This window comes from Rhinichthys klamathensis, unplaced genomic scaffold (assembly GCF_029890125.1).
Source record: "Rhinichthys klamathensis goyatoka isolate OS25496 unplaced genomic scaffold, OSU_Roscu_1.1 h1tg000011l_1, whole genome shotgun sequence".
In the NCBI taxonomy this organism is placed as follows: domain Eukaryota; kingdom Metazoa; phylum Chordata; class Actinopteri; order Cypriniformes; family Leuciscidae; genus Rhinichthys; species Rhinichthys klamathensis.
In genome coordinates this window covers 20,267,512-20,339,600 of record NW_026606564.1, presented here as the reverse complement: position 1 = coordinate 20,339,600, position 72,089 = coordinate 20,267,512, and the positions used below count along the sequence as shown (strand labels likewise).

General features: G+C 41.9%; 3 protein-coding genes and 1 pseudogene across 3 annotated transcripts in view; 3 read left to right on the top strand and 1 right to left on the bottom strand.

Moving 5' to 3' along the window:
* Positions 1 to 19,144: 19,144 nt before the first annotated feature.
* Positions 19,145 to 21,879, top strand: igfbp1b (insulin-like growth factor binding protein 1b). The gene is made up of 4 exons (XM_056267160.1): positions 19,145 to 19,509; positions 19,591 to 19,733; positions 21,359 to 21,487; positions 21,580 to 21,879. Exons 1-4 carry the CDS (start codon positions 19,146 to 19,148, stop codon positions 21,700 to 21,702), a joined length of 759 nt encoding a protein of 252 aa, XP_056123135.1. The 5' UTR covers position 19,145; the 3' UTR covers positions 21,703 to 21,879.
* Positions 21,880 to 34,601: 12,722 nt separating this feature from the next.
* Positions 34,602 to 53,677, top strand: LOC130100566 (zinc finger protein interacting with ribonucleoprotein K-like). The gene is made up of 2 exons (XM_056266053.1): positions 34,602 to 34,648; positions 52,632 to 53,677. The coding sequence occupies exon 2, from the start codon at positions 53,102 to 53,104 to the stop codon at positions 53,627 to 53,629; it is 528 nt and encodes a 175-aa protein (XP_056122028.1). The 5' UTR covers positions 34,602 to 34,648; positions 52,632 to 53,101; the 3' UTR covers positions 53,630 to 53,677.
* A 2,289-nt stretch (positions 53,678 to 55,966) lies between these two features.
* On the bottom strand, positions 55,967 to 56,083 carry LOC130101747 (5S ribosomal RNA; annotated as a pseudogene).
* Positions 56,084 to 63,719: 7,636 nt separating this feature from the next.
* LOC130096225 (NACHT, LRR and PYD domains-containing protein 12-like) overlaps positions 63,720 to 72,089 on the top strand; it is a 218,279-nt gene continuing 209,909 nt past the window's right edge. Inside the window, exons 1-5 of the mRNA XM_056262904.1 lie at positions 63,720 to 63,753; positions 63,848 to 65,338; positions 65,405 to 65,744; positions 67,960 to 68,130; positions 69,535 to 69,708. Coding sequence (XP_056118879.1) covers positions 63,720 to 63,753; positions 63,848 to 65,338; positions 65,405 to 65,744; positions 67,960 to 68,130; positions 69,535 to 69,708 — 2,210 coding nt within the window. The remainder of the gene's footprint in view (positions 63,754 to 63,847; positions 65,339 to 65,404; positions 65,745 to 67,959; positions 68,131 to 69,534; positions 69,709 to 72,089) is intronic.

Genomic DNA, 72,089 nt, shown 5'->3' with positions numbered 1-72,089 from the left:
TAGATACTATGTGTTTTCTACAGTATTGAGATGTTAGCGTGGTGTTTACTGAGTGCGGCGCCGCTTTGATGGTAATGAGGTCAGATGGAGAGGTCTATGGGGACACACGGGTGCAGTGAACATCTGTTGACATGGAGGTCAACAACCTGTCCATGACGAGCGCTGTCTCACACACACACACACACACACTATAGATCCCTCGCGACTGGTGCGTGTTTACAAGCACAAAGCCCATTCTCAGATTCTGTACATTTACGAGACTGTTTGTGAGTCATTGAAGAAGGGGAAACAATGATTCTGTCAATATTTCTATGGCAAATGTCTATTTTCATGCTGATGTTTTTGAGTCATGACGCTTTTCTTCAGGGTATGAATCGCTCTTTCAAATGCATCTCTGTACTGTCGATACAGTATTCTTGCCTTATTTGATGCTTGCGGTGGTTGAAGTCATTTGCCTTTTAGCTCTGATATACAGAAGTGTATTTTGTAAATACAGCGATGTATGATATACTGTCCTTTGTACAGTGTAAACCACAGCAATATAAGATTTTGTAATAAAGAGAGTATTGAAGTACAACGACTGTGTTTTCCTGTTTGAAGGCCATGAGACGTGACATGTCATAGATCTGTTGTGTATCTCCTGTTCGTGTTCTTTGTGCTTTTGTGTTGTAGTCTTTTAGTTTGTAGTTTTGCTTTGTTTGGTGTGTCTTGTCAGTCTTATTACTCGTGTATAAGCCCTCGTGTTTCTTCTGTGTTTCTCCTTCTGTGATGGTGTGTTTAGTTCTGTTTTCCATGTTTGATATCTTTTGGTCATTATTATAAAAATATATATATCTGCATTTGTATCCTCTCTTCCTTGTTGTCTGAGTTCACATAAGCATTACAAGTTCAAACCCCTTTACACACTCCAGCTGTCATATAAATTCATACTCGATGTCGTACATGCCTTACATTTACATGGCCTTTATTTGCATGATTTCTAATCAGATGCAGTGATTCATAATGGGCTCTTCTTCTGACTCAAGTCACTGTGACTCATCCGTCCACATTCATAATGAGAACATAATCACAGTAAGTGGATTCACTGGGATGTTGCAGACATTTAATTAGATTCTAGAAGCATTATTACATTTGGCACAAACCGTACAGTTTTCCTGTCTGCCTGAGTGGATTGCGTTTGTTGCTCCGTTTTAATCTCTATTCCCTATCTTTCCTTGCTGTTTATATTGCTTAGTATAACTTAATCATAACAATATATCTGATTTTATCTAATATTGTCTGTCACATTAACCTGACATCGCTAGCTTTAATCTAAATTCAATTCAATTCAAATTTATTTGTATAGCGCTTTTCACAATACATATTGTTTCAAAGCAGCTTTACAGACAGTGCATTTCAGAAATGTACATAGAAAAATACAGTTAGTTAATCATGTATTAATTTAGGGCATAACATATCGCCGGCGTTGAGTCGTCTCTTCACAGGCGTGTAGCCGTCTCTTCACAGGCGTCGAGTCGTCTCTTCACAGGCGTCGAGTCGTCTCTTCACAGGCGTCTAGTCGTCTCTTCACAGGCGTTGAGTCGTCTCTTCACAGGCGTGGAGTCGTCTCTTCACAGGCGTCTAGTCGTCTCTTCACAGGCGTTTAGTCGTCTCTTCACAGGCGTCGAGTCGTCTCTTCACAGGCGTGGAGTCGTCTCTTCACAGGCGTGGAGTCGTCTCTTCACAGGCGTCGAGTCGTCTCTTCACAGGCGTCGCTGTCTCTTCACAGGCGTCGAGTCGTCTCTTCACAGGCGTGTAGTCGTCTCTTCACAGGCGTCGAGTCGTCTCTTCACAGGCGTCGCTGTCTCTTCACAGGCGTCGAGTCGTCTCTTCACAGGCGTGGAGTCGTCTCTTCACAGGCGTGGAGTCGTCTCTTCACAGGCGTGGAGTCGTCTCTTCACAGGCGTCGAGTCGTCTCTTCACAGGCGTCGAGTCGTCTCTTCACAGGCGTCGAGTCGTCTCTTCACAGGTGTCGAGTCGTCTCTTCACAGGTGTCGAGTCGTCTCTTCACAGGTGTCGAGTCGTCTCTTCACAGGTGTCGAGTCGTGTCTTCACAGGTGTGGAGTCGTCTCTTCACAGGCGTCGAGTCGTCTCTTCACAGGCGTCGAGTCGTCTCTTCACAGGCGTCGAGTCGTCTCTTCACAGGCGTCGAGTCGTCTCTTCACAGGCGTCGAGTCGTCTCTTCACAGGTGTCGAGTCGTGTCTTCACAGGTGTGGAGTCGTCTCTTCACAGGCGTCGAGTCGTCTCTTCACAGGCGTCGAGTCGTCTCTTCACAGGCGTCGAGTCGTCTCTTCACAGGCGTCTAGTCGTCTCTTCACAGGCGTCGAGTCGTCTCTTCACAGGCGTCGCTGTCTCTTCACAGGCGTCGAGTCGTCTCTTCACAGGCGTGTAGTCGTCTCTTCACAGGCGTCGAGTCGTCTCTTCACAGGCGTCGAGTCGTCTCTTCACAGGCGTCTAGTCGTCTCTTCACAGGCGTCGAGTCGTCTCTTCACAGGCTCTTCACAGGCGTCGAGTCGTCTCTTCACAGGCGTCGCTGTCTCTTCACAGGCGTCGAGTCGTCTCTTCACAGGCGTCGAGTCGTCTCTTCACAGGCGTCGCTGTCTCTTCACAGGCGTCTAGTCGTCTCTTCACAGGCGTCGCTGTCTCTTCACAGGCGTCGAGTCGTCTCTTCACAGGCGTGGAGTCGTCTCTTCACAGGCGTGGAGTCGTCTCTTCACAGGCGTGGAGTCGTCTCTTCACAGGCGTCGAGTCGTCTCTTCACAGGCGTCGAGTCGTCTCTTCACAGGCGTCGAGTCGTCTCTTCACAGGCGTCGAGTCGTCTCTTCACAGGCGTCGAGTCGTCTCTTCACAGGCGTCGAGTCGTCTCTTCACAGGCGTGGAGTCGTCTCTTCACAGGCGTCGAGTCGTCTCTTCATAGGCGTCGAGTCGTCTCTTCACAGGCGTTTAGTCGTCTCTTCACAGGCGTGGAGTCGTCTCTTCACAGGCGTGGAGTCGTCTCTTCACAGGCGTCGAGTCGTCTCTTCACAGGCGTTTAGTCGTCTCTTCATAGGCGTCGAGTCGTCTCTTCACAGGCGTGGAGTCGTCTCTTCACAGGCGTCGAGTCGTCTCTTCACAGGCGTCGAGTCGTCTCTTCACAGGCGTTTAGTCGTCTCTTCACAGGCGTGGAGTCGTCTCTTCACAGGCGTCGAGTCGTCTCTTCACAGGCGTCGAGTCGTCTCTTCACAGGCGTCGAGTCGTCTCTTCACAGGCGTGGAGTCGTCTCTTCACAGGCGTCGAGTCGTCTCTTCACAGGCGTGGAGTCGTCTCTTCACAGGCTTGGAGTCGTCTCTTCACAGGCGTGGAGTCGTCTCTTCACAGGCGTTTAGTCGTCTCTTCACAGGCGTGGAGTCGTCTCTTCACAGGCGTTTAGTCGTCTCTTCACAGGCGTTTAGTCGTCTCTTCACAGCCGTTTAGTCGTCTCTTCACAGGCGTTTAGACGTCTCTTCACAGGCGTTTAGTCGTCTCTTCACAGGCGTCGAGTCGTCTCTTCACAGGCGTCGAGTCGTCTCTTCACAGGCGTCGAGTCGTCTCTTCACAGGCGTCGAGTCGTCTCTTCACAGGCGTGTAGTCGTCTCTTCACAGGCGTCGAGTCGTCTCTTCACAGGCGTCGAGTCGTCTCTTCACAGGCGTCGAGTCGTCTCTTCACAGGCGTGGAGTCGTCTCTTCACAGGCTTGGAGTCGTCTCTTCACAGGCGTCGAGTCGTCTCTTCACAGGCGTCGAGTCGTCTCTTCACAGGCGTCGCTGTCTCTTCACAGGCGTCTAGTCGTCTCTTTACAGGCGTCGCTGTCTCTTCACAGGCGTCGAGTCGTCTCTTCACAGGCGTGGAGTCGTCTCTTCACAGGCGTGGAGTCGTCTCTTCACAGGCGTCGAGTCGTCTCTTCACAGGCGTCGAGTCGTCTCTTCACAGGCGTCGAGTCGTCTCTTCACAGGCGTCGAGTCGTCTCTTCACAGGCGTCGAGTCGTCTCTTCACAGGCGTCGAGTCGTCTCTTCACAGGCGTGTAGTCGTCTCTTCACAGGCGTGGAGTCGTCTCTTCACAGGCGTCGAGTCGTCTCTTCATAGGCGTCGAGTCGTCTCTTCACAGGCGTTTAGTCGTCTCTTCACAGGCGTGGAGTCGTCTCTTCACAGGCGTGGAGTCGTCTCTTCACAGGCGTCGAGTCGTCTCTTCACAGGCGTTTAGTCGTCTCTTCACAGGCGTGGAGTCGTCTCTTCACAGGCGTGGAGTCGTCTCTTCACAGGCGTTTAGTCGTCTCTTCACAGGCGTGGAGTCGTCTCTTCACAGGCGTGTAGTCGTCTCTTCACAGGCGTGGAGTCGTCTCTTCACAGGCGTCGAGTCGTCTCTTCATAGGCGTCGAGTCGTCTCTTCACAGGCGTGGAGTCGTCTCTTCACAGGCGTCGAGTCGTCTCTTCACAGGCGTCGAGTCGTCTCTTCACAGGCGTTTAGTCGTCTCTTCACAGGCGTGGAGTCGTCTCTTCACAGGCGTCGAGTCGTCTCTTCACAGGCGTCGAGTCGTCTCTTCACAGGCGTCGAGTCGTCTCTTCACAGGCGTGGAGTCGTCTCTTCACAGGCGTCGAGTCGTCTCTTCACAGGCGTGGAGTCGTCTCTTCACAGGCTTGGAGTCGTCTCTTCACAGGCGTGGAGTCGTCTCTTCACAGGCGTTTAGTCGTCTCTTCACAGGCGTGGAGTCGTCTCTTCACAGGCGTTTAGTCGTCTCTTCACAGGCGTTTAGTCGTCTCTTCACAGCCGTTTAGTCGTCTCTTCACAGGCGTTTAGACGTCTCTTCACAGGCGTTTAGTCGTCTCTTCACAGGCGTCGAGTCGTCTCTTCACAGGCGTCGAGTCGTCTCTTCACAGGCGTTTAGTCGTCTCTTCACAGGCGTCGAGTCGTCTCTTCACAGGCTTGGAGTCGTCTCTTCACAGGCGTCGAGTCGTCTCTTCACAGGCGTTTAGTCGTCTCTTCACAGGCGTTTAGTCGTCTCTTCACAGGCGTTTAGTCGTCTCTTCACAGGCGTCGAGTCGTCTCTTCACAGGCGTCGAGTCGTCTCTTCACAGGCGTCGAGTCGTCTCTTCACAGGCATCGAGTCGTCTCTTCACAGGCTCTTCACAGGCGTCGAGTCGTCTCTTCACAGGCGTCGAGTCGTCTCTTCACAGGCGTCGAGTCGTCTCTTCACAGGCTCTTCACAGGCGTGGAGTCGTCTCTTCACAGGCTTGGAGTCGTCTCTTCACAGGCGTCGAGTCGTCTCTTCACAGGCATCGAGTCGTCTCTTCACAGGCGTCGAGTCGTCTCTTCACAGGCATCGAGTCGTCTCTTCACAGGCTCTTCACAGGCGTCGAGTCGTCTCTTCACAGGCGTCGAGTCGTCTCTTCACAGGCGTCGAGTCGTCTCTTCACAGGCTCTTCACAGGCGTTTAGTCGTCTTATCGCAGGTGTTGGGGCATCTGAAGTCTCCGTGAGAGGCTGGATACAAACTGGAGCTGACGAACGCTATTTACCTCGGGACGCTAAATCTAATCTAATCTAAATTTATTTTAGTACACCACAACCAATACCACACTACAAAAGAATCGTGTAAAATCCAGTAAACCCTGAGATTATTACTTGAGACATTAGAACAAAATATATCGATATGAGAACATGTATGTATACAACTAAATTAACAACCTCTTAAATATTTTCTAATTTCATTAATTATTTCATTAAGTTCTGTGAACATTTTTATTAAACATGGACCTTTATGTTCATTAAAAAGGCTTCTTATGCTATTGTATGCTCATTTTGTAAATATAAGCAAATCATTTAGACGTGCAAACTGGGTGCCGGTGTGACGAGACGTACATGCTTGGCTAGATTCACCTCCAAGTCATTCATCTTTGGATGCGGAGCCATGCGCGCTGTTACATAATATGCCGTGCACAGCGCCAAGCGAAATGGGGCCTTGTGCACGACCGGCCCACACGGCGATGACGTCATTTTTGCCGGGCGCAGCTTCACGCTCGTGGGGACTTGGCGAGTATAAACCTAGCTTAGTTGAACCTTGACAAACTGGGGCTCAGGTCAGAAAGCAGACAGACTGGCTAAACCGGCCGTCTGCTAGCGGCCTCACATCATAGGAGTCAGATAAATCCCAACACATAGAGACTCTCACCTAAATATCATCATATAGAGACTGTGTCTGTTCCCTGAATTAGGACATACAAAAAACTCTCAAACTCATTTAAGGGTAAATATGTAATTCATGTTCAACAAATAAAAAACAATACAGAGGAACAGGGACGAACTGGGGCTAAAAGACACCCCTGGACTTTCTCCCAAATAGGCCCATCATCCGGCATTTCACCCCTAGCCGTGCGCGACAGACACTAGCCAGGATGTCCTGATACTATGCCACAATACTGTAGCCTATCAGACAAGGTATTCACAGCAATTAACATCTCAAAACCAATGATGACAATTGGGGTTGTGTTTATTAATGAAGCCTCAGCCTTCAAATAAAAACAAAAAATGTACAATGCCATCTGCATTAAAAATAAAATACAAATAATGAAATGTCACTGGCTAGAGAAACCCCAAATTACACAATCTTGTAATTATAAAACATATAGTTACTATATACTACAACTTATAACTATTCAAATATAATGTAAGCAAATTTAAAAGTGCAGTAGGTAAGCCTTATAAAACTAACATTCTGTCATATTTGCTGAAACTGACCCTGTGTTCAAGTAGAACTACATGAAGCAGGTAATTTCAATAAAACAATCTGGCTCCTCTGGTACTACCTACAGCCTGTAGTACGATTTTCCAAAATCCAATGCTCCCTGTTCGGATGCACCCATCAGGGCAAGGGGGGTGTCTAACTGCGTGTCAATCACTGCTCATTAGGGTTGGGTATCGATTGGGTTTTATCCGATAGTACCTACTCTGTATTTTTTAAACGGTTCCGGTGCCTAAACGGTTCTTGAAACGGTACTTAAGAAAACGAAACCGCACACACTTTATCAAAAAATAATACCCTTTTATTTACAGGGCCAAACTGGACACAATATTAACTTCAATCTTTAAACAATATAAATACAAATAATAATAAAACCAATATAAAATAAAAATTCACATTTACATAATATCAAATAAAACAATATTGTATCAAACAATGTAATAATACTGGAGATTAATAGAGATTACTAGCAGGCAGAGCTGCCAACTCTCACGCATTGACCGTGAGACTCACGCAATTGACCCTTTTCACACGCTCTCACGCACGCCACACATCCATTTTCTCACGCACAGAAAAATCGCGGACAAAGAGGACACTGACACCGACAGACAAGGTTACTTTTGATATGGAACAAATCCACAGCTGTCAGATTCTGTCAATATTTTTACGAGATTCACACAATAAATAACGTTTTGGCTCTTTGAAATGTGACAGATCGCTGTAGCGCGTCAGTTCAAACGGCACGTGATACAGCAGCCTACAAATCCACTGCTTCTTAGCTACGCAGCGTTGAGTGAACCTATGAAAGAGAACATCTCTGGTTGGTGTTACATATGTTCTCTCAATAGGGAACGAGACGCTGCCAAGCTCCTCGCGCTGCCGACCAGCTTCCTTTTTCGGCAAAGAAATCTGAGGAGCAGATGGCGCGCGCGCGCCAACATAATATGACGACGTAAGTGCGTCGAGGGGGCGCCCGCGCCATCAGCCAATGAATTGGCTTGATTCTATATGGATTCAGACTATCGGCACACCCAGAGGGCGTTCTGACGCATAATTTTACACGTGAAATGCAGCCAAACCTTGCGAGCAAGAGCGCGCATGCGAGACTTGATGTTTTATTAACAAGGTTCGGGAGGAACACGTTCTAATGATCAAACAATCAAGTCATTCCAGCCAGCTGTCAGCAATCAGTAATCAACAGGTCCACTCAATCAGCACGAGTAAAGCCTATAAATATACTCAGTCGACTCACCCATATTCCTCGACAGTTTTCAGCATCCCTCCACCACCCCATCTCCTCACACTTGCCTAGTTATCTTCCTAAACAGAGATACGGGGGGAGTACTCTGGGTTCGGGCCCAATTTCCGAGCTCGGAGCCCTCCCCCCGGACAGCACGCCAAATACGCATAACCATCTATTCTCTGATCATTTGTAAGTGTGAACTCGTGAAAGAAGAGACTGTGCGTGTGTGTGTGTGTGTGTGTGTGTGTGTGTGTGCCTAATTAAGCCAGGCACCGAAATCAGGCACCGAAATTGTCGTTCTTATTCGGTCAGGTTACTACCGTTTACGTCGGAACCGGTTCCCTATTGGCACCGAGTTTCGGTACCCAACCCTACTGCTCATGCACACGCATTCATTCTCCCTTGTGGGGGGAGGGGCTTAAGAAACCGTTTTGGGCTTTAGCGGAAAGGGGGGAGGGACTGAGAAGTTGTCGATTTTCAAGTTTTTTGGCTAAGTCCTGGATCTTCATATAACTGTAGCCACATCGAGATGTGCCTTAATTAGCTCAAATTATGCATAGGGAATTTTAATAATTAATCATGAATATGATTAATATATTGCATATTACAGTTAAATTATCGAAATTGAAAATAGATCGATTGTATATATGAATGGTAAATCATAACGAATTATAATTCCTCATTCATATATCAATGGTCTCATTACAGATCGATTATATGAGACAACTTTAAGGGAATTAATTTAGTTTATCAAACAATCGGTTTGTCCAGCAAACAGCCGTAAGATTAACTTACCAACTTCTCAACAAGGTTGTCCCTTTTTATAAACTCCAAGAAATCTCAATGTTCCGGCCGTGAACATTAATTTTTCTCGTGTTTATAAAATTTATGTTACTGATATAGTAACAACTTGTAAAGCTTTGTAGCTATGAGATATTCATTTCATTGACTTGTAAATGAGCACTTCAGGATCAATCAAGAATATGGTTTTAATAATTGAAACTACGGATACAGAATTCTACATTTGAACACAGGATACATGTATGTACAGTTAAACAGTAAAACTAACGAGACAGACGAGTAACAAACAGGAGTGAGAGAGAGAGAGGTTGCGAGGGAGAAAGATGGGGAGGGAGAGAGAGAGAAAGAAGATGAGAGATCTTCTGGTTTGGCAAAATTCATCACAGACACAGAACCTCTGAGTTAGAACAAGACTCAACAGATCTTAAACCTTGAAAGAATGGTAAACGGTTACTTGCACAGGTAACGCTCTCTGGCGTGATGTGAAGAAAGCATGTGTCTGTGTCTCTGTCCTTGCGTCACGCGTTCACGTGGTCTTTCAGAGCGGGCAAAGCGCGTTAGTTTGAATGAAGGCTTAAAGGTCTTTGGTTCTCCTGGTGTTGCTGAGGAAAACTGTGTCTTGCGTGTGTGTCCTTAAGAGCGGGTGCGTGCTTTCTCAGCTCTTCCGGGCGAGCGTGGTCGCTGCAGATTCAAAGAGTCTCCTTCAGGTTGAAGTTGCCGATTACGTTCATTTCACTGAAACTAAACGTAAGAAAAGTCCGAAGACGAAAATAAAGAAAGATTAAAGAAAACGGAGAAAGCCCCCCCTAAGGGGGCCATGGATCCAGAAACCTCTCACAGGAAAAAGCTCTCGTGTTCTCCGAAAGAAACTTCTGTGTCTCTTATGGAGAGGAGGGTTCACGCCTCTGTTTGCGCGAACCACACATGACCGTCCGCGGATCTGAAGCGGACACAGTTCTCTTTGTCCTGTGGGGGATGCCCACTTCATGAGGAGATTGTATTTGAGCCGTTTGGCTCCTGAAATATGAAATGTGTAAAATAATGCACCTTACTTCATCATGCTATCGGAATTCGGCTCCGTTAGATTGAGCGAATTACAGACATATCAGACACGTCACATGAAGATTATCGGAATACAGAGTTACATAAGATATGCATTTTATAAGCATTTAATGTTCCTTCACACGACTATAAAGCCATAATACCAGCTACCGTGACCTAGGAAATATCAAACTCATGTTTATGCATTTCTTAAGTGGTTATACTTATAGACAATATAAGATTGCAGAGGCTATTCCTCTTTCTTCATCAGAATTCAAGTGGGAGCTGTGATTTCCCTTGGAATTCCTTTTGGGAGTCATAAAGTTTTATGACCTAGCAAGAGGGAGAGTTATAGAATCTTTCTTTAGAAATAAACTTTAAGGTTCGAAGTTACAGAACAGTTAAAATAACATCTATAGAATAAGACAAGACTAATTAGATATGCATGCATACAGGAAGGTTGGATACAATTCTGTGTTATATACATTATAGGACATTCTAATCCTAAGTTATGCACAAAGACGTCTGTGTTCGTGCATCTGTATGTGTGGCGTGCATCTGTCCATCCGTGGTGTGTGTGTGTGTGTGTGGAATGGGCAATTGTCTGTCAGCACTCAGGCAGCATTGTGAATTGACTTACTCATTGCACAATGCTCTGTTGTGAGGTGGTCAAACCAAGGAGACCCTAAGGGGTCGCGTGGTCTTCGGCCGGACTCGTGATCTCATCTCGAGTCACATGTCCAGAGCTGACTCAACTCGTAAGCAAAGCATTCCGTTGTTCATTCATTAGAGAAAGATGCTGCATGTGCGAGTCAGAGTCAATGATTTAATCAATTCAAAACACTATCCCCTTTGTTTCACGAATGGAAGTTAAGGGGAACTTAACTAAATTAGAATCTAGTTAATTCACTCCCCATACCAGAGCTGGCTCGATTACCTATCTGATTATCACTACATCACAATCCTACCTACAGCACCTTTAATGTTGGGGAAGGGCACTATTCTCAGCAACTCTGTCTATTATGAGGTCATTGTCAAGGGACATGAGGATGTCCTTCTCTGTGGACATGAATGTTTCCAGGTGTTCCTGAGAAGTTCTGCTCCTTAAGCGATTCTAAATGTATTTCAGTACAGAGAAACTTCTCTCACAAGCTACATGTGTCACAGGCAGAGTAAGAAGAAATTTGTAGCCTAAGCCAAGGATGTGATAGGCATCTGTCAGGAGGTTGTACCGTGTAAGAAGTTGGTAGCAACACATTGGGCATTCTTTGCAAGATTTGCAGGTGCTGTTTCTTATTTCTGCCTCTTCCCAAACATCTGGGTCATCCTCTGCTATCCTCACTTGGTACTCCTCAAGAACAGATTGTTTAAGATGTGGCCATTGGGCTGCCAGACATTTTAGCTCACTTTGCAAATTAGCAGGAGTTGCCCTGCTATCAAACCTGAGCAAGCATTTGCTCATCTCCTGAAATGCAGTATCAGGCAAGCCTGTTGAAGAAACCTCTGTAAGGTTTCTTGGATCAAGGAGAGCCAAGTCCTTATAGAGGGGACCATGGGTTAAAAAGCGCCTATGGATGCTCTCTGTGACTGTGTCCATCACCTGGTTATGAACTTGTGCTTCATAGGCACTGTTGGCATTTGTGAAGCTCTCATCACTTGCCTTCATTTTTCTCCTCCTTTTCTCAGGAAGCATTTCCTCCAGTTCAAGGTCACAATCCTCTTCAGACAGTGTGGTATTTACCCACTGAACAAAAACATCAGCAGCTTTCTTCACTGACTCAAAATCTCTTGACATGCTCTTCAGAGCATCTTCGGTGGTCAGAACTATTCGCTGAGCAGACAAGATGTCTACACCATGTGTCTGCAGGTATTTTGAGAGTGGTGTTGTGACTTAAAAAATCCTTAGGAAAATTTCACATCTCCTTAAACCCTCCAAGTACCCTTTTGTTTTGACACGCGCTGTTGTTTTCAGGTTTTCCTGGCCCTGACACCTGTCCAGTGTCCTGAGGACGTCAATGTAGACACACTGGTCTGGCTTTCCAAAGGACCCAAAAATCCTCTTCAAAGCAACATCCTTGGCCCACCACCTTGTTTCTCCGATAATGGAAAGGTGCTTGTGTCGACTGTCCTGGCTTCCTTGCTCCCACACATTCATCCTTTGGCATGACTCACGAAAAAAGACCGCAATTGTAATGATGGGTCAGCAGAAGTGGGATCCATGTACAGCTTTATTGAAGACAGTATACGAACAATGGGCAGAGAACAATCACACGCAACAGAGATATCGAAGGCAAGGCAGATGAACGTAATGATACAACAGGCAATGGATCAGGGCAGGCAGCAGTCAAACAGGGTAAATCCAGGTAAACAGGCAGAAGATCAGATGGCCAGGCAGCAATACAAGAATATGAGGTAAACAGTCCAATGTCAGAACACAAGAGATCAATATACTAAGAATAACGCTCAGAAATGTCTGCAATGGCAAGAACAAGACTTTGCAGTGAGTGAGTGTGTGAGTGTGTGTGTGTGTGTGTGTGAGTTTGCTCATGTTTATTTTACATTGTGAGGACCAAATGTCCCCACAAGAATAGTAAAACGTGAAATCACCTACATTGTGAGGACTAGCCAATGGTCCCCGCGAGGGAAATTGATTAATGAACATACTAAATGATGTTTTTTGGAAAATGTAAAAGAGCAGAAAGTTTTCTGTGATGGGTAGGTTTAGGGGTAGGGTTAGTGTAAGGGGATAGAATATACAGTTTGTACAGTATAAAAACCATTACGTCTAGTCCCCACAAAGATAGTGGACCAGACATGTGTGTGTGTGTGTGACATAAATAGTCCATGGGATGGGGATCAGGTGTGACGGTAATCAGCACCAGGCATGGAATGATGGGAAACGTAGTCCGAGTCAAAGTTAGTACTCCGGTGAGGGAGCCCTCTGGTGGTGATCACAGGGAGCCACAGAGGCTTGATTTGTGACAGCAATATCATTCAATAGTGAGAACAAGGATCCACTGGAGAGGGACACTTCAGTTGTGTCAGCCAGAACCAAGTTTAGCACATGTGCATAACACCATACATGCACTTGGTTTGGCACTTTAGAGGACAACAGTGTGGAAAAACTGTGTATTTTTTTGCATATTTGATGCACCATCAGTGGCATTACTGACGCAGTTGCTGATTTCCAAGTTACATTTTTCAATCACATCTGCAAGCATCTGAACAAAATATTGTCCAGTAGATGCTTCACATTTCACCACTGCAAAAAGCCTTTCCTGTACTGTGTCTTTGACATACCTCAGAACTATAGAGCACTGCTCTTGGGATGTGATGTCTTGTGTAGTGTCAATCTGCGCAGAAAACATCCCAGCTTCAGTAACCTCTTTTGCAAAAGTCTCCTGAATTAACTGCTGCACTGTAGATATGACTTTGATTGCAGTTGTTTTTGACAGAAATGTCACAACAGAACCTCGACCTTTAGCCTGGGTTTGATGCATCTTCTATGCACTCTGTGAGATGTTCCTTCATGCATACATCATATTTCCCAAGAAGAATGATAATCCCTAAAAAATTCCCATGGTCAATCCTCATGTCATCCAGAGTGTACGCTGCTTCAGACTGTGTCCCTCTGTAGCCAAGTCCTCTCTTGCCAATGACCTTAACTATGTCTACAACACGTTCCAACACCTGCCGTCTCTGCCGCACTTGATCTATGTGCGCCACTACTTGGGGACCATGAAGCAGACTGGCTATATCAGCTTTTGATGTCCGTAAAAAATAAGCTTCAGCACACAGCCTATGCATGTTGTCCTTTCATGATCCTCTACTCGTTGACTGACATGCTTCCAATCCTGCGTTCCACTTATGAAGGGATTTGTTTCACCTGGCTTGGCAAATGCTAAACAAACTGAAAAAAAAAAAAACTTTTTTTTCATCATCATTACGACACGGCATTGGTTACGGCTTTTGTTCACACAGCGTGCGTTCCGGGACTGATCCCGGCAATGTTACTAGGTCCCCAAGCCGGCATTGTTCTTTCAAATTTTCACTATTAATAACCGTAATAATAATAATAATATAGTAGGGCTGTCAAATGATTAATCACGATTAATCACATCCAAAATAAAAGTTTTTTTTTTACATAATATATGTGGGTGCACTGTGTATAATTATTTTGTATATATAAATACACACACATGCATGTATATTTAAGATTTTTTTTTAATTTATATATAAAATATTTATATTTATATATAATATAAATTATATATAAATCTATATACAGTATATACATGAAAATATTTCTTAAATATATACAAGCATGTGTGTGTATTTATATATACAAAATAATTATACACAGTGCACCCACATATATTATGTAAAAAAAAACTTTTATTTTGGATGTGATTAATCTCGATTAATCATTTGACAGCCCTATAATATAGATATGCAGGGTTTCAGGGCTTCTTTAAACCTAATTACAACAGCAACCTTCTGTGAGCCATGGTTGAAGATGTTCACTGTGATCCACTGGGATGTCCCTCTCTATGGCTATGAAGGTCTGAGAGTCTCTCCTCTGAGCAAAGGCTTCGGAGTTGGTTCTTAATTAACCTCATTTTGGAAAAGGATCTCTCCACAGTTGCAGTTGATGGCAAAAACATTGATACTGTGGAGGACCAATGTTGGTCTCTTGAAGGTCTCTTATTCACTACACTTCCCATAAAATAAGCCAGCAATGAAAACAATGATAAAATAGTGTGCAAAGTACAGTTGCAGTGAAAAGCATTTCTGAAGGGTCGCGTGACACTGAAGAGTACTGACCTGGAGTAAAGATGCTGAAAATTCAGCTTTGACCACAGAAATAAATTACATTTTAAAATATATTCAAATAGAAAACAGTTATTTTAAATTGTAGAAATATTTCACAATATTACTAATTTAGCTTATTTTGGATCAAATAAATTAAGCCTGGGAATGAATTAAATAATGAATTACATTCTGCATGAAAAAATATAAAGATTTCACAGTGATCTTCTGTAATATATTTTTTTTTTTTTTTTTTTTTAGTTACTACTACAACATTACTGTACTAAAACCATGTTTTACTACATTTATACATGTGAGCACGACCGGAGGGCATAGAATACTATAGATTCAAAAATTAGATCTGCATTTTAACAGCCTTGAATTAACCATAATTTAAATATAAAGCTACAGTTATCTTTATATTTATCATTGTTGGTGTGAACAGGCATTAACACTGCAGTTTCTTCCGTCATTGGAGAATGGCTTGTTAACTGCACAGCTGAGCTCAATCATCAGCTGACCTCCGTGTGTTTGTGGCAGAGACCGGTCATATACGGGACACTGAGGCTCTGTGCGGCTCACACTGACTGAGTTACGGTAAGAATAATTGTCTGTGTTTTTCTGAGAAGTGTATATGTCAGGGTTAATCGTTTTCACAAACATCACAATACAACAAGGTTATGCTGCTTTACCATAGTATAACTGAGGTTAGGCTGTTGTGAAAGAAAAGCCTCTCTGTATATTATTTCAACTGTTTCTCATAGACAGATTAAAAGAAGAGCAAACGGGTCAATGACTTGTAAGACAACCAAGGATTTTTTTTCTTTTTACTGTGCCACGTTCTTAAATGCATTGGTCATGATAGTTTCACGTGTTTTTAAATATTTTATTTTCAAGAAAAGTTTTGATTGATTATCATTAGTGACTTTTTGAAGAGTTGAAGAAGATATTTTACAGTCTGAACTAACTTTGCCCAGACATGATGTCAGGATTCCATCCACGTCACGATCGCCATCACCGCCCACTCATTCCCAATCACCCAATTGGACACTCCCGCGTTCACAATCACCTGATTACTGATCACCGTCACCTGTGTCCCATCGCCCACATGCACTATAAAGCACTCACCCTCACTGCAGTCACTTGTCTGGCCTCGTCGATATATGACTCACAGACTCTCCTTCCACTCACCTGACCTGCTACTTACCAGATTCCCGATCCTTCCGTATCATCCATCTCCAGTGTGACTGCTTCTAAACCGCAAGAGAGAAAAGGACATTACCATTCAGCTTAGCTAAGCCTGTTCTATGTTTCCATGTCATTTGATCCTTACCTGTTATCTCCGACTGAGTATTCATCTGCACAAATAAACGACAATAACTTACCATCCAGTCTGTTTCCTCTGTGAACCCTGACACATGAAGGTCAAATGATCTGATATTTTAAGTCTCACACAATTCTCTCTATGATAGCAGTTCATGTGTTGTTTCTACAGTTGCAGCACATGACTTTGAATCGGCAGAAATGTTTTTCAAATATTAATAGCAATTGTGTTATTGTTTTCTGAAAAAGTTAGAAATAAGTTTTGAAAAAGTATTTCTGAATGTTCAAAACATCCATTTAAAAAAATGATGATTCTTTGTTCTCAATGTTAAGGGAACATTCCATTTAATCATGTTGCAGACATTATGGTAAAGTTACTTTTGAATGTTCCCTGACTGTTCTGAAACAAGTAGTAACATTTAAAAAAATGTTACACGACCTAAAATGTTTCGGAAGAAAAAAAAAACATTCCATGAACCATGAACAGTGCTTAGCATAAGTGAACACACCCATGTTAAAGTTGACTAAAAAGAGGAATGAAAAAATCATCTTTTGGAAATTGATCTTAATGCCTTAATTAAAAAATGAGGAAAAATCCAACCTTTAAGGACACCAATTTTCTTTGTGAATGAATAATGTATCATAAATAAATGTTCTTCCTTGAAATGCAGGGGTGCATAAGTCAGGACACCCCTGTGTTAAATCCCCATAGAGGGGCAGAATTTTATTTTTAAAGGCCAGTTATTTCATGGATCAGGATACTATGCATCCTGATGAAGTTCCCTTGGCCTTTGGGAATAAAATATCCCACATCATCATCACACAAACTTCACACCTAGAGATCGGCATGGGGTGCTTTCCATAAGATCATCTCTCAATGCAAATCAAACCAGCTATTAGGCGAACTGAAATAAAACCATGCTGATCTCTAGGTGTGGTGAAGTGTATGTGATGATGATGTGGGATATTTGAATCCCAGAGGCCAAGGGAACTTTATCAGGATGCATAGTATCCTGATCCATGAAATAACTGGCCTTTAAAAATAACAATCTGCCCCTCTATGGGAGTTTAACACAGGGGTGTCCTGACTTATGACCCTGTATTTCAAGGAAGAACATTTATTTATTTACAATACATTATTCATTCACAAAGAAAATTTGGTGTCCTATCCTTAAAGGTTGGAGTTTTCCTCATTTTTTTTTTAATTAAGGCATTAAGATCAATTTCCAAAAGATAATTTTTTTTTTATTCCTCTTGATAGTCAACTTTAGCATGGGTGTGTTCACTTATGCTAAGCACTGTATAATAATGTTTTGAGAACATTTACTAAAGATTACTCTATCAATTTTATGGGAAGGATGTTCTGAGAACATTCCCTGTTTGCTGGGAAACATTATTTTCAGGAAATTCATTTTTTGTTCGTTCTTTTTTCTTCATTACGATCTAAGGACAGTCGCTTCATGAGTTCCCTGCACACCATCTCCGAGCATGTGGAGCCGGACGAGTCTCTGGAGCTCCACTCTGGTGTTCAGCGCAAACATCAGACCAGTAAAGACCAGGCGCAGAAAAGACCGACGACTGGACCAACTGCTCAAGACCCAACGAGCATTTCACCGTCTGTCCCCGCAGATCATCCAGTCCTGCACATGTCTAAGGTGACTTTCCAACAAATGTGTTCATGTAGCAACACACTAACAACACTTAGGTTTCTAGGTTAAAGCGGTCATGGTAAATCAAACTGTCCTTGATAATTACACATGTACAAAAAACATACCTTAAAGCTAACTCCCTAGTTTAAAATATGAGATTTAGTTTTCCACCCTTGTGAAAAGACAGGATTAAAATTGCCATAGTTAGTCATTTAGTGATTGTGTACTACATTCTCCTTGAAGTTGGCATGAAACAGCCCTAGTTTAGGCACAACATAAAATATAGCAAATTGCCATGAGATTGTGCGATCACAATTAAGTAGAGATGTAATCTAAGATATCTGAATTCAGCCAATTAATAAGTGAAAGCTTAAATTCTATTGAGGGAATATTGCAGATTCTGTTGAGCAAGAAGAAAGAAGTACGATGTGTTCAGACTGAAGTGTGTGTGTCTGTAGGTCAATCTGCCGCAATGGCTGGTGAATTTGATGCGTGACATCGAGGAGGCCACGACACACGAGCTCACCGTCGAATAAAGAGACGCCGTGCTTTACAATAGAGGAATGGAGGTTATCATTTCTATTTGTCATTCTTCAGGTATTTTTCTTGCTAGTTAGCAAAGATGAAAGGCAGAAGTTTAATTTTCCTTCTCCAGTCCACTGTTTTCGTTCTTCTTGCACAATCTATTGGTGAAATGTGTGTGTGTGGGTGGGATGTAAATGATTTGCTCATGGTGTGTGTTTGTGTGTGTGTATAGGCACCAATGAGCCTACAGTGATCCTGAAGAACATCAACCTGACAAACAATGCTTGAACTCATGTGCTCGTCATTTGAGGCTTACTGGAGTAAACTGGAATAAACTAAAATCTTCAAGCAATTTTTTAAACCTGTAGTGTCTGTTGTCTTCAAAGTTTGACCTATTGGTTGACCTCCTGCAAGAGATCTTGTGATGTGTCCTAGTTGGACTAATACTACACTAGGATGTGGTTATTACTGTGCGGCACCTCCTGACAAACATGTTATGATTGCTGAAGACCTCACCGTAACCCGTCCTGTTATGCAACGGCCTCATGACCTTGTTTTCGTGACCTAACTCAAAGTGAGGTGGTCAAAAACACATCTTTGAGATGTGCTCACATAAGTGTTATTGTGTGATGGGCAAAGTAGTGGATTCTGGAATCTGTTATATAAATAATGTATACTAAAAGGCAGCGTAATGAGCCTGTAATTGGTGGAGTGGGGCACAAAATTGTGTCAATCCATATTGCGGAGGAATCGGTTTAGCACACTTCGTTCTAGAGTAAATATTGACATCTACGCAACCGAGTAAACCTATGCGCTGAAAAAAATAAACAGCAGCGTTAATACAGATGACGAGTGTGTCAATGATTAACCACTCTGAGGTCATCATGTCACAGCATAAAAACACGGCGCACATCCACAGAGAACCAGATCTGACACACACAGCAGCAGATATTAGTTTCAATGCGACACGCAGCTCGTTGTTCTGCTATGAGAGGTCCGTGTGTGTTTGTAATGTTGGTGAGCGTCCTCCTCCATCCGGCGGATCTTTCCCCCGTGGTCGGGCCTGAACCCATCCGCTGCGCTCCATGCTCCCCGGAGCAGCTCGCCGCCTGTCCCGCCGTGTCCTCGGACTGTCCCGAGGTCCTGCGAGAGCCGGGCTGTGGATGCTGCTCGTCCTGCGCGCTGAAGAACGGAGACTCCTGTGGCGTCTACACGGCTCACTGCGGCACCGGCTTGCGCTGCGTCCCGAGGCCCGGCGACCCGCGGCCGCTCCACGCTTTGACCCGCGGTCAAGCCGTCTGCGCAGGGTACGACCAGACGGAAGGTACGTTTCTGCTTTCAAGAGCCCAGGTCATGTTTCACTGGAGAGAAACGACTCATGTTTGTGTCTACATTGCCTTTCTAGAGGACACGGACATCACGTCTGATCAGGGCTCGCTGCATTACCTGCTGGGACTCAACAGGCCACTCGACCCGCAGGACGCGGCCGAGGCACAGGAGAGCATCAAGGCCAGAGTCAACGCCATCCGACAGAAACTGATCCAACAGGTACTGAGCCTTACATTTACAAGCCGTTTTACTGGCTGAAGCAGTTTGATTCACTCTAAGATCTGTGTCTTTGAATGGTAACACTTTAGAATACGGTTCCTTCGTTAATGAATAACTACACAGGAACAAATGAGTAACACAATATTAACAATCTAGTAACTAATATTAACTAACAAGAAATTCTGATCAACGAATTAGTAAGTAACAGCGCACCGATGACTATTAACTAATTGATAACTACTTTTTTTTTAATGCTTCCCAGAGAACTACTGAAGAAGATTAATAGTTCATGCAAAACTAATCAATAACTAATGCAGGACAAATGACTAGCACTACATTAACATTAATAACTGCTACTGTAAACAAATACACAAGGTTTATCAATATGTAATAGCATAGCAGACTTATGATTTGGGAAATAATTAGCCTATGCTCTCTCCTAGAGAACTATTTATCAACTGAATAATTTTAAAGAAATGGCTTTTTAAATGCAGTTGTCGGGACCTTGCTTGTCCTGTAGTGATTCAATGCCAGTCCAGAGGAATGCCAGAAAATTGGCCAGAGTCACGGTGACGGCTGGAACATATTGAGTTATCGGCCATCCAAATACCATATACAGGGATTTTATTATTTAACCTATACCTCAAAAAAAAAAAAAAAAGATTTTATTAATGTCTCCTACCTCATATGTGTGTGCAAATATCTTGTGAAGGATTAGAAGATTCTACACTTTAGGATTGGCTTTTCATGTAAGAATCATGATAACTAACTAGTAATGACTCAAGTGATACTACATACTTCTATGGGAATTACTATCTAAAACTTCACCAAAAACCTCAAAAGCTTAAAATAATTAGAAATTCCTTTAGAAGTATGTAGTAACACTCGAGTCATTACTAGTTAGTTACCATGATTCTTACAGTAGTTCTCTGGGAAGCATAAAAAAAAGTAGTTATTGATTAGTTAATAGTGAACTACCACTTTCATCGGTGCGCTGTTTCTTACTAATTCGTTAATCAGAATTTCTTGTTAGTTAATAGTAGTTACTAGATTGTTAATGTTGTGTTACTCATTTGTTCCTGTGTAGTTATTCATTAACGAAGGAACCGTATTCTAAAGTGTTACCCTTTGAATTGTATATAAACTTTCCATCAATTTTCTTTACACCATTTTAACATAAACCAACTAATAAAATGTTTACAAAATAATTAAATGAAATGGGTAAGAATTTGCATATTTATTTAAAGTAATCATATTTTCAAAATGCATTTATTCAAATGGCTTCGAATCAGATCATTCTCTTAATTGACTAAACAAATGTATTCAGTTAAAAAGTATGAACATGGTTTAAATATGGCTAGCTGTGGACCAAGCGTATGAGATTTAAACAAATTTGATTTATTAATGATACATATATAAACCTGGTTACCAGAAATCTTACCCGTTTCATTTATGAAATTCTTATTAGTTTGTTAAAACGTTGTAATCCAAATGAGTGGAAATTTCACATGCAATTTAAAAACATAAATCTTACATTTAGGCCTGATATGGTTTGTCGTTCCCAAGCTTGTATTTTTGGATGTTTACTCTTGAATGTTTCTGTGATGCTTCTTTCGCTGGTGTAGGGTCCGTGTCACACTGAGCTTCACACCTCTCTGGACGTCATCGCACAATCACAGCAGACGTTAGGCGAGAAGTTCACGAGCTTTTACCTCCCCAACTGTGACAAGCACGGATTCTACAAGGCCAAACAGGTGCTTTTCTTCTCTATCCTAATGAAATCTGACCCGATAGAGGCACACTAGCCCTAAAATGCTCTTGTTTTCTCCCTCTCTCTCTATATCAGTGTGAGACATCTCTCGTTGGCCAGCCTCCAAACTGTTGGTGTGTGTCGTCTTGGAGTGGAAAGAGAATCCCAAACACTGATTTATCGGCTGATTCCCAGTGTCATCAGGAGCTCATGCTCTGAAGCCTTCACTCGGCACACACACGCTACTAGAGGACCATACCCGTAACTTATATTTCCTTCCATACCATATCAACACCTATTTATTCTTATGTATATGGCTCTTACATGGTCTTAATATTTATTAGCTAGTTTTATATTAACTAGTATTATAAGTTGGTCATATGACAAGTCTGTAATTCTGCCATTGTGGTTTAATTCATTATAACCATGTTTGCACAGCAAGTATCCAGTATTATCTTGTTTGGACATTGTAAACGTATAGTCTGTAAACTGTTTTAGCCTGTACAACTGTTTATATTATGTAAGCTTAATTGTTTTATTTCATTTCACTATGTATTTAAAACAGATGTCTACCTCACATTAGACACAACGTCTTTATGGACTCCCTGAATATTTAATGTGCTGCTGTATTTATTCTGAAACTATTGTTTTATTGTGTATATACATGTAATATACTGTATATTTCCTCAAAAGTTTCGTTCAATAAAATGTCAGAGATTGTACAGATTGCACAGGACTGTTCTGTAAAAAAACATTTTTACAGAACGTAAAATGTTTTAATAGAACGTAAAATGTACGGCGTATAAATGTTTAGTGTTATTTAGTGTTATGTTTTGTGATAACTGGAATGGAGCAACAGCTGTTGTATAATCTGAATAACACTGATTATTGAGATGCAGGACAAAAAAACCTTATTTACCTGCAAATAGTTTTAAAAATATTAACATTCCCACTCTGAATTTAAGCCAAGATGATCTGATTAAATATGCAATACCCCGATATACTTCAGGTGAAATCGAAGAACAAACTGGTGTGATGTAATTTTGAACAAAATCAGGCCAAAACTAAGTTCATTTGGAGTTTCTTGAGTTCAGAAGAGTTTACTGATACAAACTTTTTAGGAAGGTTCGCTCCAACTGCTAAACACCTTTGATCACTGGTCTTAGGTAGGAAGAAGACGAAGACCTAAAGCTAGATGCTGTACACAAAGAGATGTACAGGCAGGATTCAAACAAAAAGCCAAAGTCAGGAAAAGGTGGGAATTGGAGGAATTTCCAGAAAAATCGTAAATAAAAAAACAAAGAAATCAAGCTGCATGAGATGTGGAAAATCACCATACCAGGTAAAGGATCTCTGCCCAGCCAAAGAAGCTGTCTCTCATCAGTGCAATAGGACAGGGCAATATATGAGCCAATGCCATTCAAAGACTGTGCTTCATGAGGTTAAAGAGGACTGTGATTCAGATGAAGGGCAAGCATTCCTCTGAGCCGTAGATTCAAATACTCAAGGCTGGTACACAACCATTCACATCTTGGAGCGACTGTTGAAAATGAAAATGGACACTGGGGCCGACGTCACAGCAATACCTGAATCCATCTTTGTGCTGTTGGCCTCAAATAAAAACACAGGTATCACCCCTGATTTCCACCAACTGCAGAACGGCTGCGGATAGGCTCTGCTGCGTGTCGGATCCGTGCTCCGCCGTCCTTCAATACCTACCAGATACGGATTTGTTGCGGAACGGCTGCGGCCATGACTGACAGCTGAAGTCACGAGGACACACGATATCTCGCGAATTTACGTTTGATCGCGCAATATAACAGGATGTAGTTTCTATAAATAGAACCACAAAACCAGCAACAGTTTGTTTCCATCCAGAGGTGTACAGGGGAAACAACCATGTGCTGTCCTGCTGATCTCCCTTTTTTGTGGAGATTATTGTGATTCTAGTACAATATTTATAATTAAATATAATCAACTTATAAAATGCTAAATGTTTATTTGGGTTCCTTTTTGAATGTATTGGGAAAGTAGTAGGCTGTGTAAATAAAGTTAACTATTGTTCTTGTTGGAAAAGGGAAAACTATATTTTTATTTTGGAAATTACCGGATGTTTTATTTAGTTTCTGTGCTCGACTTCCTGCGGCGCTCTCCGGCATCCGGCAAAAATAGAAACTCTGCGTATCTTCTCCGGAGGGCTGCGGTCGCCGGAGCTGGGACGGAGTCGGAACGCAGCCGTTCCGCAGTCAGTGAAAATGCACACATTGACTTTAATGGAAACCTATTGACTCTGCCGCCGTTCCTGAGCGGATCGGCAGCCGTTCCGCAGTTGGTGGAAATTGGGGGTTAAGAAAACGCGCAAAGTACTGATGGGACCAGGAAAGAATGTCTTGGATGTGAAAGGAGTATTTTCTATCACCATCTCGAAAAATATAGAGGAAGACATCTATGTGGTCAAAAATCTCTTCACACCACTTCTGGGCAGACATGCCATTGAAAAACTTAACCTTATCACAAGACTGGATAACATCACAGAATGCAAGTGGCAAGAGAAATATCCAGAACTTTTCACAGGCTTAGGTAAGCTGAAAGAGGAATACTGTATTAAGTTAAAGCCCAATGCAACACCTTTTTCTGTAAATGTAGCCAGAAGGATCCCAGTGCCCTTAATGGAGAAGGTCAAAGAGGAGTTATCCAGGATGGTGACGCAGGACATCATCGAGAAAGTCGTAGGACCTAGTGACTGGTGTTCTGGTATTGTTCCGGTTCTGAAGCCTGATGACACAGTGATAATTTGTGTTGACCTGACTAAATTAAACAGTGCGATTAGACGAGAGAAGTTTATTTTGCCCTCAGTAGACCACACACTAGGCCAGTTAGGGGGAGCAAAAATCTTCACCAAATTAGATGCCAATTCTGGATTTTGGCAGATCCGTTTGGCTGAAGAGTCTCAACAATTGACTACCTTCATTATGCCATTTGGGCACTATTCTTTTAAGAGACTTCCATTTGGGATTTCCAGTGCTCCAGAGCTGTTTCAGATGAGAATGTTTCAGATTTTGGAGGGACTGGAAGGAGTAACATGCCACATGGATGACATCCTCATATATGGAAGGTCTCCAGAGGAACATGACATCAGACTCGACGCAGCATTAAAGAGGGTGCAGAGAGCTGGCCTGACGCTTAACAGAAAGAAGTGTGAATTTGCAAAGACTTGTAAAGTCAAGTTCCTAAGCCACAAGCTGTCCTCAGCTGGATTACAGCCCGATCCAGACAAACTGGCTGCGGTTCAAAATATGCGTGAGCCTAACAATGTGGCTAAGGTACACAGCTTTCTGGGAATGATGAATTGGGGAAGTTTATTCCAGACCTGGCCGAGAAAACAAAGCCTTTGCGAGACAGAGAAGTCTGTGGTCCTGGGACACACCACAGCAGGAGTCATTCACATTGCTGAAAAAAGAGCTAATCACAATGCCAACTTTAGCACTCTTTGATCCAAGCAAGGAAACTAAAGTCGCAACAGATCCATCATCCTTTGGTCTGGGAGGAGTGATTTTTCAAAAGTCCTAGCTCTAAGTTAATGAAAACATCCTGCAAAGTTTTAAATCTGAAAGTGCAATGTATATTAAGTTATTGTCTCGCAAAAGTAAGAGTCGACTCTGAGTCAATTAAATGAATCGTTTTTTCAAACAAGTCATAAACCGTTTCGTCGTGACGTCAAAAAGATGAAACATTAGCCCGCCCATGCACGCGCAGACACCAGGAAAAAACTTGAACCTCGAACCTCAAACCGGGAGCTGATTCCTGTGGGTATTGGACAGCATCATTTCGAGAAGACGGCGCTGTGCTCTATAATGTGAAGGTATAGCCAGTTTATTGCAGGATTCGCAAACCGCTTGCTCTTGAAAGATGGTGTTCAAAAAACTTAGTTTTGAGTTTTATATTGTGTAGTTAGGTCTCCTGCTAACTCACATTATTACCGTCTTACTGAAATATTTCTGCTGATCAGCTGTGGGCCACTGTTACCTATAAATTAATGCAGATTGTCTGTCGATCTCACTACTTTGAGGAAATATTTGTTTTATTAATGTTTATGTCACATCAGATCATTCAGAGCTCGGCTAATGTACATTGCATACATGCTCTGTTATTGATACAGTTTCCACATGTGCACCGCAATATATTAGAAAAATACTCTGTAAATAAATTAGTACAAGTAAAATAATCGGTTTGTTGATGGACATGCATTTGTTAATGCTGATGGTGAGGAATTACAGTTGCAACATCTTATAATGTACCTCAAACTGACTGAGTAGTAGTGTATCACTGAGAAACGTCCTGCTCGAGTCGTCCTTGCGATGGAGGTTCGGCTTGAATAACGAGCTCTTCCAGTGTTTCTTCATCAGACTCACGCTCGCATTGATATGGTCAAATCGACGTCATTGTTCGTTACTGTGTTTAGTTTACAGTGTAGGAAGCCTGAGGACAAGCAGAGTTGACGTTGTTATGACAATGGGCGTTTTTTTTCTCGAGGTGCTGTACACGGTACTCCAATCACAACAGACTGAGCTGTCTGGCCAATCAGAACAGAGTAGCTCGCAGAAAGGAGGGATTAAGAGGGATTGATTCATTTGACGAGCCGTTTGAGAATCATTGAAAGTGTGATGATGTGCAAATGTATATTATGAGGAAATTAAACATTTTTTTTTTAACTTTGATGCATGTAAACATGTTGGAGACTCCACAACAACATTAGGAAACTTTAAAATAGCATAATAGGGGCCCTTTAAAGAAAGACCCTGTATGCAGCCAAGTAATGAGGTTCTGTCACGGTGTGGGTTTTGTGTTTTGTTCCTTGTTCTTGTCTGTCATGTGATTCCCTGTTGGTCATGTTATCCTGCCATGTGTCTTGTCTTTTGTCATGTTGTTGCTCAGTGTCCACAGGTGTTCCTCGTCTATGTCTATTAGTCTCCCCAGGTGTCTCTAATTAACCACGCCCCCTTGTTATCTTGTTTAGCTTGTTTGTCTGTGTATTTAAACCCCTGTGTTTCAGTTGTTGGCTGTCGGTTGTTGTTTAATGTTACTTGTAGTGTGTCCGGAGTTATTTGTTCCTAGTTCTGAGTTTACCTGTTTGTTGGATTATTAAAGTGCTTGCGTTTGGATTCCCTCTCTGCTTCATTCCTGCTACTTCGTAACAGAACAACCGACCAAAGATGAACCCAGCAGCACAGATCCGTGAGTTCGCTGGACAGGTCGCGGCCTTGGCCCTAGATAGCCAAGACCTGTTTCAGTTCACCTGGGGGTTTGCTTCAGTTGCTGCCTCTTGCTCCCTGGGGGACGAGGAGATAAAACTTTGTTACCGGCTGGGAGCTAAGGAGGTCAGCCCGAGGGAACTCCCCGATTTAGCCGGTCTGAACTGGAGAGAGGCCCTCTCCATTTGTGAGGAGAGCTTCCTTCCGTGGTACGCCAGGTCATCACCTGATCTCCACGTCCAGCCAGAGACCGTCCAGCCAGAGCTTCACGTCAGCCACGTCCAGCCAGAGCTTCACGTCAGCCACGTCCAGCCAGAGCTTCACGTCAGCCACGTCCAGCCAGAGCTTCACGTCAGCCACGTCCAGCCAGAGCTTCACGTCCAGCCAGAGACCGTCCATCCAGAGACTGAGCTTCACGTCACTTCTGCCGATCCAGAGACTGAGCTTCACGTCACTTCTGCCGATCCAGAGACTGAGCTTCACGTCACCTCTGCCGATCCAGAGACTGAGCTTCACGTCACTTCTGCCGATCCAGAGACTGAGCTTCACGTCACTTCTGCCGATCCAGAGACTGAGCTTCACGTCACGTCTGCCCTGCCAGAGACTGTTCACGTCACGTCTGCCCACCCAGAGACTGTTCACGTCACGTCTGCCCACCCAGAGACTGTTCACGTCACGTCGGCCCAGCCAGAGACTGTTCACGTCACATCTGCCCAGCCAGAGACTGTTCACGTCACGTCTGCCCAGCCAGAGACCGTTCACGTCACGTCTGCCCAGCCAGAGACCGTTCACGTCACGTCTGCCCAGCCAGAGACCGTTCACGTCACGTCTGCCCAGCCAGAGACCGTTCACGTCACGTCTGCCCAGCCAGAGACTGATCACGCCACGCATGCGCCGCCTGAACCCTCAGTGACCGCAACACTGGCCATTATGGCCACAGCCATGTGGTGTGTGTGGGCTACGCACACACTTGCACCGGAGCCCACTGATCCTGCACCGGAGCCCACTGATCCTGCGCCGGAGCCCACTGATCCTGCACCGGAGCCCACTGATCCTGCGCCGGAGCCCGCTGATCCTGCACCGGAGCCCGCTGATCCTGCGCCGGAGCCCACTGATCCTGCGCCGGAGCCCACTGATCCTGCACCGGAGCCCGCTGATCCTGCACCGGAGCCCACTGATCCTGCACCGCCGTGGCCGCCCGAGGGGTCTTCACCGCCGTGGCCGCCCGAGGGGTCTTCACCGCCGTGGCCGCCCGAGGGGTCTTCACCGCCGTGGTCGCCCGAGGGGTCTTCACCGCCGTGGCCGCCCGAGGGGTCTTCGCCGCCCTGGCCGCCCGAAGGGTCTTCTCCACCGTGGCCACCTGAACTGCCTGCTCCACCCTGGTCGCCTGCACAACCTGGTCCGCCCACGCTTCATGGCCCAGGTCCACCATGACTATGTCCTGGTCCCGTTCCCCTGTGCGGGCCTGGCCCTCCATCCCTCCCCCTGACCGCCTCCGCTTCACCACCCTCCTGAACTATTGTTTTTTGTTTTTATGGGCGTCGGGAGCCGCCCATAGGGGAGGGGCTATGTCACGGTGTGGGTTTTGTGTTTTGTTCCTTGTTCTTGTCTGTCATGTGATTCCCTGTTGGTCATGTTATCCTGCCATGTGTCTTGTCTTTTGTCATGTTGTTGCTCAGTGTCCACAGGTGTTCCTCGTCTATGTCTATTAGTCTCCCCAGGTGTCTCTAATTAACCACGCCCCCTTGTTATCTTGTTTAGCTTGTTTGTCTGTGTATTTAAACCCCTGTGTTTCAGTTGTTGGCTGTCGGTTGTTGTTTAATGTTACTTGTAGTGTGTCCGGAGTTATTTGTTCCTAGTTCTGAGTTTACCTGTTTGTTGGATTATTAAAGTGCTTGCGTTTGGATTCCCTCTCTGCTTCATTCCTGCTACTTCGTAACAGGTTCCATGAGCATGGATGACCGAGAACTGTGCAGGCTAATGACAAACTCAGACCTTACTGGCTGGAAAGAGAAATGATTTACATCCTCGACGGACTGCTTCTACATGGGACAAGGTTGATATTCCCTGCCTCACTCCAAAGTTCAGTTCTCCTCCAGATTCATCAGGCACACCAAGGAATAGAAAAATGTCGTCAAAGGGCAAGACAGTCTGTGTGGTGGCCCGGTCTGAGTTCACAATTGTGAATTATGGTGCAACAATGTGATAGAAAGGCTTTCAACAGTGTAGAAAGGCTTCCATGACAGTTGTAGAACCGCTACAACCTACAGACTTTCCACCATATCCATGGCAGAGAGCAGCTACAGACCTGTTTGAACTAAAGGGACAAAAGTACCTTTTAACTGTTGATTACTATTCAAGAGATGTGGATGTAGTCAAATTGGCATCAACTTATTCTGCAACCATAATAGAACATCTTAAAGCAGTGTTTGCACAAAATGGGCTGCCTGATATGCTAATATCTGACAATGGGCCACAGTATAGCAGCGCTGACTTCCGGGAGTTTTTGAAGGAATATGACTTTAAGCACATAAAAAGCAGCCCATGGTATCCACAAGGGAATGGTGAAGCTGAACGAGCGGTGCAAACTGTCAAAAAACTCCTGGGGAAAATATCAGATCCGTTCAAAGCCTTGCTTGTATACCGCTCTACACCAATAGCAAACGGCTATAGTCCAGCGGAATTGTCAATGGGCAGAAGACTGAGAACAGGCTTACCAACTTTGCCGTCTCTTCTCACACCTAAACTTCCAGATGCAGACAAACTGAAACAGTTTGAATCCAGCTTACGTGCTCGAACAAGAAATTCGTACAATAAGAGACATAGAGCAATATCTTTGTCACCACTGAAGCCTGGACAGACTGTTTGGATTAAAGACCAAGCCATCACTGCGAAAGTGATCCGACAGCAGGCCCCAAGGTCTTTTGTTTTGAAAACCTCACATGGAAATATTCAACGCAACAGACGGGTGTTGGTGCGACTCCACCACCCTGAAAAAGAAAAAGAACAAACAGTTGATTTGTCAGACTTGTGTGAGGATGATCATGTACCTGACTGTCAAGCAGCAACAGTTCCTCAACCAGCTCCAATTCAGCAGCCTGCAATACCTACTCGACTGGGAACTTAGGGTGTATTCACACCTGCCTTGTTTGGTTCGATTGAATCGAACTCTAGTTCGTTTCCCCCTTTGGTGCGGACCTTTTGGGCAGGTGTGAATACAGCAATCGAACTCGGGTGCAGACCAAACAACCGAACCGAGACCCAGCTGAATTGGTGGTCTCGGTACGGTTCCAAACGAACTCTGGTACGGTTCGTTTACGGTGTGAACATGAACCGACCCCATTGCAAGAAAGCACTGCGCCTTTGAGTTAACAGGCTTCCGTAGTCGGAGATTTTGGCATAATGGTTTGTGTTATTGTTGTTCAAGTGCGAAAGAGAATTCCATTCCGGCGCGCTGTCTGGCCACACGATACTGTAGCGCGTCTTTCTGCGCGTCGTGTGTGCATCATTGGAATGGAATGAATGAATGAGTGTGTGCATCAGGACATTCACACACAGAGCGTTCTCTTTAGTCTAATCGCGCATAGATGCAAAAAAAGCTTTTGCAGTTCATATAATGTAACGATAGTTACAACTTACAATACAAGGATGATGCTGCGTTAAACTGGACAAACTTAATCGCAAGCATTAACATTGACAGCACTTGTTAGCAGTAGCCTATATACAATAAAAATCTCATTATTTGAATGTGTGAACATAGCCCCTCTCTATGAATGAAAACTTTATACCTTATCCGTCTTCTGCGCAGTTTCTTCATATTGCGTTTGTACAGAATAACACAAAATTAGTAAAAGAACAAATATTGCAGTACGAAATATCTCCATGCTGAGCCTTTTTTGCACTTCCTGATTTCCCTACTTGAGAATCCTTGTCCAATGAATGGACGACCTTAGCACACGTGTGGTTTTGTTTACAAATTTTGGTTCACTTGCAAAAAGAGCAGTGTGAAAGCGAACCGTACCAAAAAAATAAAATAAAAAAAATAATTATTTGGTCCGGACCAAAGCAAGTGAACTATCGGACTCTCCTGGTGTGAATACACCCTTACACAAGGTCGGGACGTTTGTCTGTTTCACCAAGACGAATGAACCTTTTGTTCATGGCCGGTGACCACAGAGGCAGAATAATCCTCTCACTGTGCCAGGAGTGCTCAGGTAGTCCACCCTGACCTCCTTAGAAAAAAAAAGAGGGGTGAACACAATGTTATTGTGAAAAACAATACATATTGTAATAAAATTGAGGAAAAGTATTGTAAAGGGAAAGAAAGCAAGACAAAATGTCATGATAAAGGATGTTTATTAAAGAAATAATTTTCTTCTATGTTATAGATATATGGCATAGTATTGGTTAAAATGGTTAGAGTATGTTTATTATGCCAGAACAGTAACATTCTGGGCTTCACCAAGTTCATTGTTTGGGGAAGGGGAGATATAGTGATATCAGATGGATGAGATCGCTACTGAGTGAGCCAAGCCCCAAGCAGGGGGGTTTGTACTCTGCGAGTGTTCAATAAAGTTCAGTTATGTACCTGCTAGGCTGTGTGATCGCTGTCTCGGCTCATTCACAAACACAACAATTGTCTGATAGCAACAAGTGAGGCAACAAGTCACTGTCTAAATTTTTGGAGAAAATGTAAAGTCCAGGCCTGGTCCTCTCTCTGTCAGGGTTCTGTCACTTCTGTCTAGTCTATTTCTTGGTTTTGTGACAGAACCCTGACACTCCTGTTTTGTGTGCCTTGTTTTATGTGTTTTTATGTCATGTTTTGTGCTGTGTTGCATGCAGCTAATACAATGCTAAATCATATGTACACCTATGTACAATAACATACCGATGTCCAGCAATCGATTTAAATAGTACATTGTGTTTAATTTGTCGTTTAATGAGATCTAATATGTGTTGGTGGCGAATGGTCCAGTGGCAGAACTTTTGCCACGCGTGTCAGAGGTTCTGGGTTCTAATCCGCACTCGTATATATATTTTTTGTTTTCTCATTAAAACCGATTATGTTTATCAGTGGTTGTACTGTATATCAAGAAGGGACACGTTTGTGTGCACTTTACTTTGTGATTTCACCGGAACGAATAGAGTCTCCGCAACGGGTTAAAGCGCGCGTCCTTGTGAAGACTGTGCGCTAACTGGAGATGTTTTATTTATTTGTATTAGTTACATCTGTGCCGCGAGATGTTTCAAAAGTGGTGGGGACATGTCGCACCCGCAAATTACACCCATGGTCGTCGCTCCTCCTTTTCTGGTTCTGCTCGTCCGTGAGATACGGGACCGGTGCGCGCGCAGGTGTCGCTCATCATCAGTCCCGCCACCGGCCTCACGTCATTCCCTCACGGCCCTAGGCCTCGTCCTGCTCGCCACACACCATTTAAAGGTTTCATTTTTTTTAAATGGTCATTTTTTTACATTTTTATTGACATTTATTATGTCATTAAAGAATAATTATGTCATTATAAATTATTATAACATTATTGTTACTTCCTTATGTGTCATTTAAATGTGAGAAGGCTACAAATCAGTTAATTTGAACCTTTAATATTTTAATATTTAGCAACTGTCTTTGTATAGTTTAGAAACCCCAGAGAGAGTCAAGTGATCAAAAAAACAGGACTACATTTTTTTAGATGAATAATGAGAATGATATAGAGCACAGTAAAAAAAGAATAATAGCATTGTTAGTTCATGTTAGTAAATACATTAACTAATGTTAACTGATTAACCTTATTGTAAAGTGTTAACAATCATTCTAATATGATGATTTGGTGCTCAGTTATTATTTAAGCTTGAAATAGAAAACTTTTGTAAGATTATGCATGTCTTTACTCTCACATGCGATTATTAATGACTCCTTACTGATTAAAAGTATTTTAAAGGTGCATTGCGCAACATTTCATGTTAAAAATACCTGTTTTTCTAACCCATACATGCTTAAACAATTGCCTGATGGGCTGAATGAGCCCTTCTCTGATCACTGCCATTGCCTCTATAATCCTGTACAGTAAAATAAATAAGATCGATTCGGGTCGGAACGTGAGACTGGGCGTGACGTCATGCACGGCGTTCACGCTCCCCTGGCTATGTCTGGCAGGTTTGTGTATTCGCCGCCATTCTCCGTATTAGCGAAGACAACTCGAGCGACAAAACTTCAGTCAACTTTCGACAAAAGTAGAAGATGGATTCAAAGAGACCGGCTTGTAGTTCATAAACCCCAACGCAAACTCCACGCAAGACAAAGACAGTAAGGCAGTTTCGCTTGTCGCCAGAGGGGGGCGTAGTTCTGCAAAAACTCAGAGAGGTGCTCCTTTAAAAAATAAATCCAAACTTTTGAATGTAGCATCACGATTTCCACATGGAAACCTGTATAGATATATTTTTTTGGCATACAAGTGACATTGAAGACTGGAGTAATGATGCTGAACATTCAGCTTTCATCACAGGAATAAATAAATTACAGTTTACAATAAATTACAATAGAAAACCACCATTTCATAATGTACGAATACTGTTTTTGCTGCTTTTTGAATAACTAAATGCAGCCTCCTGAACATAAAAATCTTTTTCTTTCCAGATAGTGTATGTACAGTAGTTCCCATCGCTATTATCAGTCACTCACTGGTCATTTTGTCATTATGACTGCAGCACTCATGTAGAATACAATTATGTCTATAAAACTAAAGTGTCTGTAGAGTTCTTCCATGTGATTAAATGTTTTAATGTAAAAATGAAACCTTTTAAAGTAGAAAGTATCACTTAAGTCTTAGAGCATCTTAAACAAAACGGGTTTGTCTGATTGGCTCAAATCAACATGACAGTAGAAGAAGCGCGCGCCTGTGAGCAGATCGTGCACTTCCGGGTGTCACGCGCCAGCGGAGCAACGGCCATTGATGAATGAGCTCAGACTCTGCAGATATTATTATAGACTGCGAGAGGAAAGCGGGAGTAACGGTAACTGTATATGATTTAGTTAGCATTCTGCTAATGATCAGGCAGTAGTTATGACAGCTCTGGTAAAGCCAGTGAGCGCTAGCCTGATCTGATTCTCGTGTTTTCTCCGCTAAAATATCTGTTTATGGCGCCAGTGTGCTGAATATAGAGTCGTAATATAGAACGTGTCAAATACTGAACCGTGCTATCTGATATCGGAAAGATTATTTTCACCATAAATAAAATCGCCCATAAACACGAGAGAGCGCTGTACACACAATACTGAGTTTAGAAATAAGGTTTCGGTTTATTCCATCATTTAAAATGCATTCAGTCATTGTATTTGTTCTATAAATGTAATATATCTTTGTTATTATTAATTCCAACTATACATAGGTAACGCTGACAATATTGGAAATCAAGAGAGAAACATAAACAGTTACAGTGATAGTAGATGATTTTTTTATAGGATATTTTTGTATATCTTAGATGAATCATAAAAAACGTGAGAAGAGTTTAATCATTCATAAAAAAAACTAACAATACTGAATATGGAACTTCATGTTATAATAGAAACACTGAAAGTATACAGTGGCATCCATGATTTGAACAGCTTTCTAAAGGTTTTCACAGAAACACGATCAGAGAAAAGGTTCAGTGTTATTTCACACAATTAGCTGTGAGTTTATGGTTCATATCCTCTCACATCACACACCTTTTAATATTCATGAGTGACATGATGTGACCACCGTATGATGAATTCAGCGCTGAATACTAATAATGACTTTCTGCTCCAACAGTTTCCAGGTGTAAAAGAACGAGTGACACTATTGTAAAGATGGACTTTATTAAAGAGGAGAGTGGAGACACGAGTGATGCAGAAACATGCAGACAGAAAGATGAAGAAACTGAGCAACAGAGAGGTGATCATTCACTCTTCATTATGAGTGATTAAAATCACAGGAGCATTTTTCTTTCAATTTCTAATAATCACATTTGTTTCACTCTCTATAGTGAGTGTTTGTGTTTAAAATACAATGTTGTTTAGCATCTCGTGTCGCTCTTTCAGAATTAGCTCTTTGCATCTTGTTGCGTTCTGATGCTTAAACAAATGGCATATCTTTATTTAAACCAGATGATCCTTATAAAATGAGCCCAGAAATTATCTATAGCATCACTCACTAGATTTTTTTTTGTTAGGCATTATTGTACATAATGCACACAAGAAGTGTACTTTGTTAATTTTTGTGCCAATTTGGAAACCTTAATAAAGAGATTGTTAAAAAGTAAATAAAATCCAATTCAAAATATTAACAAAAACTGTCAAATTAGGGGTGTGACTATACACTTAGCTCATGAGATGAGGCAATAGTTAACACTGTGTTCAAACACCTTATAAAAGTCAATTTTGCATAATAGGTCCCCTGTAACTCATTTAGGGCTGTCACTAATGATTGATTTGTTAACGGTAATTGTTTTTATTATTTTGACAATCATGTAGTTTTAACTTGGATAGTATTTTGTGGTAATAAAAATGGACAAAAATGAACAATTGCCTTCAAAATGACTTAAAATACATATATAATAACAACAAGGCAATAATAATTGGTTCAAATAAAGTGTAAAAAGCAAGTAATCATATGGATTTATTGAACAACACTGTTAAAATACATATTGTAATATACATAATATAAACAATCATCTTATGTCCATTATGTATTATAACAAATGCCTGCAGAGGGCGCCAACGGTCTGATGATTGTTGTTATCGACCAAACAATATTTAATGTACACCTAATCTTTAATATTTGGCGTCTTCTGTACGATAGAAATGCATCAGCCGCTGTAATTTCTTGAACATTAACATGTGGAAATCAAAACATGCAAACTCAGAGCGAGGGTTTAAACTTTTATTTTGAAATCAGGATGTTTGCATATTTAGAAAGATATTGATGTATTCTCCTGTGTTGGTGTAGGTTTATAAATGATTTATGTTACAAATCTGGTGAAATGGCACACGTTACATAGCCTGGTAATACCAGACTCTGCTACTTCACTTTGCTTCGTACACAGAGTCTGGGATAGCATAATAGAGAAGTGTTTTCTCTCTCGCTAGGGGGCGCGTACTGAAGTTTAAAATCATTGGTTACCCGTAAGCCAATCAGATAAGTTTGTTTATGACGTATGTTTTGCGCCGACACAGCCGCATCGAACCACAGACATCATGCATCGAACTCAAATCTATGATTGAACTTCCACTGTAAACACTTGATGATGCGAGCGAAATACCCAAATGAAAATGGCTGTAAACGACTTTTTTGATCTGTGAGTGATGTAATAGAATGACTGCTGCGCTTGACAGGGCACAAACGAGCAGAGAGAGAGAGAGAGAGAGAGAGAGAGAGAGAGAGAGAGAGAGAGCGAGAGCGAGCCCCGGCCGCGCGCGCGCACTCCCACGTCTACAAACAACACGAGCGCTGTCTTGCTCTCTCTCCCTCGCGCATATTCATAAAAATCAATCGACAAGATAGTAAGAGGTCGGAAGACCGCGGTTTCACGTGGAGCATTTGGAGATTTTTAGAGATTATAGACTCTAGGAACAACATCTCAATGAACAACATCTCAACTATAAAGGCCTGTCTCATATAAGTTAGACGCCTATCTCAAGTACAAGCCGGTGCAGTTCGACGATTTGGGCAAATAAAAGCCCGGGCTATTATTTGAAGTTTCACGGTATTTAAGACCTGGAAAAGAAAAGAGACACTGACCTGTCAAAAGGCTCCCCAGTTTCTCGCTGACGATCGGTAATAGTTGATAAATTAAACTTTTCCCAAAGGGAGTAGGGCCACAACATCACCTCCATTCAAAATGTTTAATACACACTCTTCGTGTTCGGGCTTCAGTTTGCTAATGCCGGGAATATTCTCCACAACAGAGCGAATTGCATCCGCGTCTCCATATCAGCGGTCGTTTTCGATTTCCCTGACCTAATCTTAAACACGGTGCTTACCGACTACGTCACGGCTTTCAGCCCGCCCTCTGTTCGTTGATTGGCCAGGCTGTTTTCAGGCCGGTGGAAAACAGAAAGATAGGCTGCTATCTCAGACTGACTACAGGAGCGAAATGAAATTAGCGGAAGTAGGAAGTCTGACGTAGTCAGGCTACACGTTACATTCCCAGATTTTAATTTTCTCGAACACTGGTATCTGCCTGTTAACTACTCAAAACACCTCATCAACCCTCTAGCAACCACACAAGACACCCTAGCAACTCCTAATGCCATAGCAATCATTCATTCTCTACATATGCTGTGAGTTTGTGTGGCTTGCGTTAATCTGTAGGGCCCTATGAAATCCGTTTTATTTTTTCCCAAATTCCATTAGATTTTTTTCCCAAATTCCGTTTTTTCCATTTTTAATTTTTGGGAATTCATTTTTTTTTTTACCCTTTACTGTTATTTAAGTCGTAAAAAGAGTGTGCTTTTAAAGTTAATGATTAAAATGTACACCAATAAAATAGGAATGACCTTAATTTATTGAGGTAACAGACATTTACTCAGTACTTTTAAGGACAAATACTGCATGATGCAACATAACACTGCAATCTTCAAGTAACAACAAAATATGGTTATGAGCTTTAAACTGTCCAGTAAAATAAATTATATTAGTTTATATAAGTTTAAATAAAAGTCACACTGTCTCTCTCTCGACCAGTGTCGCTTGCGGAGTTCGCTTCGCTTTTGTCCAGTCCAGCGCCTCATAGACAGACGCGGTGTGCATGGAGGGAAGGGGCTGTGTGTGTGTGTGTGTGTGTATATGTGAGAGAGACGCGTGAAGTGACAGAGACGGAGGGAGAGCAGGGAAAGGAAATGCAACTGAAAGAATATGCTGCGTGTTTCATATAGCGTTAAAAAAAATGAACGAAACGCAATACGTGGCGGCCGGTGTTGATTCTGTGGCGCACCGCCGAAAATTAGTCTATGTGTGGGAAACACTGCATAAAAGTCATGTGCGAACTGCTCAGCTCGGTACTGAGGGCTTAGCGTCGAGTTTCTTACCTTTTTTCGCCGACGAAAGCAGAGCCCCTGGAGAGCCCCATGCTTTCATTGTTTTGATGCCATCATTGGAGCTGAAATTTAAAAAACTGAATTTCATTCCAAATATGTAAAATTCCAAGTTAAGTTCCTAGTTAACACTTGATTCCACGTTAATTTGCCAATTCCACGATTCCGTGATCGCGGAAATTATAGGGCCCTAGTGGTGGAGGGATGCTGCAAAACTGTCAATGGATTGAGGTGAGACTGCTGAATCTATATACACCTCTTATCATTGATTGCTGAGTGCTCTCCACCCGTGTTAATTATCTGAACGTGCTCTTCCCGAACTTTGTTAATAAACCCCCTCCCCCCCAAAGGAGCGCCGAGTTTGGCGGGATGGCATCTCGAGAAGGGGCCTGGATGCTTGACCAGGAGGGTACGTGATGGCGGCTCACTGCGCCTGACTGACGGGCCCTGTTGGCCCGCGAAGGCGGAGCAGTTGTAATTTGGAACAACCAACCGGGAGAGTTTGCACCTTTCTTGATGGGAGCAGTTCATGGCAGATCGCGGACCCGCCTACCCGAAAGTCCCCGCCTACGGGAAAGTTCTCGCTGCGTCCGCTGTGAGACCAATGCTCGCTGGGCAGAAAGAGAAAACGGGAAAGAGGAAGATGATTACTCGTCCGGGAGAACGCAGTGAGACCAAATGCTCGCTGGACAGACGAGAAAACTTAAGTGCTCTATCGGGAAAGTTCTTGCTGCGTCCACTGTGAGACCAAATGCTCGCTGGACAGAAGAGAAAAACAGAAAAGGAAAATGATTACTCGACCGGGTGATTTTTTCATTGCGTCCGCTGTGAGACCAAATGCTCGCTGGACAGAAGAAAAAAACAGAAAAGAGGAAAATGATTACTCGACCGGGAGATTTTCTCATTGCGTCCGCTGTGAGACCAAATGCTCGCTGGACGAAAGAGAAAACATAAGTGCTCTACCGGGAAAGTTCTCACTGCGTCCGCTGTGAGACCAAATGCTCGCTGGACGGAAGAGAAAACGTAAATGCTCTACCGGGAAAGTTCTCGCTGAGTCCGCTGTGAGACCAAATGCTCGCTGGACAAAAAGAGGAAACAGGAAAGAGGAACATGATTACTCGACCGGGAGACTTTCTCACTGCGTCCGCTGTGGGACCAAATGCTCGCTGGACGAAAGAGAAAACATAGGTGCTCTACCGAGAAAGTTCTCACTGCGTCTGCTGTGAGACCAAGTGCTCACTGGACAGAAGAGAAAACAGGAAAGAGGAAAATGATTACTCGACCGGGAGATTTTCTCACTGCGTCCGTTCTGAGACCAAATGCTCGCTGGACGATAGAGAAAACATAAGTGCTCTACCGGGAAAGTTCTCGCTGCGTCCTCTGTGAGACCAAATGCTCGCTGAACAAAAAAAGGAAACAGGAGAGAGGAACATGATTACTCTACTGGGAGATTCTCATTGCGTCCACTGTGAGACCAAATGCTTGCATGGCAAAAGAGAAAACGTAAATGCTCTACCGGGAAAGTTCTCGCTGCGTCCGCTGTGAGACCAAATGCTCGCTGGACGAAAGAGAAAACATAAGTGCTCTACCAGGAAAGTTCTCACTGCGTCCTCTGTGAGACCAAATGCTCGCTGAACAAAAAAAGGAAACAGGAAAGAGGAACATGATTACTCGACCGGGAGATTCTCATTGCGTCCACTGTGAGACCAAATGCTTGCATGGCGAAAGAGAAAACATAGGTGCTCTACCAGGAAAGTTCTCGCTGCGTCTGCTGTGAGACCAAATGCTCGCTGGACAAAAAGAGAAAACAGAAAAAGAGGACCATGATTACTCGACCGGGAAATTCTCACTGCGTCCTCTGTGAGACCAAATGCTCGCTGGACAAAAAAAGGAAACGGGAAAGAGGAACATGATTACTCGACTGGGAAATTCTCACTGCGTCCGCTGTGAGACCAAATACTCGCTGGACGGAAAGAGAGAGACCCCCCTGTGGATGACCCAGGGGGTTTTAGTCAATGAGGGTTTGGTGGGCTTTTTTAATGTGGAACCGGTTGGTCCTGATATAGCTTTGGAAAGTATCTGAAGACCATCTCAGTCTCAGTCCATTGCAGATATGCCAGAATGGACTAGTATGGTTGGATTGGCAATAAGAGGTTAAACATGTAGATGAAATGACCTTTTTTGGTTTGGTCGGTCTTACTTTGCTTAATCAAATATGAGATTGTTTCACCATTTAGTACTTACAAGTCTGAGATGGTGGGGTGAATTTTTGGGTCGAATTTGGAAGTGATAGCGAGTTCCGAGCATCTAAGAAAACCAAAAAAGGATAGGATAAACAGCGTCGAGTGTGCGGGCGGTATTGAGGGGCACGTAGCCTGTGCGGAGGGTGTGAATACATTTGGTTAGAATGTCTAGCGTTATGGGTTGTCTGGCGTCGGGACGGGTGGGCTGGGATCTTTGAATCCCTTTGATCAGGAGGGAGGTTTGTGAATTGTTTATCTTGGGGGAGGGAGCGCCATACATCAATTTATGGAAAAACTGGATACCGCTCAAGTAACCTTTGATGGACCCGACTTGTAGGCCCTTAACGCTATTAAAGTAGGAAATAAATTAGGTGATTGAAAGAAGAGAAAAATCGGGGAACGGCATGTTATAAGAGACATGAATGCTTTGAAACATCTCCACAAAGTCACGTAGGACTGGAGAGTCCTGGGAGAAACTGCTTGGAGGATAGTCTCGAGCGATGCGTCGAGGAGGTGTTTAACGGGTGGGATACTTGAATCACAGTTCCGAATAGCGAGGTACTGGAGTTGGGGATTGATCCGCCTCTGGAGCCAGCATCCTGAATATCTGAAACAGAAAATGAGACAGGGAGTCAACAATTTGATTTTCTGACCCAGGGACGTGTTTAGCAATTATGATGAATTGTTCGCAAGCTGAAATCTAGGTGAGACGCCTCAGGAGGGGCCCTTAGAGCAGGTGGATGGGAATGGCCTTTGTTAATGCAATGCACTGTTGCGTCGTTGTCGCAATGCACTAAAATGCTACTAGAGGCCCATTCTTTCCCTCACAGAAAAGCTGCGACTACGAGAGGGTAAAGCTTGAATAGAGCTGAGGATTGAGATATGCCCTGGAGCTGCGGTGGCCACGGAGACGCAAACCAACGACCTTGATAAAATCCCCCAAAACCAATTGAGGGGGCGGCGTCTGTGAACAGTTGGATATTGGTGGGGGACGAAATGAGATTGTTTTAGAAAAAGGATAGGCTGTTCCACTGGTTTAGAAATGTTAACCATAGCCTGAGTTCGTCGCAACATGCTTATGGAAATGAGGTCCTCTAGCGAGTGGACGGAGGATACGAGTGAGAGGAGATGCGATATGAAGGGGCGGCCCTGCGGAATGATGTGCATTGCGAAGTTTAACTGGCCGATCAGGGATAGGAATTCGCATTTTGAACAATTACACTTTTTAAGGAGAGTAGATGAGACGAGAATTATTCAGTCGATTTTCTCTTTGGGCAGGGATGCTTGGAATTCGACTGAATCCAAATGAATTCCTTGGAACTCGATGGATGTTGCAGGGCCCATGGTTTTTTCCTGTGCGATTGGAATTCCGAGCTCAGAAAATAACATTTTGGACTGTGAGGATGTGTTTGACTGGGATGGCATTGGGAGTCGCCAAATAATATATATATATATTTTTTTATTCACAGATTTATACACTGGACATACAATGCGGTAATGAGCGTCACCACAGAAGCTACAGATGTGCATGAACCGGCAGCGCGATGTTACATTCTACTGGCCACCACGCCGTTTTTCACCTGGCTCATTCGATTTGCATTCCAGCCGTTTGCAAGGATTGTTCGATACAACAATGCTTGCTGCAATGCAGACTATCCCGGCTAGTTAGGGAAATTCTGTGCGACTGTTAATGCGGAAAGAAAATTTCATGCAAGGACACAGACCAGGTCTGCTCTGCATGTCTTGGGCTAAAAAATGCTCAATTGGCGATTGAGAATCCCAGTTCATGTGAACACTGCGCACGTTTCACCATGAAGAGCCATCATCGCAGGCTAGCACGCCAAGCTATCCTGTCGGGCCAGGATCCCCTCATGGCACCTAGCCCCGCGCCAGCTGCCACCTCGGAGGTATCCATTCCTGTAAAGCTGCCCACCCCGGCAGCTCTATCCTGGGGTGAAGAAGAGGAAGACTTCGAGGACTCCCCATTCCTCCCCCCTGCACAGCCGCCACAACTCCTCGTTGCGGTGGGATCCACGGAAGATGCAAGCGGGGCACCATCCCAGTGTTGATCAGCAAGATGTGTGCAAACGTGCTGCAGAAAAACTAAATATTCCTCGGCCGATGCAAAGTCTCGCTATTAGGGTAAGAGACTGCAGAGAGCACAACTGGCAGCACGACAGTTTCTTTTTGTATTTCCAGAGTAGTAATGGGCGATATAAACGATATGCAATATAAACGATACAAAATTGGTCTACGATATGGATTTGAATTATATTGCACTATCGCGATTAGTGCTGTGTTGAAAAAATCGATTCACCAATTCTGAATCGATTTTCATATTAATTTCTAAAGATCGATCCGTAACTCAGAGGATCGATTTAATAATAGGCTTACATTTTCCCCGTGAACTTTAACTTGCCGCGACTGGGAGATCCCTGTATGCGCATTGAAAGGATTTCACTCAGCGTGCACATTGTTACAACAACGGGCTTTGAGTGCAGACTGATCTCATGAAATGGCGTATGTATGACACGCCAATTCGTATTTTCATTTTTGGCGTGCTATCAACACGCATAATCGCTTTTCAGCGTGTTTATCAACGCCTTTGACTTAACGTTATATTACTGTATTATGTATATATAAATATATGACCTACCCCAACCCCGTCCCTAAACCTCCCCGTCACTGGGGTTAATACCATTTATGAGTCTTCTCCTACCATCCTAGGAAAAGAAATATCGCTCCACAGATGTAGATATAGATTTTGCTTCGTTTCGCTCGGACATTTAACGGCGTACACATACACGCGGAATCACTCGGACATTTAATGGCGTACACATACACGCAAAAGATTTCGGCGTGGACATACACGCGGATACCTCAAAATGCGTATAGATAACACGCCACTTGAATTGAAAGTGGCGTGTATGTTTACGCAAAGTCATGATGTCATGTTGTTGAGTGAGTCATTCGTTCATTCAACGAACACGTTCAAAAAAGCTGATTCATTAAAAGAGATGTAATGAAACAAGGTGTTAATTATTTTTAACTTTGAGTTCCACTTTTCAAGGCTCAGCTGAGCAGCAATGCGTCGCATGGGTAACGCTGAAGCTGATGCTTCACTTATTAGAGACCAATATGGCATTGATTCAATGCGTGACTCGCTGATTTTATTTCCCCGCGGCTTCCTCGCGCTGTGGAATGCTGACCAGCGCTGCTCCTGACGCGCATTTATGGTAAATACCCGTGACGTGAACGTTAAAAGGATGATACGACAAATATTTCACTTTCCTTTTGACACGGCAACCTTTTTCACGAATACATATGACTTCAAAGACAGACGCAGGTAACCCGCACGCGCTCTGCCGATCTCTCTCATTTACTGTCTGTGCGAAGCCTCTGTAGGCTACACATCACCACGATAAACATTCTTGTTTGTTATCATTATGAACTTGTTTAACATTCAATACACATGCATGAAGTTCAAAACAAGCAGTTAAATGTCTATAATAGCCTAATAGTATCAATATGTTGCATAACTACAGTCCTGTAATTCAGGTAACAGCTGGAAAAAACAAAAACACTCATCTAAATCTCGGAAATTGGATCAGATCGGATCGGATCGAATCGAATAATGATAATCGATTCAAGATCTTGAGAATCGGAATCGAATCGATTCTTGAAATTTGAATCGAAACCCAGCTCTAATCGCGATAATGCATGTTGACGCAATCTACCCGCAAAATTTAGAGCCACGAGCTGCAAACGGCTGCAACGCATCATCGTATTCGTCATCTTGAGTAAACATGGCTGAAAGCGAAACGGAGGAGCTGGTGAAAAAAACCGGTGCGGTGCAACATCCATTGGTTCGGATTTAAGCCGTCCGACGAGCAACAGCAAACTATACTCTGTAGGGGCAACAGTTCTGGCAAACGCCTGTTTCACACATACTCCGTTTGCAGTGCATATGTAGGCCTATGTATTTTTTCCATACCCATGTTAACAGGCCTGCACGCGGATGCGGTGCGGCAATGCGTTCCAGGAGCGGTGTGTATACAGCAGTGCAGTGATCGTTTCCACACAGTCTATTTTTGCTGTGCTGCACGTGCTGAATTAAAGTGACAGCGCATGGTTCATGGTCAAAATGAACACGGATTGATATGAAAATATAGTAATCTTTTTTACTAATATAGTAAAAAAACATTATACTATTTTTCAATAATTTTCTTTTTAACTTTAAGCTCGGGGTAGTTAAAGCAAGGAAACTACACAGTAACATTACCTCAACAACGCGACATAATGGATGCACTTGTCTCTTCGTGAAACAAGTTCTTTGTGATTGCAATATTTCTTGTAAAAAAGATTTAAATGCAAAAGAAAAGGTATGAGAGAGCTGTTTTTGTCAAATATGTATGTTTTAATTTAAAATGTTTGCGATGTTAACATAAATGTATAAATGTTTTGCCACTTGCTTGAGCAACTTAATATATAAATCTATTTAGAAGTAATAATACGTTTTTAAGTGTATTAAGTTTAAAAGTGAATAGCCTAAGTCTTGTGAAAGAGTGCGTATTACTAGCCTACTGTCTGTGTACAAATAGAATCACAATGCTGAAACTCTTTTAAATTATTTTATAAAAGACACTAATAATAAATATAGTGATGTGAAATAAAAAATAGAGGATTAATGTTGTTTGTCGTACAGCCGTAGATCAGTTGCGCACTGCAAACGCACCATATGTGAAAGCACAATAGCGCGTGCTGCTCCTGTGCCGCATCCCACCGCACTGCACTGCACACGGAGTGTGTGTGAAACAGGCGTGCACTAAAGGAAAGAAACCCAATACTTTAAGCTTTTTCTTTGTTAAAGTCTCTGCAGCTAGTGTACTTGAATTTTATTCATCTGCTACATGTTCTATAATTACAGTTTTGCATAATAAATGTTTTTAAAACAAATACATTTAGCAGTTTGGCTTTCCTTATGGTCTGTCTAACCTGTTCTAAAATGGTTCTATTATAATTTATATATCGTGATATATATCGTTATCGCAAGAGGCTGCAATGTATATTGCAATATGGATTTTAGGCCATATCGCCCATCCCTATCAGAGCTCCTGGAGGGGGTCGGAGTTAGCCGGAAGGACAAGCCATTTACCAGTAAGATGCCGGTGCAGGGAGGATCTGCTCTCGATGTAGAGGGGATGGAGAAGGAAGGCCTTCTCTGAATGCCCGCAATGGAGTCATTAGTTGCTGCACACTTACACTCAAAGTGCACAGCGGCTGGAAATCTGACATTGCCATCTAAAGCTGACCGATTCCAGTCGAGGATGATGGAATGCGCTTATAAAGCAGTTGCTCTCTCTGTCAGGGCTATGAACGCGATCTCTCTGCTGACCGTATTCCTTCCAGAGCTGCAGGACGAAGCATCTACCATGCCAGGTCAGACACATTGGGAAAAGATCTGTGTTGGATCAGATCTCTCTCTGCGTCTTTAGAGATGCGCGGTACAAACCACAGGCCACAATGGTTATCCAAGAGAGAGGACGATGGCTTAATCTGGCTAATCTCTCTGACAGGAAAAAAGAAGCCACTGTTCATTACAGAGGGCAATTTTGGATCAGCTCTGACACTTATGCAAAGAGATGCAAGGAAAACCGAGGGATGATGAGGCTTTGCAAATCTGTATGCCGAGAAAGATGCAGACTGCACTCCCTCCGCCAACCCGACAGACCTTCACACTAGCTACGGCCCGTCCACCCCCCGACTTTCACGTTCCGAAACGGCAAAGACCGAACGTGAATGCAGCGGGTCTGAGCAGGGTACCGGAACAGATAATTGCTTGCCCTAGGAAGAACGATCCGCCTGCAGCAGCTCAGATGGTCCAGCCAGCTCCTCAACCTCATCCCTATCTTCAGAGAGGTGGGCATTCCACCTCTCCAACCTGACGGTTGGCTGCCATGGTCTCCTCAGTCCTATGATCAGCCATGGCAAAGGTTCAAAATCCATACAAAGCAGTCAAAAACAAGAAACAAACCAGGAACAGTATACCGAAGTGCGAATGATATCAATCAAGGACTCCACGACAATCACAGAAACAAACAGGGTATATATACACAGATACTAACAAGGTGAGTGGGAACAGCTGTGTACAATGAACAATAAGGAGTACAGACAAAGGATTCTGGGAAGTGCAGTTCACGATGAGGTGGTGACGGTAAGGGGAAGAGACCTCTAGTGGAAACCCAGGGAATACCAACCAGACACTGTGACATAACTTGAATGGTTTAAAAGCATTTGTAAGAATAAGAGCGGCATCATATAATGTAAAGCTAGCCAAAGGATGACAAAAATGAATGGATGCTGCGTTAAATATTTTAATGCGTTAAACGGGACAAAAATTAATCGCATGCGTTAACGCACTAACGTTGACAGCCCTAATATATATATATATATATTAGGAATATATATATATATATATATATATATATATATTATGGAATCCCATCCTGAAGAGGCCGCTGCTCAGCTGGCGACTCGCAACTCGCTTCAAACAATTAGCTGTGTTTGTTGTTGTGTTCGTCTGTCATCGAACTAAGTGGAAAAGTACTTTCTGGATATGTGGGTGCTAAAGTCTGGGCTAAGAGTGGTGGACATTTCTTGTTTTATCAGACTTCTTATTGGACTTTTAATCATATTTGGTCTGCTTGTGCACTCACGCACCGAGAGTGTTGAAATGCAGGAATGGCGCAGGGACAGCCGACCAGCGTTTGTTTATGCTCGCATCGCACTCCTAACACTTAATAAAGTGGGACTTGAAGAACGAGCTACACCCGGGCTGCTGGCTAGTATCCCGGGGGAATTGACACGTTCGGCAATCTGGGGGGGAAGGAGGCGATCACGGAGGCGATCACGGCTGGCTGCACGGGTGGAGGAATCGGAGCGACTGAGCGGACAGAGGAGGAAGCGAGGGAGACGGGGTGGAATGAGGAGGAGACTGCGGCAGCGAAAGTACAGACCAGCTCTACCTGCTATGATCCTAGCCAACCTGCGCTCTATCAACAACAAAATCGACGACATACGGGCACTTGTAAGGTACTCTTTTGAATTTCGCGAGGCTGCTCTTCTCTGCTTCACTGAGTCATGGCTGCACACTGACGCTCCGGACTCACTTTATGACATCAGTGGATTTTCACTTATAAGGGCGGACAGAAATGAGAACTCGGGAAAAAGTAGGGGAGGAGGGATCTGTGTCTATTTAAACGAATGGTGGTGTCGCCAGTACACAATTAAACACATGATATGTAATAGAGACTTTGAATTGCTGGCAATTGGGTTGAGACCATTTTACCTTCCCCGGGAGTTCGGCTGCATTTTGCTATTTGTTGTCTATGTCCCCCCAAGTTGCCAAATGCATTGCGCCGCTACATCAATAGCAGATTGTGTACATAACCAACAACAACATTTCCCAGATGCTCCTGCTATTGTTTTAGGAGATTTTAACAACTGCAACCTAGAGAAAACCTTGCCAGGATTTCAACAGGTTGTGAAATGTGAAACTAGGAAGGAGAGTATACTGGATAAATGCTACATTAACCTCCCTAATGCCTATCAGTCCAGAAGCAAACCACCAATTTCTAACTCTGACCATAATGTGGTACATCTTATCCCGATGTACACATCAAAATTAAAAAGTCAAAAACCAGAGATTAAGGTGGTTCGACAGTGGACTGATGACAGCAGAGAGGAGCTGGGAGCTTGCTTCGACTGCACGGACTGGCAAGTGCTGAGGGGGGACACATTGGAAGAAACTTGCACTGCTACAACAGATTATATCAACTTCTGTGTACAGTCTATCATACCCACAAAAACAGTTAAGGTGTACCCTAATAACAAAACTTATGTAACTAAAGACATTAAACAAGTAATGAATTTGAGAAAATTGGCGTTTAAAAATAAGGATAGAAGAGAGTTACAAAAAACAAATAAAGAACTGAGGGAAAAATTGAGGAAGGCAAAGGAGGCACACAAGAAACATCTGGAGGAAGCTTTCAAGCCTGGCAATCCACGTAAAACGTGGGATACAATAAAAAGTATGACAGGCATGCCAGGTAAAAACAGGATACCATTTGTGACAAGTGATGAGATAACCTCTGCCACGGAATTGAACACCTTTTTTACAAGGTTTGAAACCTCTGGGAGTACGGAGAGATGCAGGAAGGTGTTGGAGTCAGTCACGATGGGCTCCGAGGATAGAGTGACAATTACAGTGGGTCAGGTGGAAAAAGTATTTGGTCAGCTTAATTCACGTAAAGCCACCGGCCCGGACAACATCAGTGCCTCTATCCTGAAAACTTACAGCAAGGAGCTAGCACCAGTGTGGCAACCCATCTTCCAACAATCCATGGATACGCACACGGTCCCTGTGGCCTGGAAAACATCGCAAATCATTCCCCTACCAAAGAAATCATGCCCCATGGAGTGTAATGACTTCAGACCCGTGGCTTTAACATCCGTATTAATGAAGTCATTGGAAAAAATCGTAGCAAATGAGCTCTCTCAGTCTGTACAGGATATCCTGGATCCGTTCCAATTCGCATATAGACAACATCGTAGCACGGAGGATGCTGTCGGCACTCTTACGCATCTGGTCTCAAAACATCTGGACACCCCGAAAATAAAGCCATATGCCAGGGTACTGTTCATTGACTTCTCCTCTGCATTTAATACAATAAAACCGGACATATTGTTATCTAAAATGGCCCTAATGGGTACGAATCCATATCTCATTCATTGGTACTGTTCATTCCTCACTAACAGGCAACAGCTGGTTAGGGTCAATAACACCTATTCACCCATGGTCACAACCAGCTGCGGTGCCCCTCAAGGATGTGTTAGCTCTCCTTTGCTCTTCACACTCTATACCAACGACTGTGTTACCTTTGCACCCAACCATCATATCATCAAATTTTCTGATGATACTGCTCTGGTAGCTTTGATGAAGGAGGGGGAAGGGGCTGAACTTTATGGGCAAACAGTGAATAATCTTGTAGAGTGGTGCGATGAAAATGCTATCATTCTCAATACACAGAAAACGGAAGAGATCATCTTCGGCACCTCTCATGAATGCCACATTACACCATTAATCATCCATAATCAAATCATAAAACAAAAATCATCATTTAAATATCTTGGAGTGTATGTGGACTGTGACCTTTCCTGGACCTATCATGTAGACTACATCTGCGGAAAGGTACAACAGAGAATTTATTTTTTAAGGAGACTTAGGTCATTCGGAGCGAGAAGTGAAATCCTGTCACTTTTCTTTGTGTCAACCATTCAAAGCATTCTGCAGTATGGAGGCGCAGTGTGGTTTGGGGGCCTCTCAGCTCATTTGAAGGCCAGGATTTTCCGACTCCTGGGAATTTGTTCCAAATTGGTGGGACAGTCGGTTGAAAAGGCGTTTATTGAAAGTCATGAAGTACATACTGTACGATTGGCTCATAAAATCACCCAAGATTATTCCCATGTGTTGAATCAAGAGTATCAACTCCTGCCCTCTGGGAGACGCTATAGGGTCCCAGAGTGCAGGAAGAACAAATATAAACACTCATTTGTTCCTCTGTCTATATCGATGCTGAATCAACACATGAGGGGAAAGAAGAGATAGTTTTCCCCCCACTTGCATTTTAATATATGTATATATTTATGGCTATTGAAGAACACTCCTGCAGGGCGGAGTACCCATAATATTATGGAAGTACTTTTGTATACTTTTTATTGATGACTGTATGTTTTTGTTTTTAGTTTGTGTGTGCTATAATTGTTGGAGCTTGTATTGCAAGACAAATTTCCGTGTACACGGACAATAAAGTACTATCTTATCTTATCTTATCTTATCTTATATAGTTAATTACAGAATTTCACACAAAAAGCCCTAAAACAGACAATTAACCGGCATAATTGCAATTATTTTTCAGACAATTAATCGTCAGCCAAATTTCATAATCGTGACAGCCCTAGATGAGAAATATTGTAATGTTTTAATATCGCAAGATCTCATCACAACTCTATACCTCTTAAGCTTGTTTTATGTGTAGGACAACTTGGACGTTCATACCGAACCGAAAAACCTATACCAAATATTTTCGATATGGATGTGTGTAACATTACACCTCTACTGCCGATATACTGTACACCTGTAAATACTAAGGATGCTCGGATCAGGAGTTTTGCAGCTGATACCGATTACTGATTTCTTGTCATAATGATTGTCCGATACCAATCATTCAAGCTTTATATAGGTGATATATCAGCATCTCTGTTGATCGTCACTGTTAACCCCTTAACAATTAACCCTGAAAGCATTTTTAATGATTTCACGTCTTAAGTGACATACTTTAAAGTAATGGCTTATAACTAGGGGTGTAACGATACACTCGTTTTCTCGATGCATCAATTACAAATCCTGACCATATATATGCATCGATCTTGAAACATGTATTTTTTATTCGTGAATCGTTTATTTCGGTTAATAATCAATTTAAAATGCTAAGAATCTAATTAATCGAGATTAGATAGCGATTCAGTGCTTTAAAATATATAAACAATAAATGACTACATGCGCAAATTAATGGAGACTTGTTACTAAGTTATGTGCGTCATTCGCACCTCCCTCTTGCTATTAACTCAGATTTTGAATTAAAATCGAGCTTGAAAAAATTTCTTAACTCTGTGATTAGGGATGGGCATCGTTAAGAAATTATCGATATCGATGCCATTGTCGAGTCTGCTTATCGATGCGATTCCTTATCGATTCCCATATCGATTCCTGTACCATTTGCTGAACACTTACAGGGTGGCTTTAAGAGTTGTTGGCTTTGAATGTCTAATTTAAAGTGGTTTTAGAGAATGAAAACCAAGTGTGCAATATCTAGGGCCCTATGAAATCAGTTTTATTTTTTCCCAAATTCCGTTTAATTTTTTCCCAAACTCCGTTTTAATTTTTGGGAATTCATTTGTTTTACCCTTTACTGTTATTTTTGTCATAAAAAGAGTGTGCTTTTAAAGTTAATGATTAAAATGTATACAAATAAAATAGGAATGACCTTAAATTACAGACATTTACTGAGTAGCCTTTTCAGGACAAATACTGCATGATGCCACATGACACTGCAATCTTCAAGTAACAACAAAATATGGTTATGAGCTTTAAACTGTCCAGTAAAATAAATTATATTAGTTTATATAAGTTTAAATAAAAGTCACACTTTGTCGCTCTCTCGCCCAGTGTCGCTCGCGGAGATCGCTTCGCTTTAGTCCAGTCCGGCGCCTCATAGACAGACGCGGTGTGTGCGTGTGCGTGTGTGTGTGCGTGTATGTGTGAGAGACGCGTGAGTGACAGAGAGACGGAGGGAGAGCGGGGAAAGGAAATACAACGGAAAGAATATGCTGCGTGTTTTAAATAGCATAAAAACAATGAACGAAACGCAATATGTGGCGGCCGGAGTTGATTTTGTGGCCGCGAATTAGTCCGTGTGTGGGAAACACTGCATAAAAGTCACGTGCGAACTGCTCGGCTCAGTACTGAGGGCTTATAGCGTCGAGTTTCTTAACTTTTTCGCCGACGAAAGCAGAGCCGTGGAGAGCCGCTTCGCCATGCTTTCATTGTTTTGATGCCGTCATTGGAGCTGAAATGACGGGAGGGGTTGCGTCGCCGAGATTTGCTTCCCCCGGTCTGCATTTAAAATGAAGCCACACTCTCGATCGTTTACGTCTCGTAGCCATCGCGCTTTTGGGGGATTTAAAAATCCAGTCGCACACTGTAACGTCATGCCGCGACGCGGGAATGGATGGAACGGAACATTCGGAATCGTTAGTGGAATCGTTAACGTGTGGACGTGGACGATTCCGATGGATCGGAACGTTTGGAACCGGTTCCAAACCGGAACCTGGAACCGATTCCCAAGCCTATCTGTCATCACGGCCGGTGCTGTCATTTTTATTTTTATTTTGCGGGGATTAGGCATAGGCTAGCTGTGGTGTAATGACGTTAGCTACACAAATGTCCAGTCCATATCTGATATGTAACGTAGATGGGTACGGGCATAGCATATTTACGTCCAAAGGCACAGCAGAGTTGTGCTTTTTGCCGTACATGTTAAAGAATACAGGATCGAAGTGCGCATGCGGTTTTTCGCTTGTCGTCTGCAATGAATGGACCGTAAAAGCACTGCTTATTCTACCATTTGTTTTTTATTTGATTATGCGTAACTGCTACATTTGTCATCGTAACGTCTAAACAATTGGAATAACACCCATATTGCATATTTAAATCACAAGAATAAACAGTAAATATACAAATACAAGTTTATTAAATCAAATCATTTATTATTTAATAAACATTTTTATTTTTGAATTTTGGCAGGGTAGGCAGTGCCTAGTTTGCCTACCCAGAACGCACGTCACTGGGTGCAGTACAATAATAATATGACTATTGTAATTGTCACTGGATTAGTTTGTGTGTTCATCTGAAACCCTGATGTTTGACCTCTTGCTTTCTGTGAGTCACTTGTGTTTTTTATTTGTCTGAACTGATTTTAGACCTGACAGAAGTGAAGGTGGAGTGTAAAGAAATTAATGAAGTGGAGGAGGATCATCAGTATAAGAGACCTCAGAAGATCATAACAGGAGAAAAATCATTGAGTTGCTCACAGATCGAAAGCGATTTCTCCCAGAAAAGAACAGGAGCCAATAAACCACCATTCATCTGCCCTCAGTGTGGGAAGTGTTTCACACTCAAAGTGAACCTTAAAAGCCACATCAAAATCCACACCGGAGAGCGTGATTTCAGATGCCTGCAGTGCGGCAGTAGCTTCTTCAAAAACGCAGATCTGAAGAGGCACCGGCGAACACACAGCGGAGAGAAGCCATTCAGCTGCCCTCACTGCGGGAAGAGCTTCACTCGCAAAGAGAGCCTGGAGAATCACATCCGAATCCACACCGGAGAGAAGCCTTTCACCTGCCTGCTGTGTGCCAAGAGCTTCATACGCAAAGGACACTTCAAGAACCACATGCGCGTTCACTCCGGAGAGAGGCCGTTCACGTGCCACGAGTGTGGGAAGAGCTTCACGCAGGCCACCATCCTCAAAAACCACCAGCACTCGCACTCGGGAGAGAGACCGTTCGGCTGCGGCCAGTGCGGGAAGAGTTTCATTTCAGCCAAGCACCTGAAGATACACCAGAAAATTCACCAGAAGCTTTTCTTGTGCTCTTTCTGTGGAAAGATGTTCTCGCAGCTGGGCTACCTGAAAGAGCACCAGAAAATACACACCGGCGAGAAAGCTCACATGTGCTCGGTGTGCGGGAATAGCTTCTCTAGAGCCAAATATCTGAAAGAGCATCGAAAGGTCCATACGGGAGAGAAACCCTACAAGTGTTCACATTGTGCCAAGAGCTTTAGTCAGTCAGGGAACCTGAAAATACACGAGAGAGTTCATACCGGAGAGAAGCCGCACCGCTGCCCGCCGTGTGGAAGGAATTTCATCACATCCAGCGCTCTGCTGTCTCATCGAAGGAGATGTCGCCAAAAGTTTTCGTAGTGAGCAGAAGTCAGTAGTGGGAAATTCTATGAACTGAAGTGTCATTTGCTTCTATGTAGGGTATCTGGACTGTGTCAGTTGGGACTCATTAAATTCTACAGGTGAAAAGCTTTTAACATTTGACTCGCGTCTAGTAATTCACCAGCAAGCGCCAGAAAGTCTGTTCCTAATGGCGTTCATTGACACTTTCATAGCGAACGTGAGTTAAAACAAAAACACCCATAAAACCAGCGATGAGCCAGCTTCACACAGATGTTATCATCTCAAAACCTTCCCCCTTTTCGTTGTGTACACCACACACACACACACACACACACACACAGCCAGGGGTACGAGCCTCAAAGAGATCAGTATCTCCTCAGAGCCATGCCAGGTGGCCAAGGAAAGCTCACTCCAAAAACACACACACAGACTTTTCATGAACTTCCTCATATAAAGACATTACTAAGATATATTTGATATATTTGATATGTTTTTATGTTGGCTATGTCCTATTGGGGTTTCTATGATGTTATCATAGTATTAAATGAATTATAAATGCTTGCAAGTATGCTTTGAGATGTAACTTTGCAGTCCTACACTTGTTACATGTCTTTTTCTGATACCTTCAGAATCCCCTGGGTCTGACCAAGCCATATATATATATATATATATATATATGAACATACCGTAAAATGTATGATTACATGTATAACCTTTCTCCGAAGGAAAAATGACCACTTCTAACCCGGTCATAAAACATGCAAATGAACGAGCCTCAACAAGACAAAGAAGACTGACTCGCGCCAAAAACTGAGTCTCATTGGTTGGTTCCTCCCAAAGGAGGCGTGAACTCTTTACTTTTAAAAGTCAGGATCTCGTGTTTACAAACTCTCTTACCTCTCTTACCCCCTTCCTTTCTTCATGTGATGCCTCGTCTTCGGGATCTGCCCTCCGGGTGATCTTTTTTCTTTTGTTTAAGTTTTGTTTTCCCTTTTTCGTATTCTACTATTGTTCATTTCCACAGACGAGTAAATGAACTTAGCCTGAATGGTTTCTTTGGTAACTTTACGTCCGAGACCTTTAAACCTTCGTTTGAAAGTGCGCACTCCGGACCCATCCGCAAAACCACGTGACGCTCCCACGGAACGCCACACACACACGCTCTCTCGACTCAGTACCACAAAGAACCATATGCAAGTATTCGTTTATCGAGCTTTCAGAGCATTAAGATTGTGTTTTTCCTTGTTGTCTCTCAAAGGTTTAACTGTCCAGATGAATTTTGCCAAACTCTGATCCTTCCAGATTCTCTCCCTCTCTCTTTATTTATGCATTCTCTTTCATTGTCGGTGTATTTTGTTGTAAATAAATTTTATTCCTTGTAACGTTAGTAACCGTATACGTAGTTTCCATTTATTAAAATACATTATATTCATTTGATTGACTGTCTCTTGCTCATATACAAGTCCCTTCAATGTACGATCCAAAGCTACGAGCTTTAAAAGTATAAAATTACTTTAACTAGCAGGCTATCTGTGTAAAACAGGAAGGTTGTCTTCATGGCCAGAGCGAATGCCTTTCCTGCGAGTCTCTAAGATGATTTCTGTACGAGTTGATAAAGATCACGTGATCAGTTTGCTGGAGAAACAGATCATCCGATACTGAATTAATTCCATCAGGGGTATCCTTAGAATTGATATATGATAGACATAATTGATTATATTAATATTTAATTATAATCCGTTTTGATTAAGTATTGATATACAATTGAGCTAATTTTAACCTGTCTGTAAAATATGTGTACATGGGCAATTAATTATAATCCATTGTGGTTAATTGTCTATGTACATATGAATGCAGATGCAAGGAACATATTATCCCTTTTTGGGAGATTTAATAATTAATTCATTACATTTATATAGCGCTTTTCTAGGCACTCAAAGCGCTTCACATGGAAGGGGGAATCTCCTCAACCACCACCAATGTGCAGCATCCACTTGGATGATGCGACGGCAGCCATAGTGCGCCAGAACGCTCACCACACACCAGCTTACTGGTGGAGAGGAGACAGAGTGATGAAGCCAATCAGTGTATATATATATATATGGGGATGATTAGGAGGCCATGATGGACAGAGGCCACTGGGCAAATTTGGCCAGGATGCCGGGGTTACACCCCTACTCTTTCAAAAGACATCCTGGGATTTTTAATGACCACAGAGAGTCAGGGCCTCGGTTTAACGTCTCATCCGAAGGATGGTGCTCTTTTGACAGTATAGTGTCCCCGTCACTACACTGGGGCGTTAGGACCCACACAGACCACAGGGTGAGCGCCCCCTGCTGGCCTCACTAACACCTCTTCCAGCAGCAACCTGGTTTTCTCAGAAGGTCTCCCATCCAGGTACTAACCAGGCTCAACCCTGCTTAGCTTCAGTGGGCAACCAGTCTTGGGCTACAGGGTGATATGGCTGCTGGCATTATTTAATAATGTAAAGTTTATCTGGTTCAAACCCGTAATGAATAATTATTAATTATTGAATACATATTCCCCAAATCGACCAGAGAGACTCTACATCTACATCTTTGTGTACAGATACATTAAACATGTTAACTGTGTGTAGTGGCATTTGTTTTCATCCACCTAATTATATGCAAATTTTGGGGTATTGCATAAAAAACGCTGGATGGAAATGCCAAGATAAGATAAAAAACACATGCGCTCAATTTAAGCGAATAATTGTTTTATCTGATAAGATATGTGACTAAAACTGAAATAGAAACACATTTACCGAATAATTCCCTCGACGTGCAACAATAAACTCATGCCAGTTGTTCAAAAAATTTAATCTGGATCACAATGATCTGGATTCTAAAATCCCATGTTCTGCTTTCCAGGATCAGGTCATCAATCCTATATTGTTTTTCAAAGCAAAATTGGATTGGATCCCCATGATCCAGATACACACTTATTCAGATTACCAAATCTAGATTTCTACATAGGGACATGGTAATGAAAAAAATATTAGATGGTTTTGCATTCTCTTTTAAAAAAGAACAACCAATTTTTAAGATTTGATCCAATCCGACAGCCGAAATCTGGTCAGATTACTTTTGAACAGCTGCCCCCTGGTTGCGTTCATAAGAGAATATGACAGCGTTTATTGGGTTTCATCTGACACTCTGAGACGCCACTCATTTATGATAGAGGGAAAAAGAGCCGATTGAAGAAACTTAAATTTTTAGTACTAATATTTTGTGCCAATATCCCAGGAAGTGAAATTTTGTTCTATTGAACACATGGAATGGAATCGCTGCTTTGCCTTTTAGTCGGTCACGTTCAACATACGTCGACGTGCTGATGTATTGGGATCGCGTCAGATTGCCCTTAACATCTTCGAGTGTAAACGTAACGAGCCAAGCGATTTGCATCTCGCGCTGCACCCCGTAGCGCGGGTATAAATAGGAAGCAGATGCAAGCACCAGTTGTCTTTCACTTCGGAGCCGAACAGATAATTCTGTATGCTGTCTCTGAGAGTGGTATAAATACAGTCAAACCAGAACAGAGCTATTTCGACAACTAGCCAGGGTGATCTAACGATTATAGTGAGGTCTTCCCTGCCCGGTAACCAATCCCTGTGGGCCCCTCACTCGCAAACCATGGAGCTTCCGGTTGATTGTTGGGCACTCTCATAACCAGCCAGTCGTTTCATTTGGAGCTCCTCCTGCCATCCAGATGTCGATTGCTGCATCGGAAGGTGCCCGGATATATGCCCAAGGTTCCTACCACTCCCTTCCGGGACCAGGTAGTAAAACTTGCAAGTGCTGCCCCTGGAGGAGGGAGACCCAGACTTGTTTTTTCTCTGTCCCGTTCGCGCTCTGCGGCTGTACGTGGACAGAACACAAAGCCTCAGGACCTCAGAACAGCTCTTTGTCTGTTACGGAGGCCAGCAGAAGGGAAAGGCTGTCTCCAAGCAGAGGTTGGCCCACTGGATTGTGGATGCCTTTGTCTTGGCGTACCAAGACGCACCATGCCCCCTCAGGTTGCGAGCCCACTCCACTAGGTAAAAAAAGGCACAAAAGTGCCTCGCTGACAGATATTTGTAGAGCTGCGGGCTGGGTGTCACCTAACACGTTCGCTAGGTTTAATAGCCTTTGGTTCTTTGCACTGGTATCCAAAGTGGCTGGCTACGCCATTCCCCTCCTATGGACTGGATGCATGCACCATTTCTACTCCAGGTACGTTCCTCGTCTAGGCGAATCCTCTTGAGTTTCTCGACACCCTCTGGCAGCCGGACGCCAGGCCTAACACTTGTATGCATTGCTGGAACCTGTGTTAGGCTGGGTCCCATATGTTGTGATCCCTACGGTGATCCCATATATGTATTCTTCTAAGGTACGGCTCCCTGCGGTATCCCCCCACCCCCGGACGCTTTCCCAGTGTCATCCAATAGTCTGACTGAATGGTTAATGCGTAACAGCAGCAAAGACTTCCTCGGCGTATGTCCCGTCTTCCGCCCCTCAGGAGGCTTACGCTGGCTGCTGAAAGGTGGCAGCAATAGGTGGCGTTATACTTGGGATCTCAATACATTGGCATGTCGATGTATGTAGAACGTGACCAACTGAAAGGTAACATCTCAGTTACGTATGGAGCCCTCGTTCCCTGAAGAAGGGAACGGAGACGTGCGTCCCGTCCCCACCGTTGCTGGACCACCGCTGATGTGGTGGTCCTGCTTGGCTCCTCAGCGAAAAACAACTGGTGCTTGCATGCGCTTCCTATCATACCCACACTGCGGGGCGGAGCGCGAGATGCAAATCAATGTGCATTGGCTCGTTCTATTAACACTTTAAGATGATTGGGGCTCTCTGATGCGATCCTAATGCGTAAGTAGATTAAGTTAAATTTTCAGCTTTTGATTGAAACAGGTAATGTCCATGCATAGCCTTAACAAATCAAGTGTATAAATGTCATATATTCGTTTTGTGAGAAACAGAACATTATTTATAAAAGTACTCTTTGCCTCACACTAGAAACTGCATTTTTTATTGTTTTTCAAACCCTTTCCTAAATTGTAGACCAATGGATGAAGAAATTAACAACACAACTGGTTCATGGCAATTAAATTGTTTCTCCTTTTCTTGCAAAAAAAGGTGATGTAACTGTTTGTTGACATCCTGTTCTAATTTGTTGATGTGGAGCTCTTTTGATTTTGCATTATTTAGGAATAAATGTTATTTTATTAACCAGATTGGAAGACCCATCCGGATCCAACAAATCGAAATCCAACAATTTCCTTGTACAGAAAGAATCAATAAAAAACCATCACACTCCTGCAGATAATAGGTGCGTAGGAAAAACGACCAAAAAAGATCGGTCGACAATCCGCAAACGAGAAACTGCCGCACACTATCAGAACTTGCATTTAAAAACTCTTTATTAGCAACGTTTCGGTCTCACGACCTTGTACAGAAAGGACATTCTCTGACTGCATGAGACACGTAAACCTCTTTTATTGTGTATGGACTTAAGATCATGTGCTGAAGAACAGACGAGGTAACTGATCAACTTCTAAAACAAATAAATGTAGACTGGGGCTCTCCTGTTAAATGGGTACAGCCTAGAGAAGATGAAACTGTGAATGCATTAAAATACACAGCTCATATAGTGTATTCGTGATGGAAAGCTGGAACTGTGTTTGTCTTGGGATCTTCCGGGTCCAACAGAAGAAAACAGAAGGTGGTTTTATGAACGTCTGCTGTCACAAGCCGCAATTAAAGTAGTTCACGAGTTCACACTTAAAATAATCAGATGGAGTAAAGAGTCCTGGGCTCCGAGCTTGGTATTTTGGCCCAGAATACAACAAGCAAACACACAGCACCTCACACACACACAAACCATAAATTAATACTAACAAAATGTGGAGAAAAGTATCATTTCATGTACAACACCAAGGTTAAAAACTTTGATAATGCTTTACAAAAGTTTTTATTTTTATATGTATTATTATTTATTATTATTTAAATATTATTTATTTTTATATTAATAATTTATTATTATTAGTTAATGTTAATTTCAGCATTTACTAATGCATTATTAAAATCAAAAGTTTTGTGTTAAAATGAATGAATGCACTGTGAACTAACATGAACAATGACTATACATTTTATTAACTAACTTTAACAAACTATATTTTTATTAACTAATGTTAACAAAGATTAAAAAATACTGTATAAAAAATATTGCTCATTAGATCATGTTGGCTAATACATTAGTGTTTCCGAACCTATTTACTTCTAAGCTCTTAAACCTTTACTAAGGCCAACATTAAATGTTTTTTCTAAAATCTTACTTCAGGATTACACAGAATGTAAAAAAAAAAACAAAAAAAAAAACTGAAGAACTCCAAAAGCACAAAACCAAGAAAACCAAATTAGTTTGTCACCAAATGTTTTTAAGATGTTGGAAATTGCTGTTTATGTCAATGTCCCAGAAGCTCTCCAGCATCTCTACACAGTATATGTGCATGGAAATGCTCCAAAGAGGCAGGAAAGTCACAAAAAATACCTTGAGGAAAGAAAAGTAAAAACAGAAGGAAAACATTTTTTTATACGACAGATCCAGTTCATTATTATAATTGGCTCAATTGACTGAAAGTGATATACAGTTGCGCTCCAAAGTTTATATACACCTTGCAGTATCTGCAAAATGTTAATAATTTTAGCAATAATAGGGATCACAAAATTGTGCTTGTTGTCTTTTTATTTAATAATGAAACAGTTTATTCTGCAAGGTGTACGTAAACCTTTGAGAACAATCTGAGAGGGAAACATCACAATAATAATCATCAACACATAAGAAATCAAATCTCGTGTACTTCTATTGATTTAGGATATAATGTTGCGTATAATAGAATGTTAAATATATCTGCAGTTTCTCAGATCAGCACAGCATGTGAAGTGTGTTTATGACCATCAGCCGAGCAAAGTCAAGATCAAAACCAGCTGGACCAACTTTACATGATGCTTTTATATTAAAAGCGTAGAAGCGTATTAGTGGACTTAGGACTGGAAAATATATTATCCTGGATATATTGAATAAGTTATGAATAGAGGACAGGCTGCCAAGGGCATAGAGGCAATGCAATTTATAATTCCCTTTAAAAAAACAGCAAAAGATTCTTCATAATGCATGTTTATGTGACGAGTGTCAGGGAGCAGGAACTAGAACATGTATTAATAGTGTGTCCTAATACAAAACAAAAGGATTGAATGTATAATAAATACAAACCTCAGGATGTCAGTCGTTTACAATATCCAGCATCTTAGATAATAGTCCAGAAACAGGGAATATAGCAGATGCACTGTTGAAATGTCTATTTAAGAGGTATTAAACAAGATTTAGAGATATATGTGGTATAATATCCCGCTCCAGTGCAGTAGGTGTCGGTGTGACACTGTTCAGCTGTTCCAAACCCTCCTGTAAAACACACGAAGAAGAGCAAAACGAAAGGAACACCTGTCCACACCTAAACCTGTCGCTCACTGGATTTGATCTGATCTATGATCCAGAAAAAATTTCTACAGATGTCAATTTAGCACAATGCCTACCAAATATAATAACACTCGCGGCCATTTATGTGTTTAATCCACAATCCATCGAGACCAGCGAGAGATTCTGAGAACGACGCGCGCGGACTGACAACAAGCGTTACTGAGTTTACAATACTGATAAATTCTCTTCTTAGTGGACAAGACTGCAAGTAAGTTCATTACATTCTCCATTACAGTCATTTGTAATTATTAGGAACTTCATATTGTATATTAAGCGAGATTTAAATGTGAAGTTACAGAAGGCTGTTCTTCTGCTACTCCGGACAGAAGAAGAATCTGCCAGAAATTACAATCTTTTGAAGTTAAAACACAAAAAGTTTTATTGAGAAAGGGTTATTCAACACGATTATGTTTCTAAAATGTTTTCTCCCATTTCCTCTTCCGTGTTAGACTGTTGTTTTTGTGATGTGAAATCGAAAGTATTTTTGAAGCAGACATTTACAGTAGACAGACAGATGAAGCCTAACGTCAATCAACAACAATCTGCTGTTATTAAACTGAATATTTCAGTTCATATATAGCAATTATGATTAGTAATTATACAGTATGTCTATTATAATTCATGTTACTTTTACTCAATCAGTTATTTTATGATCATTTGAAAGTAATGATATCAACCATCATTGTGAACTTGAAGTAATGATTGAATGACAAACGATTAAAAAATGTATAAAGATTGGGTAAATATGATTGTAAAATGATATTATACTGTAATAGAGAATATAACAAATAGGGTTCAGTTTTCCCAGCACAGTGTAAATTTCTGTTCCCCAATGAATTCATATTTAGAGTCAGTTAAACTCATTAAACAACCAGAAATGATTAAGACCATTCGGTTATTTTACATGGCAATATATTTGTTTGTAACTCACTTTATTTGATACACTGTTTTTGCTGTTGCTGTTGTTGATGATAACTCTTTATTCTTCTCTCTTGTCTTCAATAAGATGTTGTTGATGTGTGTAAATGTTGTGATTTGCAGGTGATGCTAAAGGATTGAGTGTTTTCAGAAAGCAGTGCTGATCAGTTTTCAGGGTCAGTTTAGCTGCAGTATGTCAGAGGAAAGAGGAAAGGACTCTCTCTCTCAGATGAGTCTCTCAGAGAAACACAGGTGAGACTGCGTCTGTTTCACACTCTCAGTTTAAACTCCACTGGACTTTGTGTTTCCCTGTCAATAACACAACTTTAAGCATTGCTTTATATTTACAAATGCTTTGCACAACTTCAATTTTAACTTCTTAAATTAACACTGACATTGTCTATAAAGTTTGCTCTATAGAAAATATCACAGTTAATAATTTGTTAATAACCTTCTAGACGCTGAATTAATCCAAATAAATGACTTTAGTATTTAGATTATAAAATTATTGATAGAGACATTAGAAAACGACTATACACTTAATTTCTTACACTTAACTTTAATTCAAGTATGCTAACAAAACTGTGTCACACAGACATTTCTGCTCTCTATTTCTGTCAATAAATAAAAACATTGACATGTTCTCTTAAATTAGAGTCAAGTATTTTTTAACATACTTACTCTCACTCATGTATATTAAAGAAATTGTTAAACTAATGTGAGCCAGTAAATAAAATGATGGTTAACTATAAAACTGTAAATTGTGTGAGTGTGTGTGTTTCTGTGGAGGATTAGATAAAGACACAGATGTGTTTCAGACACAGTTGATCCTCCTTTACTAAAGTGTTTTCTCTCTCTCTCTCTCGTTCTTTGTGTCATCAGTGTAAGATCAGGCTCACATGTGTCCAGCTCTGTGTCTCTGAAGAGTGATTGGTCTAAAGAAGATCCACCAGACTTCAGTGAGAAAACACCATCATCTAATAAAAGGTATTTTGTGTTACTATTTTTTTGTCACACGTTGACTGTGTTTAAAAGTTATATCAGTGAATACCAATCATGAAACATGTTTAGATCAAATATTTGTCAGAGTATTCACAGCTAATGCTTATTTCTCTTTCTGTAAAATATCAGTTAGTATTTTATTTTACTAATGTGATTACAGGCTTCAATATGAGACATTCAACTCAGGCGTTCAGACTCACAGGAACCACAAGAATTTCAAAGACAATCTTCTTGGGATCTTCCAGGTAGGAAAACACATTTTTATAAATGTTTAATATTTCTAATAAACAAATATGTTATTGAACAAATAAATGTAATTACATTTTTCTTCATCTCCTTTTTTTCCTTTTAAAATCATTTTAGCCAAACTTGGTTACCATGTTAGCCTGTTAACTGGATTTTTTTATGTACATGTATTATAATTATTGAATAAATAGTGTTGACCAAATGTAGATGTACAATCTTTCTCTTTTGTTTGTAGGATCTTGAGAGCAAAATAATCACATTTCTGAAGAATGAACTGGAGAAGTTAAAGAAAATATTACAAAAAGAAAACACACAACACTTTGTGAAGGACTTTAATGAGAACAGATCCAGTATCAAATCAGCAGCTCTTGATCTCACACTACATTACCTGAGAGAGATGAAGCAAGATGAAGCTGCTGATGCTCTAGAAGGCAAGAGACTCGTGATCATCTGTCTGATTGTCTCTTATAAATGTAGGAGAGAAAATGAAGACTAAAACTATATATTTTCTGTTCCTGTGTTAAGGTGGGCTGTTCCTCATTCATCAGCTGAAATGTGGCCTAAAGAAGAAGTATCAATGTGTGTTTGAAGGAATGGCGAAGCAAGGTGACTCCACACTCCTGAATAACATCTACACAGATCTCTACATCACTCAGGGTGGCAGTGAACAGGTCAATACTGAACATGAGGTGAGACAGATTGAAGTTGCTTCCAGACGTCATGAAGCACAAGAGATACAGGTTGAATGCACACATTTGTTTGAAGCGCCTGAACAAGACGAGGAGATCCGAACTGTACTGACAAAAGGAGTCGCTGGCATCGGGAAATCAGTCTCTGTGCAAAAGTTTGTTCTGGACTGGGCTGAAGGAAAAGAAAATCAAGATATCAGCTTCATATTTCCTCTTCCATTCAGAGAGATGAACTTAAAGGAGAAAGAAAAACTAAGTTTGATGGACCTTATAACTCAGTTTTTCCCAGAGACAAAAGGACTGAACCTTACAAGAAGAAATCATTTCAAAGTGCTGTTCATCCTTGATGGACTGGACGAATGTCGCCTTCCTCTGAAGTTTGATTGTAATGAGACGTGGCGTGATGTATCGTCACCAGCCTCTCTGGATGTTCTCCTAACGAACCTCATGAAGGGAAATCTGCTTCCTTCTGCTCTCGTCTGGATCACCAGCAGACCAGCAGCTGCCAGTAAGATTCCTCCTGACTGTATCGACCGGCTGACAGAGATACGAGGATTCAGCGACGCACAAAAGCAAGAGTACTTCAAAAAAAGATTCAAGGATGATATTCAAGCCAACACAATCATAGATCATGTTAAACAATCAAAGAGTCTCTTTATCATGTGCCACATCCCAGTCTTCTGCTGGATTTCAGCCACTGTTCTCCAGAACATTCTGGAGGAGAAGAGAAATAATGATGTGAAAAACACTCAGGCTGATGAGATCTCTAAAACACTGCAGGAATCAAACACTGAAGACACTCCCAAGACTCTGACACAAATGTACACACACTTTCTCCGCTTTCAGATCCAGCAGAGCCGCCGAAAATATGATGGAGAATACACACCAGATGTTTCCTGGGATAAAGACGCCATCCTTTCACTGGGGAAACTGGCATTTCATCAGCTGGAAAGAAACAACCTGATCTTCTATGACACAGACCTGGAAGCCTGTGGTCTTGACGTCTATAAGGCATCAGTGTACTCAGGCATGTGTACCCAGATCTTTAAGGAGGAAACAGGGATCGTTCTTGGTACCATGTACTGCTTTGTCCACTTGAGCATTCAAGAGTTTATTGCAGCCCTTTATGCACATCTGTTTCTAGACATCAACAAGACAAGTGTGTTTGATCATGAGTCTACAGAACAGGAAAACAGAAATGAAACCATGATTGATTTTCTCAAGACTGCAGTGGACAAGGCGCTGGAGAGTGACAATGGACACCTGGACCTTTTCCTTCGCTTCCTTCTCGGTCTGTCACTCCCGTCCAATCGACGACTCTTACGAGGTCTGTTGACACAGCGAGACGACACTGACCAGAGCAACAAGGGGATTTTTCTACGACTCTTACGAGGTCTGTTGACACAGCGAGACTGCAATGACCAGATCAACAAGGAAATAGTTCAGTACATCAAGCAGAAACTAGAAGCTAATCTTCCTGCAGAGAGATCCATCAATCTGTTCTACTGTCTGAATGAACTGAACGACCAAACTCTGGTGAACGAGATTCAGACCCACCTTAGCAAAGGAAGTCTCTCATCTGGTGACCTTTCACCTGCCCAGTGGTCTGCTTTAGCCTTTGTGTTGTTGACATCAGAGGAAGAGCTGGAGGAGTTTGAGCTTCAGAAATTCAAGAAATCAGACGAGTGTCTCATTAGATTATCGGCAGTCATTAAAACCTCCAAAACAGCCCTGTAAGTGTTTTAATATATTTTGTCATGTTTAGCTTTCATCTGAAAAATGCATTTATCTACATTACTGTATAGTGATTCCCCATCATAAACATGAAGCTATACCCGTAAAGCTTTTTTGTTTGTGTGTGTGTGTGTGTGTGTGTGTGTGTGTGTGTGTGGAGAGTTTATCACAACTTAAGACAAAATATAAAATGCCATGGAAAAATGTTTGCATGTTTGTTTTGTATCATATGATACACCAGACTTGTATGGTTTATATATATTATCACATAATCATACTTGAGGAAGAAAAAAATGGCATATTTTATTCATATACCCAAACTGGGGGGAAAGAATGTAATTTGGTACAGATGTTATTTATATTTCCAAAAAGTAAGATGAAATTCTGAAAGGTTATAGTATAAAGCATTGAGATTTTTATAAAACAGGCTAATAAATAAAGTACAGTATATTTTCACATCATATATTAGTTGCTCCTCTGTTTCTCCCAGTAATTAGATATTTTAAATGCTTACTTCTATGTGTAGCCTAATTCTGTAGTTTAATGTAATAATAATGTAATGCAATATGTAGATCGAGAGATTTACAAATAAACATTTATCAAAAGCCTGTTGTATCATATTTGATGTACACATCAGATGGTTTTTCTACAAAAAAACTTCTTAGGTTCTCTAGTTTAAAGGGGTCATATAATGCCATTTTTGTACAAGCTAATATGATTCTTTAGGGTCTAAATTAAAAGTTTGTAATATACTTTAATTAAAAATTCTCATTAGTATTGTAAGAAAACACTTATTTTACCTGGTCAAAAACAGCTCTGTTTTCAGCACGCCGTTTCAGTGCATATGCCTTTAAATGATCATGAGCTGCGCTCACCCCGCCCCTCTGTTCTGCGCATACACCGTTTGTAACACAATAACACAACCATAACGCGTTGTTCAGTATAAACGTGGAATTATGAATTATATTGAGAACGTCATACATAGAAAACATGCCGTAATGTACCCTGACTGAGTGTAAACCTTAGACGCATTCATTGTGAAGCGTGCAGCTAGCGATTTGCAAAGATTAATATATTAATATAAAGTTTAATAAAACGTTTCACTCACTTCCGTTCTTCTGGAGGTTCAGCAGGAACACGAATATCTGGTACCGATCCTTTTTAGCAAAGCTTCTTAGCAAATCCAGCTTTATACTGACCCTCGTTTATAAAGCAGTCTGGTGTGTGAAATGATTCGCGCAAAAATGAAAGCATTGACGTTGCTCGTGTGGAATATTCCCTTCGAAAACAAAACTCAGCCACTGCGTCTTCAGCGGTTCGGATTCAAGAACATTAAAATGACTGTGTTCGTTATTACACCCAAGAACAGAACACCACAATCGCTTAGACGCCATTCTGCTCATAGACAGTGCTCCGGCACATCAACAATGACTGCGCCGGTCCGCGCAGAATATGATTGACAGCTGGCTCACGAGCGAGGGCGGGTCTGTGTTGAAACGCTCCCGTCAATCAACAATCGGGGGAGGGGCGTCCGTTTTATTGACGTCACAAAAACGAACGGCTCGATTTGAGGCAGGGGAAAACATATAAGGAGATTAAAACAAAACCACTGGATGGATTTTTATCATTATATGATGTTTGTGTACAGGCACTGCCAACACACATTTCAGTACAATCAACTTGTAAAAGTGCATGTACCATTATATGACCCCTTTAAGTAATATTAGCTTTACTTAAATCATTAAATATGTTATGTCAAAAAGACATGTACATGTGCATGGAGCAGTTTTAGTATTATAGTGAAAGGCCTTTAAGTTGCCATAAAGTGTGAACTGTCTCATATAATGGTGTCGGTGCAGTCAAGTCGATAATATTGTTGATTAATAAGTGTCCACTAAGAAAGACAGAGGAAACAGTGGCAAGAACCTAAACTCCATCAGGTCACACAAATAGAGAAAAAATCCTATAGCTATAGAAGCTTTACACAAATTGTTTTTCAAACATGGTTTATTTTATCAAGGATATTTGTCAGTGAATAAAAAACACTAATGTACAGGAAATAGTAGATTTTGAAGATACATTTTATTTTAACTCAGCCTCTTTGCTGTATATGCTGTTTATGTAAAAAATAAATGGGAAAATGTATTTAATATTTGTATATAGAAAATGTATTGTATGTATTCCATCTAATTCTGTGTTGTGACTTTATTGTAGGTTAAATGATTGTAACTTAACAGACAAAAGCTGTTCAGCTCTGGCTGCAGTTCTTGGATCCGATACCAATCTGAAGGAGCTGAACATGAACAATAATAATCTGCAGGATTCAGGAGTGAAGCTGATCTGCACTGGACTGAAGAATATAAAGTGTAAATTGGGGATACTGAGGTAAGTGTAAATTGGACGATGCCGGAGGCAAAAAGCGCACTTGAGTTGATCACCTCCCAATTTCCACATCTTTCCCTTCACCCATCCCTACCTGAATTCACCCAAAAATCTATATGGTTTAATATGAACTATTATCATACAATATTATACATGTTTGGTATCATTTGAAATGTCTCAGTGCAACTGGTACAAAGGTCTCATTCCCACAGAAGTAAACCAAAAAGGTAATAAGGTGTGGAGCGTTTAGAGATATCTTGTTAACTGCTGTGTGTGTGCCCCCATGTAAATCAACGTCTGTCCCCAGTAAGTCTGGGACAGTGATTAATGCAAATTCCCACTGTGAACTCGTTAAAATACATCATGTATTTATAATGTCAGGTTCGCATGTTCTCTCTTTATTCCAGAGCATTTGATGTTTTGTATTGATTATCTTTGAACTGATTATGTAATTGGCATGATACATTTACCTGACATAATTAATTGGTACATTTGATTTTATTCCGACTGACTCTGAAATTGTTTTCCCAAGTAGATTAAACGGATTTGTATGTTCCGCAAGTTTTGCGTCAGATTAGTGACAACTAATATTTTGGCGCTAATTCAAGTGTACGTGTTTCGGGCAGCGTTTCGGGAAGCAAAATTGAAGCGTGACCAACTTAAATCTGGGTGTGTTTTACCTCTGTTTTAATTTAATGTTACTTTACATAAGTGTACGTGGGAAACCACGGCAGGGCCAATCCAAAGCTATTATAAGACAAGTAAAGTTGGTTGACTTATATCTGTAGTAGTGGCCATACCTCTACTGAAGTAAATGTTACTTTAATTTCAAGTGTATGCAATCACAGGGGCTATACTAAAGTATATTTGATTATGTAAGTGTGAATGCGACTGAAATCAGGTATATAGCAATTTAGTGACCGAAGCTGGTGAGATTGTGATCTAAAAACATTAAATTATGTTTAATGTTTTTACAATCAAATGTATTGCTAAACTATTATATAATTGACCAATAACCAATTGGCAATCTAACTTAAATTCGAGGTCATGATAAAATGGATTAAGATATAAAATGGAGTCCGATAAAAGCTTAAATGGACTTAAATTGCTTTGCCACGTGGAAAGACAGTAACACGCAGAAACCTTCAGCCGTTCTGGAGGAAACCCCCATTTGGACCGATAAACGGGCTCACACAGTTTTAGATAATTGTAATCTCGAAAGTGATGTTGATGTCTATCATAATAAATATTTCTGTGCCTTTTGTTTACCTCCATATTCAGTTGTCAGTTTTTGCAACTAACTTTCAATGCATTTATACAAAGAACAAAATAAAATTCAAGTTTAAGGATTTATATTGTTTGGGGTTTAACTGATTAATCAGTTGAATGCTTTCATTCCTGTTCTAGAATCTCTAACTGCAGTGTAACAGAAGAAGGTTATAAAGCTCTGGCTTCAGCTCTGAGATCAAACCCTTCACACCTGATAGAGCTGGATCTCACAGGGAATGATCCTGGACAATCAGGAGTAAAGCAGCTCAATGATTTACTGCAGGATCCAGACTGTCAACTGAAGACACTCAGGTGAGACAGGATTGAATATTTAACTAAACTAGTTAATTAGGCTAAATATTCATAACTAATATATTATTTTAGCGATACAATTAGCTTGACAATTTGTTGCATCAAAAATGATCAAGATCAGATCAGATGCTGCAGGTTCTGTCATGATGATGATAAACGTCAACAAAGTGTAGTTGTGATACGAGTTACAGGTCAAATTGACATTATGGGTCAGTATACAGTTGGTCCTCAACCAGAATAATACTTTTGCCGCCGCTGTTAAATTGGGGTGTGTATTTGCTGCCTTTTACCGCTAAAAAGCGCTACTATGACAGACTTTGAAAAGTGTCAGTTTTTACTCTCTATTGCGTAATCTGCCGCGGCTCGTTGAGAACTGGTAGCAGATATATTCAAGTGAAACATTTTAGTTAAACGACTTCTTAATCACAATACTGAAATTAAAGTACAAATTTAGACCTAAAACAAATGTAGGCTTCTATTATTGCATCAAATTTAAGTAAAGTAGGTTAAACTTTAGGCTAATATTGTGTGCCCAGTTTTTCTATAGGCTAATCTCAGGTTATGCGTCAATATAATGGGTAGGCTATTATACATCGTTTCAGTTATTAAATCTACTAACAAATTAAAATAACGGTGAAATAAATTGAGATGAGTAAAAATCGACTGAAACATGTTGAAATAAAATATTTTTGTATAAGTAACGTATTAAACTGCAAATTAACATTTATATGTCCTAATCATAAAAACGATATGTTACATATGAAAGACAAGATGTCGTTTTTACTGTAAAATACTGCCACATCAAATAAGCTTGTTTGCTAAGATGTTATTATAGTGTTTGTTCGATTGTAGGCTATATTCAAACTAATTAATCCGCAACTGTGAAATATGTATGATAAAATGTATACTTTAGTATATACAAAGAAAGATTACATTTGAAATATATTTAACATTTTAATTGTTGTTGTAATTGTAACCTTTTTATTAAAATAGCAAATATATATGTAGGCTACATATAAATAAATCTTAGGTAAATCTTAAAAGCTCAATATAATGCTACGTTCACACCGGACGCGAATAGCGCGTCAGGCGCGAGTGATTTCAATATTAAGTCAATGCAAAGACGCGTTACGTGCGTAAAAAATTCCTGCGGCGCGAATGAGGCGTAGAGCGCGGCGCGGTAGACGCGAATACGCCTCATTCGCGCGTCAAGTTCGCGCGAATGGCGCGAATTGAGCGTCTGGCGCGAATTGAGCGTCTGGCGCGTTACGCGCGTTACGCGCGAATGGTGCATTTTGTGCATTCACGCGTTTGACGCGAATTCGCGTCTGCCGCCCGAGTTGAAAAATTTGAACTTCTGCGTCAATTCGCGCCGCGTTAACCAATCAGGAGCCTAGCTGCTTGCTGCTGTCACGTGGTGAAGTATCTGGATGCTTCAATAAATTATTTTGTAATTTGACGGTGGTTCTAATGTAGTTCTAATGCACAACAAAGCAAATATTTTATCACATAAAACTTGATTTCAATATAGGCCTATGAGACATATTCATTTTGTATTGAATGCTATTTATTCCATACTAGATTAGGCCTATATGAAATATTATTATAATGTAAAGACAACCAACATTCGTGTCTGGACAGTGATGTGTGTGAGAGAGAGAAAAAATCACGGGACAGATTAATCACTTTTGGAGGCTGGCTCCATTTATCATCAAAACAAAAATAAATGACAGATTAGGTGGATGAGGGCGAGGGTGATCCTCGCTCCGATGCGGGACAACAGGTCATCAAGCTGGGCGCGGGACAGGCGGAAGTACCGCTGACAGTGGCCGTCATCCAGGCGCAGCTCCTGGAGCGAGCAAATGGTGAAACTCGCCACACTGGGTTCGCCTTTGAAGGGTCTGGTGGACACAAATACGGCGACGATGACCCCTACGCCGCCGTTCTGCTCTCGTATTAAGAATATATGCTATTCAGAGCAAATACAGAGCGGTGACTCTCTCGATGAATGCTCGGTCAACATAAAAAAAGATGGCCGCCAACGGGTTTCGATTCAGACGCGCGTAAATTTCGCTTCAAAGTTTTGTTTTTTACGCGCGTCAATTTCGCTCTTGATGCGCGAATGGATTCAAAGTGGTCAAGCGTTTAACTAGACGCGGTAGGTGCGAATTTGACGCGCTATTCGCGTCCGGTGTGAACGTAGCATAAGCCTCCTCTTTAAATTATTTGTATTGTGTTTTATTAGTGACACATTTGGGATATATTCCCAAACTTTCTGTAAAAACAGTATGATAATTAACAGCACAATTACTAGAAATTTTTACATTTGATATTATACAATTTGCAAGCACAATTTGAAAAATAAATAAATAATTGGAACT

Coding starts and splice junctions, on each gene's coding strand:
- igfbp1b (XM_056267160.1), top strand. CDS start 19,146: ATGCGACACGCAGCTCGTTGTTCTGCTATGAGAGGTCCGTGTGTGTTT. Junction 19,510..19,590: donor AGGGTACGACCAGACGGAAG/GTACGTTTCTGC, acceptor TTGCCTTTCTAG/AGGACACGGACATCACGTCT. Junction 19,734..21,358: donor GACAGAAACTGATCCAACAG/GTACTGAGCCTT, acceptor TCGCTGGTGTAG/GGTCCGTGTCACACTGAGCT.
- LOC130100566 (XM_056266053.1), top strand. CDS start 53,102: ATGCGCGTTCACTCCGGAGAGAGGCCGTTCACGTGCCACGAGTGTGGG.